Here is a 72,089-nt window from a genome sequence, read left to right on the forward strand (position 1 = left end):
CCTGAAGATACAAGTTATTTTGAAAAGAATATCAGCATAAAGCTGGTGAGTTCATAAGAGTTTTAGTGTGAGTACTTGTATAAAAAGCATTAAAGTCATTATTATGAAAACTGAAGTTTGAAATCATAAATAGTGGTGAAACCTAGAAAATCCCATATTTTCCAGAACATTAAGTAATGTAATATAGTGAGTTATTCTTAGAGTATATAATAGTGATGCAGCATCCTTTAGTATTAGATACTTATTTACTTCGGGATATTACTTCATCTTTCTTTTAGTATTTTAGTGCGGTTATAGTGTCTTTCTAGTATATTCCCAATAGTGTGAGTAATAGCGAACCCTCATGACCTTCCCAGTCATGCATAGAGTAGTAGAGTAAAAGCATCCCTGGGCCTGAGCGGCTCGGACTGAAGTTATCAGTCGGGATGTAATAGCGTCTGCCCCGTATAGATCTATACATATAGTGTCGTCTTCCTGTCGGAAAACTTCGGGCATAGTGAATAGCGTATAGAGTATCCCGAAGTGGATTAGTGAGTTATCTCATGATTAGTGCATTCTCTTGTATTATAGCGTAGTAATCTTTCGTATAACTTGTATTGTATTCTCTTATTAGTGTATTGCTTCATAATATAGAGAATTATAGTAGTGTAGAGTAATAGTGGAAACTAGGGATAGAGTCCTTAACTATACCCATTATAGTTAATTTAGTGTATGTGGTTCTAGTCAAGTAGTGATTCAGGTAATTAATGAATTAAGAAGTACTCATAATTTGTACTAATATATGAGATATATAATTAAGAAATCAATGACAGTCTGATGGATAACTACTACCCTAAGTCCACAATCAAACAAGAAACAGGAAATAAGGCGAGCTATCGGTCCTAAGTCTTTCAAGTCTTACTTATATAAATATATTAGTATGATTACATTCTCATAAAGAGTTTTATTTGACAAAAGTATTGTACGAAAGGAACATTTAAAACTTGTTTGTTAATCCCAGATAGTTTTGAAAACAATTGACTTATTTATAAAGCATAGTGATAAATCACATGTGATTTGAACTACAGATTGGGAATCACATGTGATAAACTCTGAAATCTGAAAAATAGTTTTGTATAACTTTTCATAAACATGTATATTCGACTTGTATCTCCCCCTAAAACATATAAAACATTTGAAAGGTTCATTAGGGGGTATGAACTCACCTGAAATCGCGGAAATCGGGTAAATCGGGTAAAAGTGTCGATTGAGCGTTTGGTACCCAATAACCTCTTGAGCACCTCCTAGGACCCTAATGTCATATGAAATATGTATTTTACAAGAAGTTAATCATCTTATGCTTTTCATTATAGTATTTGGACATTCTAGCATCGTTTTCGGGGTCTTAAGGCCTAGAAGGGGTTCCCGGGAGTGGTACAAAGTCATGAATGATTTACGTGAGGGTTCACGAGCTCACTCCCTTGGAGTTTATGGCCCAAAATCCATCCTTTGGGAGTTTACGGCCGTAAACCCCCTAGGTTTGGCCGTAAACTCTTGTGGCACTCCAAAGTGTATGCTTAAGGTCTTATTTCACTTCCTTGATTTAGTGGTGTGTGTCTTGGACCATTTTAAGGGATTAAACATCATAATTTGTGACATTTTTGGGGATTTTACGGCCAAGACTTGTTCTTGGGCCGTAAACTCTTGTAAACCCTTCAAGATGTATGTTTTATTGGTACAACAAAGTCTCATACACCTTAGATAAATTCTAGAAGGCCATATAGTGAGTTTGGGACAATTTGGCATATATTTTTGGGGAGTTTACGGCCCAAGAACACCCTTGGCCGTAAACTCTTCATTTTGTGTCCAAATGTGAAGTTTAATGGTACAACACACTTCCAAAGGCCTTAGCTAAAATCCTTACATGCATTTGAGGGGTTTTGGGACTTGTTTGACACAAAAATATGGGTGTTTACGGCCCAAGCTTAGCCTTGGCCGTAAACTCCTCTTTTTGCCATCAAATGATGTTGTTTGATGCATTTAAGCCTTCCTTGTTGTCAAGTCTAAATTGCCAAACACCCTAGATGAGTTTTTGGGGCTTTAAACAAGTGTTTTTGGGGTGTTTGAGGTGTTTACGGCCTAAGCACATGCTTGGGCCGTAAACTCCTTTTTGCATGTCTAATCCATGTGTTTTAGTGTCCAAACCCTTCTAGATACATGCCTTAATTAGTATACTAGCTTATCATGAGGAAAAACTTGACCTTTGGCATGATTTTGGGGGTTTACGGCCTAAGGAGCTTCTTAGGCCGTAAACTCCTTTATGGTCCTTGATTCTCATGATTTTGGACTCTTAAAAGCAGTAAAGTATGATTAGATTAAGTTAGGGGATGAATCCTTACGTTTGGAAGTCGGAAATTCACGGATTTGGAGTCGATTTCGGGTCTAGAGAGAGAAAGTAGTGAGAGAGAGGTGTAATTGTGGTAAAAGAGTCCAATTGAAGTGTTCAAGTGTTTTTATATGTCTCGGGTATTGTACCCGATACACGGCTACTCGAAGCTAAACTTTAACGGGGTTAAAACTTTTTACCCGGGTGAAGTGGTTGAAACAGTAATACAACTCTATTAGGTTAAACTAGATTAACACGTATGAGTTATATTACTTATAATGATATTAGGACATGCATAAAATTAGATATTCAGATATTAACGATTCCAAATATTACATAAAATAACGTACGTTAACGTATTCCGTTAGTGAAAATGGGATTTGTAACGGGAATAGATTTAGGGTTGTCACATTACATCATTACCGTGTAGAATAGGTTGGTCATCATTCATTGTTTTAGACTGAAATACAACCATTTTTTCTTTATTATCTTGATTATTCTACCCTTTTTTGGCATCATTAGCTTGGGAAGGATAACTTTGAGGTGGAGAGGGAGTACAAGGAGATGGGTTTTTGGTTGTGAAGGAGGTGCATTATTACCAGATGGTGGTGGTAATGGAGGTGGTTGATCATCACTTGGAGAACTAGGAGGATTATCTTCCATCATCACATCATCATCATCATCATCAAAAACCAAAGCCATTATTCGTTTGATGTCAACCACATTGTTTTCCACTTTGGTCAGTCTTTCTCCAAGAGACCAAGTCATCTTAACCAACAGAGAGAGTTTGGAGAGCACACAATTTTAAATGTTGGAACTAGACTCCCCCTTAAATGATGGTCTTGGAGAGTTCACAACTTGAATAAGTGGATTAATGGTTTTCACTTGAGTTTCAGATGATCCGTGTAGTGTTTTATCTTCTACGAAAGAAAAGTGACTGTCATGGTTCAATCTTGTGGGATAGTTAGTCATTCCCTTAATAGAGGCTTCTCCCATATCAGTGTTTGATTCATTATCAATGACATTTTCCTCATCTTCATTATTGCTCTCATCATCCTCTTATTTAGAGTTATATTTTTCAACAACATAGGGATTTTGTAACACCCGATTCAAGGTATTTTCATTTTGGACCCTTGGTGTGTAATTAGTTTGAAATTTTAGTCCTTAGGGGGGCATTGTTGTAATTTTGGGAGGTAGGAGCGTACACTAGGTGTTTGTCTAGAATGTTGAGCGTACGTAATCATGGGATAAAATCTAATTTTAGGGATTGGACACTATTTAAGCAACCTTATATCCTAAGACTCTCTTATTTCCCGACATCCATTGCCCTTTAGAGTCCCATTTTAAACCCTAGCTCATTTCAAGAGAGAGTTGATTTTTGTATGTGTTTTGGTATGTGTTTGGTGTAAGTCTAAGTAGAAGAAGAAGCTTGGAGGAGGAGCTTGAAGATCGATAATTCACTCATCATTTCTAGCTTCATTGAGGTATAAATCTTAGACCTTTCTCATTTTATGCTTAGATCTAGTTATTATGGAGTTTTGGTTACTTTTGGTCCCATGAATGAGATCTAGTGGAATTTTACCATTCCAAAAGTTATGAGTTGCTCTTATTGAGGTTTCTGAGATCCCTAGTCCATAAAGTTAACATTTTGATGGTTGAGGATCAACCATGTATGATTTTATGTCCACTTGGTGAAAGTATGATGCTAAATCTAGGGTTTAAGTTCATTTAAGCCATGCAAAGGCTCCATGGTAGTGACTTATGGATTAAGACATTCCTCAAGGATTGGATCTAAAATTTGGACATTTGATATTAAGCAATAAGGACTTAATGGAATAATGGCTTAACAGGGGGTGTACGCAAGCGTACGCGTCTGAGTCCCTGATCAGGCATAACCACCCTGTATGTTGGGGGTATATCTAGAACGCTTAGCGTTCGCAACCTATTCTTGGGATTTTCGTGGTTTGGGCCATCTTTGGACTTTAGGGTTTTGGGATTTTTTGGGCCACAAGTCTTTCTGATTATGGCCCAATGTTAGGTCTTCGGTCTTCTTGGATTTGGGCCCATATTGCGCTTTGGGAGTCCGTTAGGAATTGGGCCATTACTCTGGCTTTTGTGCCATTGAGTGTGGGCCTTGGCTTTTGGGCCAATTGAGGGAAGGGTAAAATGATCTTTTACCTTGGGCTAGGGATTAATTAATTAAAGTGTTGATTATGGTTAATCAGAGTTTCATTTGGTTGGTTAGTACGAGGATTCTCTAGTTCAGCAGCCCGAGCATCTATTTGACTGACAACAGACTGAGGTGAGTTTGATCACTATATCGTAGGACACTAGGGATTGTATGTGCTTGTATGTGACTCCTACCATATGTGTTGTATGTATGTGTATCTATTTGTTATATGTATGTGGAGGTGAAATAGACTCGATACAGCCTTGTGCCGACATATAAGTTGAAATCGATTAGGGGTAAAATAGACCCGATACAGCCTTGTGCTGATATATGAGTAAGTTTTGTGATTGTGTACGCTTCGAGGCAACTGAAGCCTCATGAGGATAACTACCCACTTACGACCTGAAATTGGGGGAGGTTGTGTTTGCACTAAAAATCTTGAGGCAGTACTTGTACGGAGTCTGGTGCTTCATCTTTACTGACCATAAAAGTTTGAAGTATGTGACAGATCAGCAAAACCTTGACATGCAACACAGGAGGTGGTTAGATGTACTGAAAGATTATGACTGCGAGATCTCTTACCATCCAGGGAAGGCCAACGTGGTGGCCATTGACTTCAATTGCAAGGCGGGAGTGCTCCGATTGGAGACATTTGTTTCAGGATGAAAATGATTTCCCCTTAGTTGGATATGATTAAGGAGGCTCGGGTAGAGGGTGTAAAGAATGAAAACTGGAAGATACAACGGATTCGTGGGAAGATCCCTTTGTTTGTTCGGGATGGTCGGGGTCTTCTGAAACAGTGTGGCCGGGTGTGGGTACCAATATCTAGGGACTGAGGCAACGATCTTGGAGGAGGTGCACAAATCCAAGTTATCTATTCACCCAGGGGTCACGAATATGTACGGAGATCTAAGGTTGAGTTACTGGTGGCTCTGCATGAAACGGGAGATTGTCTGGTTTGTGGAGCGGTGCTTGACCTGCAGGAAGGTCAAGGCCGAACATCAACGACCTCATGACAAGGTTCAACCACTAACCATTACCATGTGGAAATGGGAAGATATCACCATGGACTTCATCACGAAGTTACTTATGACAACAAGGGACGTGGATGCCATTTGGGTCATTGTGGACATGTTGAAAAAGAGTGTCCATTTTATTCCAATCTCCGAGAGTATCTCTACAGAGAAATTAGCATCTATTTATGTGAGAGAGGTGGTGGTTAGGCACGGGGTGCCAGTGTTGGTGGTCTCTGACTAGAGCGAGCGGACGATCCAAACGCTCGAGGATATGCTACGAGCATGTGTACTGGACTTTGGAGGGAGTTGGGGATACATACCTCCCACTAGCAGAGTTTTCATATAACAATAGTTATCATGCTAGTATTGACTGACCCCTGTTTGAGATGTTGTATGGTTGGAGGTGCAGGACTCCCGTGTGCTGGGGCGAGGTACGGCTAGGGGTGTAAACGAGCTGAGTCGAGCCGAATACCACCAAGCTCGAAGCTCAGCTCGACTAAAATACTTGAGCTCGAACTCGACTCGAGCCTTGATTTTAAGCTCGAGCTCAGGCTCGTGAAATACTCGACAGTCTCGAGCTCGACTCGGCTCAGCTCAACTAATATTTAAAAAAAAATCAAAATCACTAAATTGAGTACGAAATATTAAAGATTCCACATGTAAATGTCCATACTACCAAAAAACCACTATTAATCAATTAATATCAATATAATATCAACCATATATGTCATATATGAATAATTATATAAAAATTACATATATGTTATAAATGAACAATTATAAAGAAATGGCATATATGTAAATTACACTAAGCTTGACTAAGCTCGCGAGCCTTACGAGATGAGTATTTTCGTACTCGAACTCAGCTCGATAAGGTACTCGAGTAGCTTGAGCTCGAGCTCGACTCGATTAAGATCAAGTCGATTTCGAGTTTCTCGCGAGTTGGCTTGTCTCACTTACACCCCTAGGTAAGTAAGGGTGTAACGAGCTGAGTTGAGCTGAATTCTACCAAGCTCGAAGCTCGGCTCGACTAAAATACTTGAGCTCGAAACTCGGCTCGAACTTGACTCGACCCTTGATTTTAAGCTTGAGCTCGGGCTCGTGAAATACTCGACAGTCTCGAGTTCGACTCGGCTTAGCTCGAGTAATATTAAAAAAAAAATCAAAATCACTAAATTGAGTAAGAAATATTAAACATTCAACATGTAAATGTCCATACTACCAAAAAAACCACTATTAATCAATTAATATCAATATAACATCAACCATATATGTTGTAAATGAATAATTATAAAGAAATGACATATATGTTATAAATGAACAATTATACAGATTTGGCATATATGTGAATTACACTAAGCTCGACTAAGCTCGCGATCCTTATGAGCTGAGTATTTTTGTACTTGAGCTCGGCTCGATAAGGTACTCGAGTAGCTCGAGCTCGAGCTCGACTCGATAAAGATCGAGTCGATTTCGAGTATTTTTCGAGTCAGTCTCGAGTTTCTCGCGAGTTGTCTTATCTCACTTACACCCCTATGTAAGGCATCGAGTCATGGGAAGTACCGAGGTGGTGCTCAATACCACCGAGTTGATCCAACAGGTGTGCAACAGACTGTGAGTCGGGCAGAGCCGTCAAAAAATTATGTTGATCGGCTTCGCTCGAACCTTGAGTTTCAAGTAGGGGACTTCGTGTTGCTGAAAGTGTCACCATGGAAGGGTGACATTAGGTTTCGGACGAGGGGCAAGCTAGGTCCCCGATTCATTGGCCCATTCAGGATTACTGCTCGGGCTGGCAAGGTGGCATACCGATTGGATTTACCGGACGAGCTTAGTCAGATCCACAACACCTTCCATGTGTCTTAACATAGGAACTGGGTCACTGATGAGGCCACAATCATTTCTTTGGATGGTATTCAGATTGATGAGAGACTGAATTATGTGGAGAAGCCAATAGCGACTTTAGACCAGAAAATGAAAGCCATATGGAATAAGGAAGTGAGGCCATTTATGGTTCAGTGGCAGCACTGAAGAGGCTCTAAATGGACCTGGGAGCCGGAGGATGAGATGAGGAAGAATTATCCGGACCTTTTTTGCTTAGCAGACTTTGAGGACGAAGTCTAGTTCAAGTAGGGGAGATTCGTAATGCTTGGTCCAAGTATTATTCATGTCTCAATATTTTTGGGCTTTGGACAGCAGCTCGATGAGTTAGGGAGCTCCAACTCGCCGTGTAAAGATTCATTTGGACGCGGGTTAAGGACTCTACTCGGCGAGTTAAGGAACCCCAACTCGACGTGTAGACGCTGGAAAGGAAAGCCTTAATTTTCAGGTTTTGTACCCTATTTAAAGGCCTTAAACCTATCTGTTAGCCTCCCTCATTGCCAATTCGTCCAGATAAACCCTAGTTCGTGCTTTTCCTATCCTTTTGAGTTTGTGAGAGCTTAAATTGTGCATTTTGATGGTTATTTGAAGAAGGCTTGAAGTAGGAGGTGCATAGCTGAAGGGACAACCTATAGATTCGGTGTCTTTGATGTTGTGTAGTCCATATTGAGGTGAAAAGTTGATACCTTGGTCACTTATTTACTCGATTTCTTCATGTGGGAATGTATGGTCATTATTAGCTATTTTGGGACTACTCTTGGATTTGACCATGTCATGAAGCTATGAATTCAGATCTTGACATGTCATGGCGTCTTTTGACGTAAAGTTGCCATCTTTATCAGTTCATGGCCTTCTTTCATGCCCTAAACCCCTTAAGAAGCTATGATTTAGTGTTTTAGCCCCTTAACGCCATGCATGGACGTAAAGTTAGCAAATTTACGTGGTATTTTCATCATAGGGGATCAAATTTATGGTTTGGGGATTTGGACTCGCTGGAAAAGTGGCTGAATGTTTTAAGACTAGGAAAACTCAATGAGTTGCCCTGCCAACTCAACGAGATAACTCGAGGTTCCCCAATCCTCTAGACATAAGGAAAACTCGACAAGTAGTCCTGTCAACTTGGCAAGTTGGCTAGGGTTTTCCCTGGTTATCTAAGAATTGAAGGAACTCGACGAGTCAACAAGTGCACTCGACGAGTTGGGTCTACATGGACTGTTAACCTTCACTATTGACTTTGACTTGGACCAGGGTTAACCAAGTTTGACTTTAAGGGTATCTTTGTTAATTTGGGGTTTTGTTGAAGTTAGTTGCAGGGTGGTTGTAGGTGGTTGAGTTCAAAATTGTGAGTTGGGATTTGATTTTTACTGGTTCAGCATTCCTTGAGAGGTGAGTCTTCTCACCATACCAATGAGTCAAAGGCACCAAGGCCAGCCCATTATGTGATATGTGTATTGTTAGTTGGCTATGTGTTATGTTGGTATGAAATTTGCATGGAAGACCCTGTGGGATTCATGTGGTGGTAGATTAAGACCATGTGGGGGTTCCCATGACATTTGGTGTAAAACCTTGGAGGGTCTCCATGGCATCCTGGTATGTTTATATGTTTTTTTTGCATGATATTTCTTTGGTTAGCTAAGACCATGTGGAGGTTCCCATGGTAGTTAGTGAAGACCATACGCGGGTTCCTATGGAAGGTAGTCAAGATAATGTAGGGGTTCCCATGAAAGTGGGTTAAGACCACATGGGGGTTACAGTGGCACCCAGTTTAAGACCTTGGAGGGTTTCCATGGCATCCTTATATGTTTGTATGCTTGGTTTATTTGATATATGTAGTTGATATAGCTAATATGGGTTATGTGATTATGTGGATTGTGTGGGGTATGCTCTGGGGAATCACTAAGCGTTAACTTACAATTTGTTGGTTGTTTCAGGTACTTCAGGATCTAAGGGCAAGTGCCCGGCGTGATGGCGCGATATGCACTATCTGGTGTTTCATTTGGGACACTCTTGTTTTATGAATAATATATCTGATGTTATGGATTTTGAAAACAATTGTGATTGGAATTTTATAATCTATGGAAATGAATTTGCTATTTTAAAATGAAAATTTTTATTAAAAATTTAGGTTGTTACATTACACATAGATATCAAGTATGTAATTTGCTTAGATGCCTTATGTGCTTATTATCAGCATTCCTAATAATTGTGCTAGATGAGATCATGATTTTACTTATAATAAATTATATATGTATTTTGTTATACTTATATTGTATCTTGTAAAAAAGGGTACAAAGTGAAAAGAGATAATATAATGATAAGAGACCATGCCATAGATAAAATAGTGGTGAGAAACCAAACCATAGATAATGTAATAGCGAGAGACCATGCCCAACTAAGAGCAATCATCTAGCAGAGTATTGATGACGACCATGGACTCTTTTAGGCAGTTTAGTGGAACACTAGCATACTCGCAATCTGTATGAATTAATGAACCATACTATCTGGGATTATGGATTATGGGTTCATTAGAGTACTTTATCCCCCTCATGGTTGCCTTACATACATGCATTGCTAAGGATTCCCCGAAGTAGTGTTGTTTTCTCGTTGTTAGAGAGATCTTTTAGGATATGATCCTTGAGATTATCATTTTAGGATCAAAGAGTGAGAAAAACATGAATGGGTTATTAAGATTGAATCTATTTGGCATGTTAAAATATACTTAAAAAAGATAATGATAATATTATTTGTTGAAATCCATATGTGTTCACCAGGTTTCCAAGTCTGACCCACTTAGCTTCTTTGTAACACAAGTAGCGGTACGAATATACAATCCACTGAAAGATTCAAAAAGTTTAGCTCATGAGTACAATAATTTAATGTAAGGTCTATGATAATTAAGCTCATGCTTATGTTTTGTATTAGTTATGAAATCTCAAGTTTTAATAATCAACAAAAAACATTTTCTTTGAAAATACTTTTTATAGGACAAATTTCACATTTATAAACAAACTTTTTTGTTAAAATAAACATAAAGAAAATGGTCGTTTCTAGCCTAGAAAAATGGGGATGTCACAGTTTGAGGTTTTTTTTTATTTTTTTTTTTTATTTTTTTTTTTTTTAATTTACATTAATTATGGTTAGTTTAATCAAATATTGGAAAAATATATCTATTGTAACTTTTGTCCTTAATTAACCATTAATTTTATTTAAGAACATTTTTATAAATGCATAATCTAATTAAATACAATATAAAGTCATTTACAATACACACTAATGGATTGGATTTTGGAGTTTATTTTCTTGTTTATTGCACAAAATAAAAGAAAATAAAAGGGTAAATTACAAGAATGGTCCCTATGGTTTGGGGTAATCTGCGTGGTTAGTCCCTAAGAAGATTTTTTAACTCGCAACGTCCTTATTATTCGTTTTTGTTGCATCTTTAGTCCCTGTTCGACCTAAAATGACTTTCTTACCCTTATTATTTTCTTTATTAATTAATTTATTTCTTATTTATAATCCTAAAATAAAAAAATACCAACCCTACCATGGCTTCACTAGTTCATTCCTACCCTACCGTTCTCCCTATCTCCCTCAAACGTTGCAAGTGCCTTGGATGTTTCTGGAGAAAGAAGAGCATAATTTTCTCTCTTTTCTCAACTCCACATCATCAACTTCTCTCATCTCGTCTCACTTTTTGAACTTTGGTAAACACCCTAACCCCTGCAATATCAAAATGTCAGTGCCAGAGATCTAAGTTCGTCTATTGCGGTGGATCACTAACTTTTGGTGTTGGAGATCCAAATCGATAAAGGGAAGTAGAAAGACTACTGTTTCTCCGATCTGAAATCGATCTGAATAATTTTGTATTCTTGTATCTACAGTCGAGTGCTGGTAGTGGTTATTTGCCTCTGTTACAGGTGTCATATTTAGGGTGGGGGCGATGGTATACGCTCTGATCTTGTCTCACCACCAAAATTGTTTCAGCAACCTCATGAATTAGATTTTTATTTTCATCTTGATTTTGATTTTTATCTTCATTACTTGATTTGGTTTTGATTATCATCAAGTCTAGTTTCGATTAACATTAGTTTTGGTTTTCATTTCCTTCGGGTTTGATTTTGACTTGCATAGGTTTGACTTTGACATTCATCATCTTTGTTGGAGATGAATTGGATGGGGTATCACTGGGTCTTCTATCATAGAGGGAAGAAGACGAGTTTGTTGGGTTGGTCTAATACCTACCTTTTTTTCGGTGGCAGAGAAGTAATAAAGGTTGTTGGAGGAGCTGTGGAGGTTGACGGCGGCATGGTCTAATAGTTTTATGTTTTTCATTGATTTGAGGGAAATGAGAAAGGTGGGGTAGAGATGAACCGGTGAAGCCTTGGTGGGGTGGGTTTTTTATTTTAGAATTATAAATACGAAATAAATTAATTAATAAAGAAAATAGTATGGGTAAAAAAAGTAATTTTAGGTTGAACAGGGACTAAAGACGCAACAAAAACGAACAATAAGGTTATTTCAAGTTAAAAATTCTTCTTAGGAACTAATCATGCAGATTACCCAAAACCATAGGGACCATTCATGTAATTTACCCAAAATAAAAATAGATGGACACAAGGTGTGGTACTGTTAACCATATAGATGTGAAACATATGTGAACCATAAAGACGTGTACCATATATGTTAGTCATTCATGCTTCTTATGCCTCCACTATAATATGTGGGAATCTTGAGCATGTTGTATGTATATGCCAAACAAATATCACACATTTATCGTTTGTTTACCCAACCAAAGTAAAAGTTAATGCCTTTAGAATAGCATCAATCACCTTATATATTTGAACTTTAGATGCATTATATGTTCTTGAACACTTTTATATCTAAAAACAACTAATAGCCATAATTATATATATATATATATATATATATATATATATATATATATATAATATTGTTTACTACAACAAACATGCATGAGTAACGTATAATAATAAGTATACATTAATGGCAATTTGAGTAAAATAACTACATTAGGAAAATGTGAAACTGATGGAGGGTCGTTAGCCGAACGGGTAGGACAAAGACTATAATTCTCATTAAAAGTATAATGATAATAATAAAGTAACTAAACCTTTTATAAATTCTCAATCTTAGTTACTTTAGGAAAATGTGAAGCTGATGCTAATCCATGAAATTACACTTTGCACCTTACCAAGTCGTTGATGGAGCATGTGTGGTTAACCGACACATTAACTTGGACTAGTAAGGGTGACAAAGGGTAGCTTAATGTTTATCATAAGGTCAATGGAGCATGTGTGGTTAACCGACACATTAATTAAGGTGATAATCGACATTGAGAGTACCAAGTACATTTGCATGGTTATTCACAACTTATTTGTGATCATCAGTATCCCAGTCACAAACCTGAAGGGCATAATCAAGATTTAAACATGCAATTGAAAACTTCAATGAACCTCAAAGGATCTAGGAGTTTCAAATCTAATTAAAACTTAATTAACAAATTTCGTTTTCATGGTGGAAATTGGTAAATCGTTATTTACTTACTTCAAATATTTTGCAAGTTGGATTATGACATCTCTCTTATAAATAGTAAAATATTGTGTTGGGTCCTAGCCTTAATATTTCATTTTGGGTGTTATATTAAGGACTCTTTATCTAATCTAAACTTTGTCTTTCTTTCTTTTCAGATGTCTTCTAACACTACTTTTGGCTTAAACCCTACCGTCTCCTTCTCTCTCATGAACCTTTGTGGGACAATCATCTTTGATGGGACTAATTTCAATGATTGGATTAGGAACATGAGGATAGTCACTCGCTACAAGGACAAGGAATATGTCCTCGATAAGGAGCTTAAGGAAATCGATGAGTATGTTGCTACTCCTCAGGAGATTACTGATTTTAGGGAACATGAGAAAGATGCCACCAAGGTAGCTTGTATCATGCTTGCCACCATGTCTCCTGAACTCCAAAAGTCCTATGAGGACTTCTACCCTTTTGAGATGCACCAGAACCTGATGGAGAGATACCATTAGAGTGCTCGTCAAGAGCGGTATGAAATCATCTGCTCCATGATTACAACAAAGATGAAGGATGGTGAACCCATCACGGGCCACTTGCAGAAAATGCAATGGTTTGTGAACCGTCTGCTAAAATTGAATGTGAACTTTGATGAGGATCTGGCTATAGATATGATTCTACACTCCTTACCTCCATGTTATGATAAGTTATGCATGACTTATCATATGAACAAGGAGGAAGTCACTCTAAGCAAGCTTCAGGGCCTTTTGAGGAGTTTTGAAAGTGGTCTCAAAGATAAATTTGTTGTAACCATTCCTACTGCTAATGCCCCTGTTCTGGCAATTAGGCAAGGTAAGGGGAAGAAGAGGAAGGCTCCTTCCAAGAGTCGTAAGGGGAAGTCTCTTGATAGATCCTTTTCAAGTGGAACCAAAGGAGGTTCTGCTACTCCCTTGACCATCCCAAAAGAAGCAGAGTGTTTCTATTACCATGAAAAAGGGCACTAGAAGTGAAGCTGCCCCAAGTACTTGCAGGATGTTAAGGATAGGAAGGTTAAACCCACCTATGAAGGTATTTATACTATTCTATCTAAAAACTCATCACATACTAACTCTTCGGTGCTTGACACGGGTTGTGGATTTCACATTTGTTCTGATACGCATGGCCTAAAAATAAGTAAGGATGTGGAGCATGGGAAGATAAACTTGATCATGGGGAATAGGAATATTTCACCTGTCACCAAGATTACAATTTACTCTTTATTGCTTAGTAGTGGGTTAGACATAGGTTTGAATAATTATTGCAACTCGTCTGATATGGCGAGAAATATTATTTCCTTTCGTGGTTTGTACAAACGCGATTTCATATTGGGGTTTGATAATGAAATCGGTGCAGTAAATGCTTACTGTAATGTTTTTTTTTTTTTTTTTTTATATTTTACAGCATTACCTTGTAATGGTGTATATGAAACTGTGATGGTTGTAGACAACTTAGGAAATAATGTGTTGCATATTGATTCTTCTAATGATTTTGATAAGGCATCCTTGTGGATTTGTCGTCTTGGACATGTCAACAAGAAGCGCATAGGCCAACTCCAGAAGGCTGGAGTTTTAGATTCATTCGAATTAAGGTCAGATGACACTTGCGAGTCTTGTTTTCTTGTAAAAATGACTAAGTCATCCTTCACTAGCTCTTGTGAAAGGGGTGAGGGTTTGTTGGATCTCTTACACACCGATGTTTGCAGGCCCTTCAGACCCATCGCAAGGGATGCAAACCACTTCTATGTGACTTTTACTGATGATTACGCCAAATATAGCTATGTCTACTTAATCAAGCATAAGTCAGAAACCTTTGAGAAATTCAAAGAGTTTAAGCAAGAAATGGAAAAGCAGTTGGGCAGGAAGAAAAATATGCTCTGGTCCGATTAGGGTGGTGAGTATCTTAGTATCGAATTCCTGGACTATCTTAAGGAGTGCATAATTGTTTCACAGTTGACGCCACCTAGGACACCACAGCTTAATGGTGTGGCTGAGAGACCCAACCGAACCTTGTTAGACATGGTTCGTTCCACGATGAGTTGAGCTTCACTACTAATCTCATTCTGGGGATATGCCGTGGAGATTGCCTCCCATATCATTAATCGAGTCCCAACTAAAAAGCTTGCCAAAACACCTCACAAGATGTAGACAGGGAAGATTCCCTCGTTAGCACACATCAAGGTTTGGGGTTGCGAGGCTTTCGTGAGGTGCGGGATTCACAACAAGCTCGAACCTCAGAGTGAGCGGTGTATTTTCATCGGCTACCCACAAAATTTCTTTGGTTATCTCTTCTACAAACTGTGTGACAAGGTTCTCTTGGTTGCGAGGAGAGGGGTTTTCCGAGAGAGGGAACTTATCTTTCAAGGGGACAGTGGGAAGCAAATTAACCTTGAAGAACTTCAATAGTTAACCGATGAAGGAACCTCAAAAACTATCTGTCAACCTGAGGAGGAAACTCCTATTGAGTCGGTTGGTGAGTCTGTACCTCTGAGGCATTCCAGTAGAGTTAGAGTTCCACCTGATTTTTATGGTTTCCGTATTAATACATAAGGTGATACATTTATCAGTCATAGCACACTAGTAAATCTGGATGAACCTAACAACTACAAGGAAACCATGGTAGGCCCCAAGTCTGCTAAATAGAAAGAGGCTATGGACAACGAGATCTAGTCCATGTATGGCAATCAAGTTTGGAACTTGGTTGACAATGTATTGGGTTGTAAGACAATCAGATACAAACAGATCTTCAAGAAAAAGACCGACATAGATGGGAAAATACACACATACAAGGCGCGACTGGTTGTAAAGGGCTTTACTCAAATTCCAAGAGTTGACTATGGTGATACCTTCTCACTAGTAGCGAAGATTAAGTCTATTAGGGTTATGCTAGCCATTGTTGTATTTCATGACTATGAAATATAGCAAATATATGTCAAAAACGCTTTCCTTAATGGGAAGTTGGTTGAGGATGTTTACATGAGTCAACCAGAGGGTTTTGTCGAATACCCTAATAGAGTGTGTAAGTTTGAGAAATCCAATTATGGATTGAAACAAGTGTCTCGTAGATGGAATCTTTGTTTCGATGAGAAAGTCAAAGAGTTTGGCTTTTCGAGAAATGAGGACGAGTCATGTGTATATGTCAGAGAAAGTGGGAGTATAGTTAGCTTTTTGATACTGTATGTGGATGACATACTACTAATAGGAAATGACATCCCAACCTTACAAAAGGTGAAATCCTAGCTTGGGGAATGTTTATCTATGAAGGAACTTGGAGAAGCTACCTATCTCTTAGGGATAAGGATATTGAGAGATAAGAGTAAGAGACTAATTGGACTTAGTCAAAGTACTTACTTGGACAAGGTGTTGAAGAGGTTCAACATGCATAATTCCAAGAAAGGTAACTTACCAATCCAGATCAATGCCAAACTGAGTAAAGCTCAGAGTCCGAGTATAGAGGATGAGATAGCTGAGATGAGTCGATTACCATATGCTTCCGTGGTTGGCTCGATCATGTATGTTATGACTTGTAATCACCCTGATATGGCCTTTGCTTTGAGCATGGTCAGCAGATATCTAGGGAATCCTAGTGAGGCTAACTAGATTGTAGTGAAAAACATTCGTAAGTACCTGCGGAGGACTAATGACTAGGTCCTTACACTTGGTGGGAGTGATGACTTGAGAGTGGTGGGGTATAGTGACACCAACTTTCAAACCGACAGAGATAATTTCCGCTCTCAATCGAGCTGGGTGTTTACCTTGAATGGAGGAGCAATTAATTGGAAAAGTTCTAAACAGGAGATTGTAGCTGATTCAACGTGCGAATCAGAGTATATAGCAGCAAGCGAAGGGACGAAAGAGGCAATGTGGCTGAAGAACTTCATCGAAGACCTTGGAGATGTACCAGCTATAAAGGAGCATGTGGAGATTTTCTGTGATAGCGATAGTGCGGTTTTCTTAGCCAAGGAACCAAGGGATCATGGCAGGTCCAGACACATCGACAGGAAATATCACTTCATAATACACAAGATAGAAGGACTCCTCATGGCAAATAGGGTATCATCAGATGAGAACCCGACAGATCCCTTCATGAAGGGACTAAGTAGGTTTATGCATTTACAGCATGCGAGGCGCATTGGGATGGGGGATGATATTAGTTTTAATGATTAGATAGATCATTAGAAAGTTGTAATAGTTAAACTGTAATTGACATTTGATGCTTAAATAATAGGTGTTTTTTTATTTACCAGTATGGGACTGTCTCATGTCAATTGTTTACTATTGTTTCATTTTACATGTTTTGACTTCCAGAATAATTGGATTATTCAAACCATCCACAGTTGATCATACTTTGGAAGTAGGTATTGAAGCAAGATTGTCATGAATTTGGCTTGTAGGTTATCATGAATGGTTATACATTGTTATGACATTCATAACTACTCATAAGGTCTTAGTATTGGATTTAACCCATGGTCACTTGTATCACTTCATGGAATTATTCTCGAGTGATCGTGAGATGATAATATCGTATAACCTTCAAACCTATATATATGAGTTGTTGACTATTAGTTGGTTGTACATTGATAGTACGAAAACACATCGATAACTCGATGTTATAAAATGTGTTGTTGTGTATGGTTTAGTGAATAGTTAGTACAAGCATATGTTGTCAAAGTTTATCTGTTCCTTTTAGTATTTGGAGGATTAAAAGGGATATCTTGGGCCCCTCGAAGATTTTGATTTGACTTATGTGTCACGCCCGGTCAGACCTAAATTGATGTGTTCGATTAAGTTCTATGTCAAACGAATCAGAAATCGGGAAACAAACTGATGGATAATAAGATTGACGGTGTTCTATGTGTTTATCTAGCTGATATCTTGAGAACAGAGGACTCTATGATCACTTATATAAAATGGTACGTCAAAGTTCGACAAAGGCATTTAAGAGCCACGATTGCTAGTTAGATCCTGAAGTTATACTTACAACTATAGTTATTAGACTTATCCAAGTGGGATACTATTGGATATGGTGTCTAAGTCCATAACTATATTTGGTATGTACTTGACCCGATAGTAGCATGGTCCATTTGGGTTACACTTCACCGGAACAATTTGTAAGGATGGACTTTTGAGATGAAGTTATTTATGATTTATTAATATATTATAAGTTCTAATATATTAATATGAAATCATATTATTTAATTAGTATTGAATATTGATTAAGACTTAATTTGGAATTAATTTTTTGATCAAAAGAGACTAATTAAATATATAAGGATTGATTGTGTAAATCAATCATTTTTATAAAGTGGACTTATGATCCATGATTACTTATGGACTAAACCCATGTGGTGACCCATGATACTCCATGGAGGTTAAACCCATTGAGCATGAGGAATATGGAAAGTCATGCACATAAGGGTTTGCATGGTGTAACCCTAATGTAGCCACACTATATAAGAAGCCCTCTATTGCATGAAATCGACTACTATATCATATTCAAGAGTGCTAGCCAAAATTAGTGTGTGCAAATAACCTCTCTCTAGTTCTTACATTTGTTGCTGGTGATTTGTGGTTCCATTTGAGGCATTCACATTATTGGTGCTAAACTATGTGTTCATTTGATGTACGCTACTTCCTACTAATATGTATTGCAGAGAAATCTATGAAACAATATTGTCAGCAACTATGTTCATGATGATCCTTTGGATAGTTTGAGAACAAGAATCAATGTGCGGACAAGGTTTAAAAACTCAAACCTTGAATTAATCTATAAGATCAATGTTTTCTTCTAATTAGTTGGTCCAGTCAAGTCTGGTAAACCAGTCAAGACTTGAAGATTATATCAACAAAGTATTCAAGTAGAAAAAATTAAGTTTAAGTATAATCAAAGTAAAGACAATTTAGAACAAGTAGAATGTAAGTAAAAGAAAGTGACTTATAAGAGAGTTTGAATTGATGTGAAGAGAATAGTGATTGCATCTATTCTTGAAGTTTAATTCATGAAACATTCACTACTTAAATAGGAATGGAGGAACATGGTACAAACCGAAGTACAATCTAAGGACTAGTTAATATAATGAGTTTGACAAATCTGACACTTCAAAGATTTGCTGAAAAAGTCCTAAGAACTGTTACATCAATAAAAGAAAAAAAAACATTAAATTCTTGTACATACTCTAACTTCATAAAGACTTCATATCGGATTAAAAGGAGCTTTAGATCTACTTCACATCTTGGAATAGAGTTAACTTCATATTTGCTTTAGATTGCTAGAGGTTCACTTCTTATGCATTAACAATCTCCCCCTAAGTGAATTTAGCAATCTGTCAACTCGATTGCAGCTTCAGATATGAAAATGTAAGCATTGTGGAGCCAACTTCGGACTTCCAAATACCATTTCAGGTGATAAATGAATTTCTTATTCATAGGATCAGGAGCATCACTTTTGGCACCATTGGCGACGAGCTTTTGAAGAATGGTTTAAGGAATGAGATTCTTATCAAAGGTTCTGAAAAAAATTCTTTTTTGTTGTTCTTATTCCTCATATAGATGTATCCGAGCTTAGGTTCTTCAATCGAACCTTCTGCCAAGTTTTGAGCTTCAGGCACTTCATAATTTATCTTATCCAACACATTTTCAGTTTTGAACAAGTATGCAAACTCGATGTCGAATCTTCAGAATTCAACTACATAGTCCTTTAGGAAGTTCATGGTAGCACTGTATGCTCCGATGATCGAGTGATTGGATTGGCGATCTCGGAGGTGAGTCGCAATGATGAGAATTTTATTTGGATTGATCTATGGAAAGTTGGCATCCATGATTGTGATTGTAGCTTCCTTGTTCCGAGAGATGTAGTATATGTACAACATGTAATTAAGGTCGAATTTTCTTTGAACCTTGTTTCCAAAACCAATAATCTTTGCCATTCGCTTCTGAGACCACTCTTATTTCTAAGGACGTGCGTTAATGGAATAAAATGTTCTCAACCTCTCTTGCTCAGTCCTGATGGTAGTCTGTGGATCATCATTTAGATGAATAGGAACGGATTTGATGTCGTATTTTATGAATGGAGAGATTGGAAGTACATGAAGGGAACAATATCTTGATCATTGATGATCGCTTCTCGGAAGAGAGGGGATATGCCCAACATTAGATTTGGATTATCTTTCAAGGCTTGAATCTTGATGCTTTATTCCAGTGCTTGATTTATCTGCTCTTGGGACTAGCCTTCAAACTTTCTGAATGTTCTTTCAAGGCTGCTTGGTTCGGAGGCAACTTTCTTCCCTTTATCTTGGTGTGGTTTGTTTAATTTAGCGATGACTTTTTGTATCATTTATAAAATGGTGAAATCTGGAAAAGGAGTGATCAGGGGCTCTTATGGGGTATCCTATGGTTTCCTTATAGGATAACCTTCATCGATTGAAACAATTCTTGGAGATAGGATTGGAGGCAGCATTGATTGTGTAGCTCGGAAGGCATCAACAGTGAGATTCGTCTTGATTTTATCCTTTTCACGGCTTCTTTGGAGTACATCTGCCAAGGATGATGGCCAAGAAACAACATATTGTATCCTTCTTTCTTCTTCTGAAAGAACCTTTGTTATATATTCCTTGGGAACTTGGAGTCCTACAATAATGTTCTTGATTTGATATTCTTCTTTTTCTTCTTCTTATTATTATTATTATTATTATTATTATTATTATTATTATTATTATTATTATTATTATTATTATTATAGGTGGTGATCAAGGCTGACATTATACTTCTGTTTAAATTTTTCTAAGGTGTACTTGGATATGAGAGAGATGAGCTAATCAAGTTGATCCGCAATTTTAACTTCCGAGGGGCTAGCTTCCTTGATCTCGAAAAGAGATTTAAGAATGACATCAAGTGTGGAGTCAAGGCTAGAGACTTTATGATTAAGCGTAAGTCAAGTTGAGCCATAGTTTTGTTAAGAGAGTCGAATTTTTAGATAACACTTGCCACATTATCTCGAAGTTCCATGAGGGCAAACGGATCGGCGATGTTCTCATCCGAGGAGCCAGTGTTCGAGGTGGAACTGTCCAACTTATCATCATTGTTATCACCACCTTTGTCTTCATGTGGTTCGGAAGGAGAGGGATTTGCCTCAGTTTGATTTCCTTGATGGGGGTTTGTTTATGTTTCATCCACTTAAGTGTCTTTAACTTTTTCATCAATTTGGATCTCTTCGTCTTCATGTTCCAAGGAGGATTATGAAATGCCAAAGTTGTTGGTGTGCACGAAAGTACCCACTAATTTTAATATTTATAACCTAACAAATTTAGACTAACTATGCACTTGTAGGCAGTGTACCTATTCAGATTGCAGTATAGCTTAGGTGAGTCGGGTGTCGATCACAGGGAACAGTGTTATTAGTTAATCTATTCACTACTAAATTAATCTAATTATTAATAAACTAAAAGGGGGTTTTTATCTAAGTTTGCAAGTTTAGATGAACTTAATTCATTAACAAAAACTCAATCAATAATTAAAAACACTCCTATCTAGTTCTAATCCACTTCGTCCTTATGGCTAGCTAATGATTATGAATAATTAAGTTGGTTGTTATTATATTAGTAATTTAGGGCTAAATTTACCAATAGTTAATTTATTCATGTATAACTATGTATGGTCACACACAATTAAACACAAAACCAATTATGTTATGAATATGCTATGCAAGATTTATCATGCAAACACAATTATGGTCACCAATTATGTTCTCTAGCACAGCAAAGTTAATTACTTCAATTACTCACTAAGATTATGGTTGATCCTAGCTCTAGCAATTCAATGTTCACTAAATTACTAGGTTATCATGTTCATGCAGTTAATGGTCACTATGCTACACACAACATGAATTAAGGCAACTTAAAGTAATAACATGAGCATGCTAGGTAACAATAAATCAAACACAAGCAATTCACCAACTAAATAAATCCATATAAAATTATGCTATTCATAAGTTAGAAGTTTCATCTATCTAGATAAGAGTAGCTAGATTCAGCTGCTGATAGTAGCAACTAACACATAAACACAATTGAAATAAGAAAACATGTTCATAAGTATTAAACAAGTAAACAAATTATGAACTTTTACTCTCTTGGTGTTGAAAAACCTTTTCCAGAACCTTTCTTCTGTTGTAATTTGCCTCCTGGAATCTCTTTTTTTTTTCTTCCAAAAAAGTCCTCTCAATCGTAATGGAGAAAGATATATATATATATATATATATATATATATATATATATATACATATATATATATATATACACACACACACACACACTGGAAAATCACTGTTCACGTTGTGAGAATTAAAAACTCACGTCGTGAACTCGAAGTTATCGTGATCGCCAAGGATTCCTCTCCCAAGATGCTTATCTTCTAACTTTCTATACTCACGTCGTGAACCATCAAATTATCACATCGTGAGTACGTATTTTCTCGATGTTTTTTTCTTGTCTTTCAAGCCTTCAACCTCCAAAGTTCCATCCTTGAACGTTTTTAGTCCCTTTCTTCAAAATGCATTCTTTTTGGCTGCAAAATATAATTTAACCTTATAAGTATCATTATTCTATGCAAATGACCAAAATATATATAAATATGTGCTTAAATATTGCCTAAAAATATGTATAAATATGGCAATATCAGTCGTAAACCGGCTTGGAAGAGGATGGTTTCTGCAATGAGAGTCTCGTACCAGGCGTGTGGAGCTTGATTAAGGCCATAAACAGCTTTTCGGGGTTTGTAGTAATAACTCGGATATAAAGGATTGAAAAAACCCAGTGGATGTTGGTGATACACTTCGGTATCTAATTCACCATTGTGAAAAACACTTTTAACGTCCATTTGGTAAACCTTAAAGCCTTTGTGAGTTGCGCAAGCAAGAAAGATTTTAATGGCTTCAAGATGAGCAACAAGAGCGAAAGTCTCTTCGTAATGAAGTCCTTTCAGTCTACGTGAATCCTTTGGCCAACAATCTTTCTTTGTTTCTGATAATTACTTCGACATCATCTAGCTTGTTTCAGAAGACCCATTTTATGCCAACATTAGGATGATCCTGTGGACGAGGGACAAGAGTCCACACTTCATTTCTATTAAATTCTGCTAACTCTTGTTGCATGGATATAATCCAGTCAGTATGTTCTAATGCTTCCTTGATGGATTTTGGTTCAACCATTGAGATAAATTCCAAGAAGTGACATTCATTTTGGATGTTTGTAGCAGAACAAATTTGAATACCAGTGTTAACCTTTCTGATGACTTGGTTTGGAGGATGATCATTTATCCAAATGTGTAATCTGGGTAGCTCTTGTGTAACAGGTGATCCGATAACAATGGGGTTGTGTTGCTCCCCCTGAACAGTTTGAATTTGAGGATGATGCTCCACCTGAACTTCTGAACCAGATATGTCTACATCATTTTCAAGCAAAAAGTCAAAGAAGTGAGAATCGTCTTCATTGTTTTTTGGAATAGAATCAAATTCAGTGAATTGATTAGTTGCGTATTGAAATCCATCCATATTTGATTTGAGGGAAGGATGGTCATTCTCCCCCTCAACATGAGAAGGTTGAAATAGTTTGGAATCAAATGGAGGAAAAGGTGGTGTCAGACTAGAAACATTTTGAGTGATTGGAGATGCAGTTGATGAGGACGGTCTTGATCAAGATTCAGAGTCAAGAGCAGTTTCTAAAGGTCCGAACAGGCTTTTGAATTAAACTTCACATATGATTTAGGAATTCGGAGATCCTGGAGATGGAGCACCAAAATCCATGATGTGGGTTATGACATGAGTTGGGCCAGAATTCCAAACATAGTTGTCATAAAAAATGACATCAAAGCTTTCTTCATATACACGAGTTTGACGATTAAGAACTCTGTAGGCTTTGGATTTTGTTGAGTGTCCCAAAAAGATTGCTTCATCGGCTTTGGGTTAAAACTTGGTGAGTTAATCACAATTGTTTTTAATAAAGCATTCGCAGCCAAAAATATAAGTGAAACCATAATTGTAACTTTGTTGCATTGTATCATATATAGCCAAAAACATAAGTGAAACCACAATACATTTTGGTTTACGGGGCTAACAAACATTGAAATGGTTTTATATACGTATAAAACTACATACACTATTTTAAGTATGGAAAATACTTCTACATTTCGGTCTTGGAACATTTAAGATTGCAATTCAATTTATAGAAAATATTGGATTTTCTGGTACAAACACTATTATTTTACGAATAAATGACTTACAACTCATTTTATGGAAAATATCGGATTTTTCGGAAATAAACACGATTACTTTACACGGAAAAGTTTGCATTTTCTCATACAAAACGCTTATGAACTCACCAACTTAATTGTTGACACTTTTTCAAAACAACTAGTATTCTCAGGGAATCAATAATATAGGTAATCAACAGCTTTTAAGGACGGGATGCTAAGGCACCAGTTCAAAACTCATTTTTTCATCATATTGTAATTTATTTGGAAACATGTAACTCATGCAACAATGTAACCTTTTAAATTATATTTATGATGGTTGTATTTGCTTTCTTCACCATTACTCAACTGTTATGATATTGTACATGTCGTCATCTACCCGAACGTTTCCGACGTTCTGATTTGGGGGTGTGACATAAGGTAAGGCCCACGTAAGGGTTTTGGGTCAAATTTGGAAAATTGGGCCATTGGTTGATTTATTGGCCTTTGGGCCTTTCAGTTTGTAAGTTTGGGTATTAGATTTGGGCAAGGCTAGGTTCGGGGTAAAATGGTATTTTGACCCTAGGGAGTTGTGATTATGGATTGGAACCCAATTGTTAATTGGGTGTTGTTTTGTTATTGATAGTTCGAGGATCTACCAGCCAGCAGCCAAGGGTGTTTCTATATGATTCAACAGTACGAGGTGAGTCTTTTCACTATATGCATGGGTCAAAGCCACCAATGCCGACCCATTACGTGCTATGTGGTTTGCTAGTTGTCTATGTGATACTTGCGTGGAAAACCCTAAGGGGAGCCCATGGCAATATGATGTCAGACCACGGGGGGGGGGGGGGGATGCCCATAACATTCCAGGTAAAGACCATGGGGGAGCCCATGGAATAATAGATAAAGACCATGGGGAGCCCATAGCAACTATACCTATGTGCATGATAATCTATGGTTGTATGTGGTATGGTATTTTGGGGAACTCACTATGCTTTGTGCTTACGATTTTCATTTTACATTTCAGGTACTCCGATTTTCAAATGGAATAACTCGGGATGATTGCAGAGCACACATCACATGTTTCCACATTCTGTGAATTACTCTGGTTTAATGATGTTTTGCTAAATATTGGTTACTCTGTTTTTATGGAAACAATCTGTGTTAATGATTTATTAATCTAAAAACAAAAAAAATATGTCCTAATTTTCGGGATGTTACAAGTTGGTATCAAAGCCTTTGTTTGAGGGATTAAGACATGCTCTCAGGTGTGTCTGAACTCAAACTAAGGATTGGTAAAGTTTTCAAAGAGAAAATATTTTCAAGAAAAGAGTTTTCGAAGATAATATAAGGGTGTGGGGCATACAATCAGTCGAACTCAAGTAAGTTTCCCCATAATACCCATACATGTTATCTGTTATGATTTGGTTTATGAATCTATGAATTGCATACTAGTTAGTGATAAGGATCTGCTCAGTTCTTGCATTATAGAATGCTATGAAAGATGCCTTTGTATGCATGCTAGCACTGACTAGTTCGTGGTAGTTTGGCTTGATATCTGATACCTTGTTGCATTGGGTGAATTGGATGTTATGCTGAGATGGGAATATCTATTGAAATCAGTAATTGCTAAGTGTATGCTTTAAAAATTGTATACAATTAGGATATTATAACTCTAGAATAATTAATTGATTTGACATTATTTCCTGTTCTTTGCTAGGTTGTGGTTCTAGGGTAGAGTCTGTTATTCGACAATCTATTTGATATTGTTTTGTGTATAATTTGCATGCACAAGCAACCGACAATAAGGGTGGAATTTCTAGCATAAGTGGTGGTGTGTGGGTTAAATGTTGTATGATCGTTTTATGGATTGGAGTGTTACTGCACGAATGTTGCTTGCTTTGTGCTTTGTGGAACTCTTAGATGATGAAAGTCAGCTACTAAGTGAATATGATGGTATTCATGAGGTGGATGACTGACATCATGGGGAGTTCCTCAACAGCTGATGACAGGGTGAGGTCGAGGACCTAGGTTAGCCCAGGGAGTGCTGCAACGATTGTAGTCACGTTGTTTAGTGAGTTTTGGTGCATCAGTTTAAGAAGGTGACTTAGAGTATTTGAGATGATTCTTGAGGAAAGTATGGATATGTGTGGAAGGTAGTATTGGACGTACTCAGCTAAGTCGTCTTAGTTGGTTTCTTTGATTCTTGACTTTTACCAGGATTTGACCAAGTTTGACATAAGGGTATTTTTAGGTATTTTGAGTGGTAATTGAGATTGGTCACTATTTGATATACAAGTGACTAATAGAGCTGATATTTGGAACGATGTCTATTCAGTTATCTGCTTAGACTAAGAGGTGATTTTTTTGTAACTGTACTTATGGGTTGAAGGCACCAATGTCGACCCAATGGATTGTGTATCCTGGTATATTGGATTGATGTTATGCTGGGTATGTGTTAGATTGGTAGATATGTATGATTACATGTGTTCACTGAGTATGTGTTATACTGGTAGATCTGTATGATTATTTGTGTTGTTGGTTATTTGAATGTTATTATATATGTCAACATGTTGTGGTTTGTTAGGTTGAGTTGGTCCTGCTTAGTGCTAAAGGCCAAAACACTCAGGGTGGTCCAGGTAGATTAAATGCCTGCAAGGCGATCCAGTTAGTCAGAAGGCCCGGAGAGCGGTCCAGATAGAATGTAGGCCTGGTTATGCTAAAGGCTCTGATGGTCTAGATAGGTTGCATGCCTGGTGTAGTGGTCCATTCAGGTTGAAGGCTCATATATGCATGTTGTTATCTATATGGTGTGTGTGGTACTTTGGGGGAACTCACAAAGCTTTGGCTTGCAGTTTGGATTTTATGTTTTAGGCACTTCAGATGATAGTGGGAAAGTAAAGGCGTGATCGTGCACATTATCTTGGTTTTTATGATACTGATTTGGGATACTCTGATATATGATTTCTACTTTTGAGAACAATATTTTGTAAACGTTTGGTTTTGATTTGGTCTTTGTCTGAAAATCAATGATTCCTCTTGATTTAAAAATGAAAAAAAATTATCGTGATTTTGGGATGTTACAAACCTAAAGCATTAAGTGCTTAGTGAGGTTTTGGCTAGCTAGGACGTATGCGGGGCGTACATAAGTGCTTAAGCCCCCGTTTTACCTTTTCGGTGAAAGTTGGTACACCAAGTGTAACAGTGGTATGCTTAGTGTACTCACCATGAACCCTTTTTAGGCTTTAGGTTGTTTGGGCTATTATTGAGCCTTATGCCTTTTTGGGCCATTGTTAGGCCTTAGGTCTCTTGGGCCTAGTTGGAGCTTAAGTCCTTTGGGCTTGGGTAATAGGTTGAGGGGCCCATTAAAGGAAAGGGTAAAATGGTCTTTTACCCCTTGGCATGTTAGATGGTGATCTGGACCTTTTATGGGTTATTACCCCGATTATTTATTAGGGTTAATTTGGAATGTTCAGTGTGAGGAACTGTAGTAGCAGCAGCCGAGGATTGTGGTTTGTCTAAGGCACCAATGCTGGCACACTGGATTATATGTGTAGGATGATAGTAGTCTTTGCGACACTGATAGTTATACATGTATGTGCTTGTTATATTTGTGACTCTTGCTGATATGATTGCATGCTTAGTTGTAGGGGTGAAATAGATCCGATACTGGTTGAAATAAACCAAAGGGGGGTGAAATAGACTCAATATCAGTTGAAAGAAACCAAATGGGGATGAAATAGACCAAATACCGGTTGAAAGAGACTGAAGGGGGGGGGGGGGGTGAAATAGAGCTAGTTATGTTTTGACTGTTCTGTATGTATGACATGTATTTGGGGAAACTCACTAAACTTTGTGCTTACAATTTTATCTTTATGGTTTTAAGTAATTTCAATTCAAAAGGAAGGACCCGACATGATCACACCGCATCCACTCATGTTTTTCCGCACTTTTATGATTTTGGGAATTGTATTCTGATGACTATTTTACTATGATATATTTTTGGATGGTTAATATGAATATTTAATGGTTTGGATTGAGTTAAAAATGAAATTTTTACTTATGATTTTTGGGATGTTATAGATGGTAACTGAATAACAATATACTTTGTGAGACCCACTTGAATATCGAATATACTTTGTGAGACCTACTTGAATATCTTATTTTATTGTCTTTTAATCTATTGCTATTCTTTTTATTTTATTGTCTTTTAATCTATTGTTATTCTTTTATTCGTTCATATGTTGTTTAATTGGATAGATTTATCATTGTACAATGTTAATATGGGAACAAATTACAAAATGATGATATAGAAGAAAGTAAAATCAATATTTTTTATTACACCAATCAACTATCTAAGGTACGGATATAATACTAATCGAATATTTGACATGAAAATAAATAAACAATATTATATGTGGTTCCCAAGATTCAAAATGGAAAACGATATTACAATAGTTTTTTTCCAATACATAATAACCTTTATTTATGATTATAGGTATTTATATATGAAAAAAATTATTATGTACTGACCTTACTCTTGCACCATTGCACCCTTTTCATTTTTCATTTGTCATTTGTGTTTCTAAGAAAGAAGGCTGAAATGGGCTAATATCCATTACGACGATATGCGAGAGCCCAACAGTAAGTATTGATCTTTCTCGGGCGGGTCCTTCATGACTTCATGTTTCCATATCATGTATCTCCCGCTTGCCGCTTGTTGGAAATGGCAGCTATCGCATCTTTTTGAATTGTCGATTGTTCTTCGGTCTTCCTCAAAGCCCAAGAAAATCCATACGATCCTCAAATCATTTTTCTTACACTCCCAAGTTCATCTCCTCGCAATATTCCCTCGTTGATCGTCCATCATTCATCCCTATGTGCATTGCAGGTTCTTCTTAATGCGATATATTTTTTTCTTTATTTATTTCAAATTATATTTTCTGAAATTGCGATCTCGACTCTTCCCCCATCCTATGCATGAGTCAGTTCTCTCTCAATTCCAAAGCCATAAACATCTACATACCAATTTGTCAACACCGATGAATGTTTCTGTATTTGAAAACCCTTGCTTTTTTTTTTTTTTTTTTTTTTTTTTTTGGGGGGGGGGGGGGGGTTGGTGGTAGCAAATTAATTCTTATTATGCTAATGCTGTGTCTCTGTCTCAGGGTTTTGATTTTACAAGTGATAAAAACCCTATTTGAGAGATCGAAGGGATAATTTTTGGCAGCTTTCTATGGGCTCTGATAAATCTTTGTGCAATGGGACACTGGATGTCTACGTGACCAAAAAATTTGGGCAGCGAGTCCAGAAGATGGTGTCCGAGGAATGTCCTGTGAAGAAAAGATGTAGTCCGCGGTTAAGAAAAATCCCTGAGGGTAAAAAACCTTTTTACGGCCCCCCTCGCAAGGCCTCACAACAGCACCCAATCGACTTTATCACTTCTGATGCTGCAAAGCTTGAGAGTTTATTAGAATTGCATGAGAAAGATGCTGTTAGTGTTGTTGAAAGAAAGATCAAATGTTCCCCAACAAGTTGTAAGCCAAATATTTTAAAGAGCATGGTGACAGCTTTGGATGCCTCAGCCTCAGCTTCAGCTTCTTGCATAACCAAAGGTGGCTTGGATTCGGCTACTGAGAAGAAATCGTTGGATTGCTGTGTTACTTCATATGTGACTCACACCAGAAATGACAAAGCAAGGGTCAAAAAAGCTCTTAGAATATACAATAAATATTACCTTCACTTTTTCCAGGTATTTGACATCCACAACTTAACTTGTATGACTATTATCTCTTGTTTTTGAGAATTACTTCCGGCAGTAGGGCTGAGTGCACCTAGTACATGCGTTACTACCAATTATTTGACCTATCCAAGTAGTAAACGTAAACCTATGAGCAACTAGGTAAGACGTATGTTATGCGTACTGATCATCTGAGATCTGTTTTAATCCCAAGAGACCCTTCTTTTTCATGAATTGTTTGATTCTGTGGATCTGATTGGTGGTGACTATGTCACTGGCATTCATCATTGGGGTTTGGGAGGCGTAGGACAGACACAAGATAATTTGATAACTCCCATCACTGCTCATCACAGTTATTCTTGTTTTTATGTGTATTTATATTAAGTTTATCCTGTGAAAGCATAGTAAGACCATGGGAAAATTGATGGTTGTAGATGAATCTTGTTTTTGTTTTATTATCTTTTGGTCTAGGGATAATTTGTTTTTGTTTTGTTATCGTTTCTTTCTTCCTCACCATCAATACTTGGTCGTCATTCATCTTTTCTACTTTGTTATCTTATCTGGTTGTTAGTTTTTATCGATATCAATTACTAATTTTGTAACACCCATATAACCTGGAAGGCAGCAATTTAACAAAAAAGTGGCATTACTTACGCATATAAGCATGTAGTCTTCATACTTTTAAACTTGTGTTATGCATACAAATATATAGACAGCAACCCAGTGAAAGAATGATAAAAAAACGGTATATACATATATATATATATATATATGTATACACACACACAAGCATATAGACACCAATGATTTGGCGTGCTACAGCTTAAAATTTGTCAAATAAGCCATCTCCTGTGTGGTATTGGTTTTCAAAATGTGGTATCAACATCTTGCAATGTGATTGTTACCTTATCTTTACCTGCAGTCAATTGTGGTGCAATAGCAGCCTGAAGTGAAATACATAACCCAGTTTATATAGCTTTCTTAAGCTCTCAAATTTAACTTTTTTCTCAAATTCTGCCCAAAGTTTATAACTCAACTATTAATACTTTACTTAATATTTCTCCCAAACACTTTTATATCATTAATTATTGTTGACCAATATACCAAGATTATTAAATATCGACTTCACGGAGTGGTGTGAGGTGTTATACCACAACTCAGCCCAAGACAACCATTCTGACCAACTCTTGGGTTTCTCTGAACAGAAACATCTCAGGTATGTTTTTAGGCAGCGGTTCACCACCTCCGACTGCCCATCCGTTTGGGGGTGGTAGGCCGTACTGCGCTTCAATTGCACCCCATGGAGGCGAAATAGTTCCTTCCACAATTGGCTTAGAAAAATTCGATCCCGGTCACTGATGATGGACGAAGGAAACCCGTGAAGTCGCACCACTTGTTTAATGAACTCATTTGCTACCTTTGTTGCTGTGAACGGGTGTTTTAAAGGGATGAAGTGGGCATATTTTGTTAATCTGTCCACCACCACCCATATGATGTCCCACCCTCCTGATTTTGGGAGACCTTCAATGAAGTCCATTGTGACTTCCTCCCAAGTTTGTGTGGGAATGGGAATGGGTTGCAATAGGCCAGCCGGGGAGGCATTAAGAGTTTTGTGAGTTTGGCAGACTTTGCAACGCTTGACATACTCTCCAATGGAGGATCTCATCCCTTGCCAAAAGAATTCTGCAGCTACCCTCAAGTATGTTTTCGTTTCTCCCGCATGCCCTCCTATCGGAGAGTCATGAAAGACAGCCATAATCTCTGGCATTAAAGAAGTAGAAGAGGGAATGACTAACCTGCCCTTGTATAAAAGATTTCCCTGGTAGATGGAGAAACCCTTATGAGAGCTGGGGTCTCTTTCAACCTCTGTTTTGATCCTCTGTATAAACTCATCTTGAGTAATCTCCGTCTTTAGTTGGTCCAAAATTGCCAAACTCCCACGTTAATGTTGTTACAGGTGACTAGAGTTTCTTTCCGTGACAGGGCGTTGGCTACCCGGTTGCTGGCTCCCGGTCGGTATTGGATCTCGAAGTCAAACCCCATGAGTTTGGATATCCATTTTTGGGAGTCACTCCCGATCATTCGTTGCTCCAGGATGTACTTGAGACTTAACTGGTCCGTGCGAACTATGAAATGCCTCCCCATGAGGTATGGCCGCCATTTGAGGACCGCCATCACTATAGCCATAAGCTCTTTTTCGTATATTGATTTCAGCTGGGCTTGGGGTCCTAGAGTGGTACTGTAGTAAGCCACCGGCCGTTGTTCCTGCATTAAGACTACTCCTAAACCCTATGCAGTTATCGCGGTCTAAAATCTCATAACGGTCACTTGCCGCGATTTAAAATAGCGGTTCTCGCGGTGGGATAGCGGTGGGATTGCGGTTTTTAAAAATTATATATATATATATATATATATATATATATATATATATATAACCTGTTTACAAGATAAAACTATAACTTGTTGCACAAAAAGAATTACAAATGATATACATAACTGAGGTTTGATTACAATTACAAGTTAGATGCATTAACTGAGGTTTAATTACAAATTAATTGAGTCTTAATATCTATATTTGTTCAAATTTGTTTCCATCCGGTATTTCCGAGTTCTAATTAGGTCACAAAAAGGTGATTAGGATTATAATATTACAAGTTGAGGGCTAATCTATAATAAAGTACTAATTTTTTTTTATAAATCTTTATAAAAATCCCAAAATATCAAATAGCGGGAAAAAACCGGGATATCGGTATTGAAATATCAGTGAAATAGCGGCCGATATCGGCGATAATCTCGGCTCCGATATTTCAGAACGCTATTTGAAACCGAGATTTTGCAAACACCCGAGAAATGTTATCCCACCGAGATCTCACCGAGATCTCGGCGCTATTAACTGCCCAGCCTAAACCATGCCCTGAGGCATCCGTCTCTACGATGAAAGTTTTGTTAAAATCAGGCATGATCAAGACTGGAACTGTAGTCATTGCCTTCTTTAGGAGTCGGAAAGCTTCATCTGCCTCACCATTCCACCCAAATCTGTCTTTCTTCAGCTGCTCAGTTAAGGGCTTGGCGATGTTGGCGTACCCTTTCACAAACTTTCTATAATAGCCCGTAAGGCCCAGGAACCCCCTCAGCCCCTTCAGGTTTGTCGGGGTGGGCCATTCTTGCATTGCTTGGACCTTGTTAGCCTCAGCCGATACCCCTTCAGACGAGATTTCGTGCCCTAAGTAAGATAATCTTCGCTTTCCAAATTCACATTTTTTGAAGTTGACCACCAACTGATGTTCTTTCAATTTCTCTAGGGATGTTAACACGTGGTCCCTATGTGATTCCTCCGTGGGACTGTAAATCAAAATATCGTCGAAGAAGACCAAAACGAATTTTCGAAGGTATGGACGAAAGACATCATTCATGAGCGCCTGGAAGGTGGCCGGAGCATTTGTAAGGCCGAACGGCATCACGCGGAATTCATAATGCTTGTCGTGCGTCTGGAAAGCGGTTTTAGGGACATCCTCCACTCGGACTCAGATTTGGTGGTACCCAGACTTTAGGTCCAACTTGCTGAAAACAGTCGACCCATGGAGCTCGTCCAACAACTCATCAATCACCGGAATGGGGAATTTGTCGGGGACCGTTGCCCGATTCAGAGCTCGGTAATCGATACAGAATCTCCAGGAACCGTCTTTTTTCTTGACAAGGACTATTGGACTGGAGTAGGGGCTGTTACTTGGCTGGATCACTTGGGCTCGTAGCATCTCCCTGATCATTCGTTTGATCTCATTTTTCTGATAGTGAGGGTATCGATAGGGGCGGATGCTGATAGGGGCTGTGCCTTCTTTTAGAACGATTTGGTGTTCCCGGGCCCTAGGAGGTAGTAGGCCGGTAGGTTCCCGGAAAAGGCATACAAACTGACCAATAATGTCTTGTAAGAAAAGGGGGATGGGAGTGGTTTTTCCTTCGTTCATATCGATGTTGCTGAATTCCACCAGGACTCCGCTAGCCCCTTTCCCCAATGTTCTTGCCATAGCCTTTAAGGAGATCATTGACCTTCCCAGAGACTTGTCTCCTTCAATTCTCGCTACTCTTCCATCAACTTCGAACTCCATTGTTTGTTCCTTCCAATTTGTCTTTGTTAGCCCTAGGTTCTCCAGCCATTGCATTCCCAGGATTACGTCCGAACTGCGCAGCCTTAAGGGAAGGAAATCTTCTGTGATATCCAATTCCTTAAGATGGAGAACCACCCCCTTGCAGATCCCAGACCCCTTCTCACTGTCCCCAGTTCCCATTCTTACCCCGTCGGGTTGGATGCCATCCCATTGATTATATCTCAGAACATCGCCATTCATACATTTTCATGCATTTCAACAACTCATTTGTCAAGCACTTTAGGGCACAATAGCGGTTTGCTCTAAAAATCAAACTATTTGGATCAGTTTCATCGAATGATGATTCGCCCTGATTTCCTTTTTTTTTTTTTTTTTTTTTCTTGTTATCGTACCAATGTACTAAGCTGTTGAATTATGACTGCATTCATTATCTCCTCCTAAAATATGTAACCCATAGGCATAGGGAAGGTCTAACAAAATTCTTGAAGATAACTCAATACCTCATAAGTTCGAGTGCGTTATAACCTTCTGTGTGCTGTATTTGCTCCAATAGATTCTTCTTAGTTGTTTGCATTATTGCACTGACATTAGAAACACATGCAGGAGCAGGGTGTATGTAAATATGATGGTAAACGACTTGCAAAGCATCTTGATCTGAAGGTAATTATATAAATATATATATATATATATATATATATATATATATATATATATATATATATATATATATATATATATAAGGTGTTTATTTATTTATTTTTTTGCATAGTTGTGTTGTTGGTTGCATTTCATTTTATTAGTGCTGAAATATGATTTGACTTCATGAGTTCACATGTTCAATCTATGTTATTGCGGGATTGCTATGGACTTCACTAACATGAAACACATGCAGAAAGAGGGTATATGTGTGCGATCTATCAAGCGTCCTGATTTGAAGGCCATATCTAAGGTATCTTTTGTTTGCATGGGATTGTAATTCATGGAAAATAATTGCATTTACATGGCTATTTATTTTATTGTTTTGAATCCCAGTTAGTTTATGTGCTGTATGTTGCAGTGTTGTACTTGTTAGGGCATGTGGTGTATTATGTGAGTGGGAGGGAAACACAAACACCTTTTTGCATGTGTTGTGGGATGCTTTAAAGTTGGAACTTTTTGTGTGATGTTACTGTTTGGTATGTATATTGATGGTGTTGACCTGTAAATGATGCAGATGTTGGAGTTTAATGAAGTTTTGTACCCTACAAAAAGATTTGGTCACTTGCCTGGTAGGTGAATAATTGCTTAATTTTGTCTTCTAAGTACTAATCAGTTTCGTGCTACAACATTTATTTTTTCACTCTCCCAAGTCCCAACATTTAGTGTGTTGGTAAGCTCCTCCCCAGAAGCCAGAAGGGGCTTGCCTGGTAGGTGAATAATTGCTTAATTTCCGGAGAGCCTGATGCTCTGTTGCAAAAAATAATCACAACTTTTCTGTCATGCCTTGTAAACATCTCTTCTTTTTCCAGTTTTCTCTTTAGGTACCTTGGTAATTGGTTTTCTATTCTATACCAGACCTAGGTAGCTTCAAAGTGTTGTTGCCATGAATCCACTACACTAATCATACTATGTGTGACAAATTTCCTCTCCCTTTCATATAATATTATAGTGTCACCAGGTGTTAAATCTCAACTTCTTACCCTAGTCTCTTGCTTAGTTTGGCGTTACCATCCACTGTTTAGGCCATACATTTGGTCCACAGACTTTATTTTGATCTACGAGCTTTTCAAATATTGGTAATAGAAACACATTGTTGAGAAAAAAACATATATACAAGGGCCAACTGCAAGTTGAAGAAGAATATAGTTAATTGTAGTTTGTACATAAAATCATTGAAATTTCCATGACAAAGCATAGAACATGCTTCAATGTTTTCTATTTTCCTTTTTTCGAATGATATTTGGTGAAAAATGAATTACTAACAATCACAATGGATTTTTCAGTTAATTGGTTAAGGTGTCATTTGATGAACTTTTGGTGTTTAATTTGCATTGCAGGTATTGACATTGGTTATCAATTCTATTCACGAGCTGAAATGGTTGCTTTAGGTCTTCATAGTCACTGGCTTAATGACATTGATTATATGGGAGAATCGTACAGCAAAATGGTATCCAGATTTTTTGTAACCTCTTATCATTCTTTCTCTGTAGTTTACTTTTCTTTAATATTTGCAGGAGGAGTTCAAAGGGAAAGGGTACACATTTCCATTAGCTGTGGCAGTTGTATTGTCCGCCCAATGCGAAGATGATCTGGATAACTTAGAAGATATTGTTTATATTGGTCAAGGTGGAAATGATGTAATGGTTAATAAACATCGAAAGATGGCATGTGGTGATTTGGCTTTAAAGGTGAGTTTTATCTGCTTCCAACATTCCTTTTATAATCATTTAACTAATAGTAGTCTTTAATCCCTTTGGTAAATTAGATACATGGATTGGTGTAGCGTTGCACTTGCATTAATGTTGATGATAACTTGTTTCCTGATGGCTGAAGGAATTTTTATTTTAAGGAAATTGCTGATTTTGACCATAAAAGTAAATATATTTTGTTTACGAGTATGCATGCAATGGGAAATAAGGCTGACTGCCATGCTATGTTGGGCTATTGTTGTAAGCTATCAATGTGATTTTTGCTTTGCATAGCTGATTCTGGCACAATTTACTCACAAGTAATAAGGTGCAAGCAAGGGCAAGGGGATGAGAACATCTGCCACCATCGTCTGATTAATATTTATATTTATATGTCTGTGATTGTATGTACACAGAACAGTATTGAACATTGTGTACCTGTGAGGGTTGTTGGAGGACACAGACACACAAGTACACGTGAGCATCAGTCGTTGAGTTTGGGTTTGAGATTATACACGTATTACGGCTTGTACAAGGTGTCTGAATGCTGGCCTGCAGAAGGTGTCTCCGCCTCCGGTATGCTTGTTTATAAGTATCGCCTGAAGCGCCTTCAAGGACAGCCCAAATTGACAACCAATCAGGTTACCTAATTTCTCTTTCTTTTTTCCTACTTTATCTTATTCTTCATACAATCTGTTTCATCACATATACAAATGTTGCTCTATATGTCAACGTACATTTTCATGAGGCACTAAAGGTAACATAACACAGATTATGATGGTGTCCTGAGTAGGATGAAAGAGTTAATGTGACCCCCCATCCTTTCCTTGTGAATAACATAAAAAATACTAACTATTTGAGGGGGGTTTGATAAGTTTCACTGATGTGCCTTGTTATGCATTACTTATATTAATATCTACTTTGCATTTGAATCGATAATCATACAGGTTCAGTGCAGCAACGGCCGTTCCTCAAGGGTTCCTATTAAAGCACCTGAGTATGACTATTGCATTTAATAATGCTTATGCATGCCTGTGAAAATATTTACTGCTTAAAAATGATGATGATGATTATGTTTGCAAGGTTGGTGTGCCTGGATATAACTGAAGGTCAAGAAGATGTGTGTATACCTGTTATCAATACAATTGATGATACCATTATTACCGGTAAGTTTGTCTGTGCAACTATTATTCCACACTTTGCATGACTTACATTTGACTTAATAACACATTTTTTTTAGCATCAAACCATATCCAATACATTAGCAACTATAGCATGCACACTCAGCTACTATATCTATATTTAGTATTTGTAATCGTCAGAAAAATTTAATTCCATATTGATATTCATCGTCTTTAAAGACATTATCATCCCTTGACGTTCACATTCCTGTCTTGTAATAAACCAGTTAACTTTTTGTTACCTTTCAATCTGGATAAGTATGATATTGATGTATGAATGAAGGTTGGATGATACCTTCACTGATTGCCTCCTGCTCTGTTCTGTTTGTGTAAGTTTTAGTCTCCTTTCTTCAGCTGCAATTTGATACTTGTCCGAGTCTTTTTGTTTGTGATAGAGAATGTGCTATGGGTCTTATATAAATATATGGGTAAACAGGGGGGACTTAGTTGTAATATCTATTATTATTATTATCTATTTTGCACCCTATCTAGAATTATCTCTAGAATAGCATAAATAGAGTAGTGAGGTATACAGTATTTTGTAGCTTTGAGTATCGGCTTTAGCTTGTGCAGGAGGTTTCTCTTGACAGAACTTCTCTGATTAGGGCAGGAGAACAATCATTTGGATTTCCTTTCTGATTTGTTCTTATTTCCATTTAGTAATCAAATAGCTACCTAGATCTATATACCTCATATTTTAGTTTCATTCATCTGTTATTGGATTCACGTTCCTATCAGTTTGGATAGTGATGCATAAATGATCTTTTTTCTTACATAATGGAGCCTTGCATCTCAAACCTTGTTTTTACGGTTCAATCACAATCACATGACACATGGTTAAGTTGAAGTCAATAAATAAGTTGACTACTGAGATTGTTATGATGAGTTTGGTTGTAGCAAATAAATTTGTGTTATGGAAGTTGTTTTGAAAATATGATAGGGTTTACGTATACAAAATATAATCAAGTTTTGAGCAATCTGAGCCTCCCTACAAATGCTCAAGGATGCGAATGCAAAGGAAATTGTACGGATCCAAGGACCTGTGCTTGCGCTAAACTTAACGGCTTTGATTTTCCATATGTACGAAGCTCTGGGGGCAGGTATTGCTTTTGTATGGTATTCAACCCAATGCATATATATATATATATATATATATATATATATATATATATATATATATATATATATATATATATATATATATATATACGAAGCTCTGGGGGCAGGTATTGCTTTTGTATGGTATTCAACCCAATGCATATATATATATATATATATATATATATATATATATATATATATATATATATATATATATATATATATATAACATACTAGTTGGTTTGTACTGAAGTAAAAAGATTTTATGATGAGAGTTTATTTAACATACTTGTAGATTGATTGAAGCCAAGGATGTTGTGTTTGAATGTGGGCCAAACTGTGGATGTGGACCTGGTTGCATCAACCGCATATCCCAGCGAGGGATAAAATATCAACTTGAGGTTTTTTTTGTTTTTGTTTTACACTCGAGTATTAAAGTATTATGCATTACTAGTTAGTTAGGTGATTGATTGATTAATGGTTATGGAAACAGGTGTTCCGTACCTCGAATAGAGGATGGGCTGTGAGGAGCAAAGATTTTATCCCTTGTGGTGCCCCGGTGTGTGAATATATTGGAGAGCTGAGGAGGACAAACGAGCTGGATAATGTTGCTGAAAATGATTACATATTTGAAATCGATTGCTGCCAAACAATCAAAGGGATTGGAGGAAGAGAGGTATATATATATATATATATATATATATATATATATATATATATATATATATATATATATATATATATATATATATATATATATATATATATATATATATACACTAGTCGTTTGCCCGCGCAAAGCGGCGGACGACAAATAGTTTGTTTCGACAATTAATTTCTTTTCGATGGAAAATGATTATTTTCAATTCAATCATTAGTTTGTTTTAGGAAACATGTCATATTAAAAATAAAGAAAATTCATGAAATGACCAAATTATAGGGTGTTGAGTATTTATTTGGATGAAAAAAGATATGGTCAAAACCTTGGAAGAGAAGATTTATAGGAGTTTGTTTAAATTTTAATATTATTTTATTAGTGATTAGTTGTACAATTAGCTTAATGATTTGGACGTCTTATAAAAATATTATTATTTTATTCAATCTATTTTTAGAAATAGTGAGATTTGTTTTATAAGATAGTAAAGATATATATATATATATATATATATATATATATATATATATATATATATATATATATATATATATATATATATATATATATATATTCTGAGATGGGGATATTTGGTATAAATTTCAGAGGAGGTTGGGAGATGTATCTGAATCTGTAAGTAGTCAATTGGATGAAAAGAGCATGAATGAGGGTGAGGCTGAGTTCTGCATAGATGCAGGGCGTGTTGGAAATGTTGCCAGGTTCATCAACCACAGCTGCGACCCAAACCTTTTTGTTCAATGTGTTCTAAGTGAACACCATCATCTTAGACTTGCTCGAATACTTCTCTTTGCTTCTGACAATATACCCCCCATGCAGGTACGTTTTCTTGATTATTATTAAGGAAGCTTTTTATTTTATTTTATATTATATGTGGTTTTTTTTTTGATGAGATTGTTTGTTTGAATCAGGAACTTACCTATGACTATGGTTACGCCCTTGACAGTGTTGTAGACAACAATGGCACTGTAAGGACGCTGCCATGCCATTGCGGGACATCAGATTGTCGCAATCGATTGTATTAATTAGTCTCCCCCTTTCTTTACCAATCAATTGTATTATTTATTCATGAAAGACCTTCCTTCCTTGTGTCCATTGGATATGTTATCATCTTAACAACTAATAACTTTTTCCCCTCAGCAGTCGAACTTATCACACTTGTGTTGTAAACGCTTAGTGTATGATTTTTTTTTAAATATATCTACTTTAATAACAATCTACTATAATCAATGAAGATCCATTTTGACACATATCAATCTCTCATGAGTTTCAACATTTATCATTTTGTAGTATTTTTGAAATAAATAATATCTACATGTTAATTTTAAGGTTTTTGTAAATTTTAAAATTAAAAAGTCACAATACATATAGCTATATAAGTAAAGTGTTAAATATAATAAATATTATCTTAAATTGCAATAAATATGTTTTTTCCTTTCTTATTTTAAAATTTAATTTTAAAAAATACTTAATGTTTACATTTTAATATATATATATTTTTAATTAATCCATGTAATACATGGATCTTATATCTAGTATATTTATATAAAAAGAATATATATGCTTGATCATGTCAAGTGTCCCCAAAATTAAATGTAATTATTTAATTATACAATACATTACATATGGGTTAATTCGGATGTGGTTCATTATATATATATATATATATATATATATATATATATATATATATATATATATATATATATAGGGAAATGATCAAATAAGAACACCTAAAAGGTTGAGAACGTGAAAATAAATATATTCATTTGTGATACTATGTATTCATTTGTGCAGAAATGATAAATTTTTACGCATAATCAACATTAATATGCTTTTTCTCTTTAATTGAAATTAAAGGCGTAACAAATTATAATTTCTCCACAAATGAATACATGGAATCACAAATGAATATACTTTGTTCTCTCGTTCTCAACCTTTTTGGCGTTCTCATTTGATCCTATTCCTATATATATATATATATATATATATATATATATATATATATATATATATATATATATATATATATATATATATATATATATATATATATATATATATATATATATATATATATATATATCATTTTTCTTTGAACCTCATGCATTTGAAACCCCCATAAAAACTTGCAAACACCTCATGCATTTGAAACCTCTTATTTTAATGAATACCACTCAAAAGTATCTTAATAATAATTAACAATTCAAAGGTTTTATAACTTATATAATATATTTAATAAACAACTAATGGATACTCTTGTAACACCGAAAATTTCAAACAAAATTTTCAATTTTTATAAAACATAATTCCATCGATATTCATAAAAACAACCATTTTAATTATCCAACAAAACAGTACAAAATCCCAAGATCATAATATCAAGCTCCGAATGTGTGTGTATACGGATCAAGCCGACGCCTTCTCGCGGTCGTCACTAGTACCTGAAACAAATAACATCAACACTGTAAGCACAAGGCTTAGTGAGTTCCCCAAAATACCACATATAACACATATTAGCCACTCTAGGCTATAACTCTGTGGGTCCGTGCACCCAAACTCTGTGAACCCTCAGGTTCTAGCTCTGATAAACATGCACCACATAAATCACATAGAAATCATGCAGTACAACACACAACATACATAGCATACAAATACTCTATCACATAACTCTGGTTACCTACTCAAGGTAAAGTATAGTGAGAAGACTCACCTCGCGTATCTCGGTATCTCACGAATCCTGGGAATCCCTCGTGCTCGATCCTCCGAGCTCTAATCCTCCTATAACATTATATGCTTCTAATTAACACTTTATATCTCTAAGGTTGACTATCAATAAGGAGTCAACACTGGTCAACTCTAGTCAACGGTCAACGGTCAACTCTGACCGGACTCGGCGAGTACCAAGGCGACTCGGCGAGTCTGGGCGTGTACACCAATTTCCCTGGAATCCTCCCTTGACACGTCGAGCATTCACTCAACTCGACGAGTTCCACCTGGCATGAGTTGTGGGGCCACCACGACTCAACTCGCCGAGTCTCAAAACAACTCGGCGAGTCCAGTTTGACTCAATCCACCGGTCCATTCTGACTCCCCCTTGACTCACTGAGTCCACCCTCCCCAACTCGGCGAGGCCACTCACTGTGTGGTCGGGCAACATTCATGCTACTCGCCGAGTCTGTTCTTCGGACTCAGCGAGTCCGTGCCATGCACTGACTCAATCTTGCTCTAAAGGTCAGATCCAGTCCATTAATCCATAGATCCAGTCCCTCCAAGCTCATTTAGCACGTAAAGTTACAATCTTGATGCACATACAACCTCTATATGACCATATATGATGTTTTTGACTCATTTACTACAACACAAGGTCATGGACTCCATTGTCATACATAAAGCTTGATGAGTGAGGCTCCCTGGATCTCTATGGGTCCAGATCCATAACCTCAACTCAAGGAGGGAACCAATGGGCACCAAATCATCCCATAAATGACCATCATAAGCCCTAAATTGCATAATGCTTCACCAAACAGAAAATAGTCCGAGATCATACCTCTAGAGTGATGATCTAAGCTCCAACTCCACGAAATAGCAACCTCCTTTGCTTCCTCTTGCCTAGAGTCTCCTTCTTCTTGCTAAATAACACACACAAGGTCAAGAAATGCTCCTTTCTCTTCACAAATCGCTCAAGAACACAAGGGTCTCTCACTGAGGGTTGGGTGAGCACAAATGACGGCCATAAGGCCCCTTAAATAGGCCTCAAACCCGGAAATTTAGGGTTTCATTACACAGCGCAGACTCGCCGAGTCCATATCCTGGACTCGCCGAGTCCAGGCGCGCTCCACTGCCCAAATCCGCGTCCCTACTCGGCGAGTCTGAGTTCCAACTCGCCGAGTCCCCCTCACAATTCAACAAAATTAAATTTACAAGATACCTGGTAAAATCCGGATGTTACAACTCTACTATAAAAAGGTCAATCTTTTTTAGTAGACACACAAATACAAATCACATACAAAATTCACAAAGAAAACATGTTTAAAGTTTTTTTTTTTTTTTTTTTTTTTTTTTGTGTTGGTTTGAGGGCTTTGAACAATTTTTGGAGTCATGTTATGATGTTGAAGTTTTTAATTTGTAAGTTTGTTATATACTAATTTTTTTTTTTTTTTTTTTGTATTTTCTTGATTTAAGTATTCTTTTAAGAATATAATTGTATGTTGTGGTTGAAATTTTAATGTAATTGGATTAGATTCATGTTATCAATCATATATTATGGAAGGTGATGTATATAATATTTAATTGATTATTGTATACATGTTTTCATGTTGCTTCAAAACAATAATTAATTAAAAATTATGGATATGTCATATTATCCATATTATCCATGTAATTTTTTTTTTAAAAAACAAATTATCTATGTTATCACTTTATATTTTAGTATATGTTTAATATTTTAATTATAATAATAAGTGTTTTTTAAAAGTTTCTTTCACTTATTAATAATAACAAGTGGTTTTAAAATTAATAAGCAATAATTATAAATAATAAAATCAAATTACATGGATATGTTATATAATCCATGTAAGTTTCTTTTGAAATGCAAATTGTCTATCTTATCACTTTATTATTTGGTATATGTTTCATATTTTAATAATAATATTAAGTGTTTCTTAAAAGTCTTCTTTAATTTATTAATAATAATAAGTGGTTTAAAACAATGAATAACAATTTTAAATGATAATAACATCAAATTATAAATTACATTTAGCTATAAATAAATTGTATTTTAAATGAACATCATTATTAAAATTAGAAAATGATCGCATACATAAAAATATAATTAATCAATAATAATAAATGTTAACAATAATACTAAATAGATAATTATATTAAATTCTATTAATGAATAATGTAGGTTGATATCAATGAATATTATTGTCCTAAATAATAAAGATTATATATATATATATATATATATATATATATATATATATATATATATATATATATATATATATATTAGGGCTGTGCAAAAAACCGCACAAACCGCACAAACCGCCCGCACCGCACCAAACCGCACCGTATAATGCGGTTTAGAATTTCGCGGTGCGGTTTACGGTTCATCATTTTATCAAACCGCACTATGCGGTGTGGTTTGCGGTTTGTATTTATAAAACTGCGGTTCAAACCGCACCGCACCGCATGTTATATATATACTTTTTTTTCTTTTTTTTGTTATAACTTCAAATCACGATTTAAAAATGATGTATATAAATATATTTCTTACAATAACAAAATATCTATAACGTAACATTAAATCACTATTAGATCAAGATCTCATGGTTTACAAGAATATATAAATTATAATGGCAATATAAAGCAATAACAATGATACTTACAAAACTATAGTAACATGAGTCACAATTTATTAAAAACGATTTAACTCGAAAATTGTATTTGTTTTTATAAAATGAAAGCAATCATTTTTTTAACCCGGTCAGGTTTTTAGTTTTTTGATAGATTTAATGTTAAACAACTCATCAAACCCCACAAACGGCAACTAAACCGCATAAACCGCCCGCATCAAACCGCACCGCATCATGCGGTTTGAACATCTGTGGTGCAGTTTGCGGTTTCTAAAATATTCAAACCGCATATGCGGTGCGGTTTGCGGTTTTGACTCGAAACCGCACCAAACCGCACCGCGCACACCCCTAATATATATATATATATATATATATATATATATATATATATATATATATATATATATATTAGTGTAAAAATATTATCTCAAAGTTAATATCAATAACATAACCATTTTAAATATATATTTTTCAATATTTTAACAATATATTATAAATCTACGCTGCGCAACGCGCGAGAAGTTATATATATATATATATATATATATATATATATATATATATATATATATATATATATATATATACCATGGGGGCTGTCCGGTCTGGTCCTATTCTAGATACATCATTCATACGTATTTCTTACTTCATCCCATGTAATCGGTAGTGGTGTGTTTAATCATAATCATAATAATAACAAAAGTTTGAGGGGATTAAATAATGTTGATGTTAGTTGGATAACACACGAGACCACACAAACAAAGATCATTAATAATAAGGCGGTAAAAAAAGATGCTTTATTTCTGAGTACATGTATGTATGTCTTGTGATTGTGGTCCATCAACAAAATATTGTGGTTTTGTTAAAGCAAATACCATTGGAATTATGCTTTGCTATAAACGCGTTAGCCTGTTATTAATGTTAAAGATAGCGACCTTAAATTATATACAAGATGGATGTGGGCCAGGGTGGGTGGGGACATCCAACAATGGAAGTGGAAAGAAGGGTGCCTGCCCATTTGGAGATAAGGCTACCCACACTTTTTTTTTTCTTTGTAGTTTATATAATAAAACAATTTAAATTGAAAACAACGTATTAATTTTGTTAAAAAAAAAGAGAGAAGATAATCTTTAGGCGATGGGGGGTCCGGGTGGGTAGAGATTAGAGAAAGAAAGAAGAAAGTCATTAGCAGCAGGATTCCACTAACCTCTCTCTTCATTCAATTCGAACACAAGATCAATCCTTAATTATACCACCTCTTCCTTCCTTTCTCCTCTTCTTCTTTCTTTCTTTCTTTCTTTCTTTCTTTCTTTCTCACCCCACCTAACCTAACATAACATAACAACGATTGCTTTTGTTGTTTGTTGAAGATAAAATAAAATAAACACAGATTATTATTATTATTATTATTATTATTATTATTATTATTAAAAATAAAGATGCGATAGATATAGGAATGGGATTAAGGACCCTTCCCTTCTCCAAACTCCAAACGGACGGACCCCTCCTACCATAACCATTTTACTTATTTCTTACCAAAACGCCGTTACCCGGTAACCGTCTTTCCCGTTAAGTCACGTGCACTGCTTCATTTCATGGCGCTTGAGCGATTGACTCTCGCTCCCGTCGTTCTTGACACCGGCACCGGAAACGGCGGCGAAGACCTCAACAAAGCTCCCAGGCTGCCTCGCTGGACCAGGCAAGAACTTCTTGTGCTTATCCAAGGCAAGAGAGTCGCAGAGAACCGGGTTCGCAGGGGCAGAAGCGCCGTTCTCGCTTTCGGCTCCGCTCAGGTCGAGCCCAAGTGGTCCTCCGTCTCTTCTTACTGTAAGCGTCACGGGGTTAACCGGGGACCCGTTCAGTGCCGGAAAAGATGGAGCAATCTCGCCGGAGATTTCAAGAAAATCAAGGAATGGGAGTCCCAGATCAAAGACGAAGCAGAATCTTTTTGGCTCATGAGAAACGATTTGAGGAGAGAGAGGAAGTTGCCTGGATTTTTCGATAGAGAAGTCTATGATATACTGGATGGTGGAGGACCCTCTTCCGCGGAGGCGGAGGGAGACAAGTCGTTGGTTCTTTCCCTAGCGCCTTCGGCTGCTGAGACAGAGAACGAGGTTGTGTTTGATAGTGGGAGGACGGCGGCAGCGGTAGATGATGGATTGTTTTCTGATGAGGTCATAGGTAGTCCGGAGAAAGCTCCTACCCCAATTTCAGGTGATCCCGCCCTGTTTGTAAGATATTTTTGTTTGATAAGTGTGTGCGTGTGTGTGTGAAGTGACTGATTATGTGGATGTTTGAATTGTTAATTTGCAGCGACACAGTATGAGCCTTTCTCACAAGAGGTTCCGGAGCATGATCATCATCATCCAGTCCCAACAGTAGCAGCAGCAGCAGCAGGTATTTGAGCCAATTGGCATACGCATTACACAACCAACCACCTGGATTAACATGGATAATGCATTGCTTTTTTGATGCAAGATAAAAAAAGTTCCCCAATAAATCCTGATGAAGCTGCTGATGGAACGGCTCATCAAGGAAGCAGTAGGAAGAGGAAGCGTCCAGCCATAGATGTAGATGCAGATGAAGATGAAGATGAAGAGGAGGAGATGTCTTTACAGAAGCAACTGATCGAAGCCATGGAAAGAAATGGCAGATTGCTTAGCTCCCAACTAGAAATCCAAAACACCAACTCCCAGTTAGACAGGGACCAACGAAAAGATCATGCAAATACCCTATTTGCAGTGCTTAATAAGCTCGCCGATGCCATGGTCAGAATTGCAGATAAGTTATAGTCACACCCACACCCACACCCACACCCACTCCTATCCTATTTCTGTGCATATCAAAATCAAACCTTTTTTTCTACAGTCTGCCTGCCCTTGCCCTGGGAGATTATGTATTGTGGCAAGTCTCCAGATAAAATCACTCGCTCAAATATTTCTCCTCTTTCTTTCCATTGCTTATAGCAGCAGTATAGGTTTTGCTTTTGCATCAATGATGATATATAATACACCCATAATAAAACGAATAACTGATCCCTTTGGTTTCCATCAACATTTGCATATGTATCATGTATCATAAATAATATAAGACACCCGTTTCTGGTTGTTCTTAAAGGAAGAAGAAGAAAATGATTCAGTTTATATATTGGGAGTCGATCAAATGAGAATCCAAAAAGTTTAAAAACAATTTTTTAAATATTTTCATTAAAGACATTTTAGACAAATATAACATTTATATTGTATTAATCAAACATTTTCATTTTCTATTGTGGTCGTGTTACCGTCGAACCGTTGTCAGACCACCGTCAAATCATCGTCGGACTAACACCAAATTCAATGGTATTTTTCTGATCGTATTCGCAATTTAATAGAACAAACATTGTAACTCCCATTTATTTGATAATTCTTTTTAACACAAACCAATTCATATTTGCAGCCAAATATAGAAAATTTAATAAAAAAAAAGTTATATCTTAAAAATTCAATTTTCACTCTTTTAAATTGTATAATTTCTTTAAAAAAATGTATCATTTATAAGATATTTTCACTATTTAAATTACCATATGCATTAATTTATTAATACATAGTTTAGTATTCATGCTATATTCATTCATATTTCAACATAAAATTTATATAATATATACAACTTAATACAATCAATTTTTAGTTTAATACATAAAATTCACTACAAAATATAATTCATTACATGCTAATTCATAAATTCAAATAAGTCAAACTGAAACTCTACCAGTACCACCAACTATATGTGCCACTTTTTGTAACCATCATTCATTCCAAATTATATATGTATATAAAATCACGGATTAATAGCTTAAATATTATATTTACAATTTAAAAAATGAATTAATTTACTAATTAAAAGTTTAATGCAAAATAAATATAAAAGTAATATATTCTTACATATTTATTCAACACACAAAAAAATATTTACAAGAAAAAGTAATACAAACATTCATACATAAATCAATCATATTTTAACACAAATTTAATATAATAAATGCATTGTTTAATACATATACATCATATATTCCCAACCTTATTTCAACTTAACACTTACATTTATACTTCAAATCTATAAGCTAGTGTTTTTTCTTTTAATTTTTTTTCTTTAAAGTTTATCATAGTTTAAATTTTACATACTTTTTTAAAATTAGATAAAATCAAATGTGTGTATAATGCTTATTTCATCTTATATTTCACAAGCAAACAAAAAATTCATAAAATATTTACATACATTATTTTATTCACACTTTAGGTAAGAATTTTATACAAATATGTCTTCGAAAATTTAATAAATAAGCATAATATTTGTAATTGATATTATTTGTTGTAAAAGTTCACAATATATTTAAATATGATAAATCTTATAATTTTTATATATTTATAAATGTAAATAACATGACTAGTTTTACTTTATCTTTCGTAAATCAATATTAGGTTAAGAAGATTAGTATAATACAAAGTTTCCAAATTATAATATAAAACGATGATTTTATTTATTATATTATGTAAATTTGAAAAAAAAAAACAAGAAGGGTAATTTTTGTTTAATTGAACAATTAGGTGTGAGATCCATGTATTACATGGGTTTAATTAAAAAAAAATAAATATAAAATTTTAATAATTTGAAAAGTTTGAATTTATAAGAAAAATAAGAAAAGTTTGAATTATTAAAATTAATGAGACTTTAATATATTAAATACATTACATATATAAACTTTTTCTAATAAATACTTTACATATATATTACCTTACACATTAAACGTGAAATTTTAATTTAATAAAATAAAAAATACAATAAAATGACAAGTGGAAAATAAAAATTTTAAAATTTCTAGAAATTGCCATGTATCCAAATAAATAAGAATAGAACATGTGGCAAAAAGACCTTCATTTATTATAGTAGATAAGCTGCCAATTTCTTTTGTATTAACGATAATTATTTATTATTATTATTATTATGATGGCTGCAATTAAGGTTGCACGTGTCTACTTTTTCGGCTATTAAGGGTTGTCTATTTATGCTTCAATAAATAAAGAGATATAATATAATATTAATAGTATTGTTTTCAGTTTGTTTGTATACCTAGAAAACCTAGAGAAAAAAATTATGTACGTTTGAAAAAAATTGAAGTTCTTTTATTATTTATGATTTACCCTACTCATAATAATATGATTATTACAAATTTTAAAGAATAATGATAAATATGTAATTAGTTTTAGAATTACCTAGGTGTATAACTCAATATTACTATAATTTAAACAAATACGGTGGGTGGGTTTATGTTGGATCAACATTCAAAATTTAACAACAGACTTCATCCTCGAAGTTTAAAATAAGTGGAAGAGATTTATAACATCCGGTTCCTAGTATGTATTTTAAATCAATTTATTCATTTTTTTTGTATAGGAACTCGACGAGTTGGAGGCCCCAACTCATCGAGTAGGAACATAATTTGGACGCGGAACCTAAAGTTTACTTGATGAGTTGAGGGACTTAACTCGACGAGTAGGGCTATCAGATTGAAACTCTAATTTTCAGGGTTTAGCACCCTATTTAAACACCTTAACCTCCAAAGGCTAGCCTCATTTGCAGCATCCATCACTCGACGAGTAGGGCTATCAGATTGAAACCCTAATTTTCAGGGTTTAGCACCCTATTTAAACACCTTAACCTCCAAAGGCTAGCCTCGTTTGCAGCATCCATCGTCCCAAACCCTAGCCACAAAACCCTAATACGTTTATGAGAGTTTTGAGCCATTCTTGGTGCTTTCTTGAGGTTTTGAAGAAGAAGAGACTTGAAGAAGGGCAAGGAAATGAAGGAGAAGAGTAGATCCAGAAGTTGAGCTCCATTTTTGGTTCATTGGAGGTATAAAGCTCCTATCTTGTCTATTAAATGTTTAAATCTAGTTTTGGAGTGATTTCTCCATGTTTTGGTCCAACTATGCTAGCTTTTGAGACTTGGATGTCCCAAGTGATTACTCTTTCAAATTTGTGGTCTCGAAGGACTTTCATGACATAAAGGTGCAAACTATATGGCCATGGAAGTCCCATGCAAGCTTTAGGATGCCATTTTGGCCTTTTAAGCTCCAAAAGGCCATGCATGGAGGGAAAGTCAGGGACTTTACGTGTTCATATGGTGTCTAGGGACTAGATCTCAGTTGTTATGCTTTAGTGTGAAGTATTATGGCTTTTGGATCAAGATCTAAGTCTTAAAGAACTAGGGTTTGAGCTAAACGCATTAAGAAGGGTTACTAACGGGTAAAGTTGGAAACTTTACCCTTAAGAGGACATTTTTCAACATGTAGATGAAGTAGGGGACTTAGATTCTGAAGGATAAGAGCTTAATCTATTAAGATGGCTAAATAGATTGAAAAACTCGTCAAGTCAATAAAGGAACTCAACGAGTTGGGTCGAAGTGTCCCGAGTCATTAACTTATGGTTTTTATGATATGAGATAACATAATGATGTTTTCAATAATTTGTTTTATGAATTATTAAACTAAAAATGGAATTTTTGGTCTTGGATTTTGGGATGTTACACTTAGAGGACAAAGGTTTTGACCCAAAGGTTTTTAACTTTGAAGATAACATTATTACTTAGTGGTTTTTAACTTTAAAATTCATAGTTTAATACAAGGTCAAAAACAAATTTGAAATCATATTACCTCGAATTGGGTGAAACTCCAGTGGATTTACAGAATACTTGTTGTGATGGACAAAATTTCAGATCATGGGAGATAGAGAGCATGAGCATCGACGAAGACAATGGGAAATGCGTTGATTAGAGATGAAAAAGATAGATGGAGGTGGTCAGAGACATTGCTGATATGGATGAATTAGAGACAAAGAATATTTAGAGGGACATAGTTTTGGTAGATCCTCATCGCTCCCCGAAGTTGTAGAATTGTAAAAAGGAGGTTGTTGATGTTAGAGCATCGAAAAATAGAGAGAACTACAACATGTTACGTTTTATGGTGTTTTGGCTAGGTCAGAGTTCAGAAACAAAAAAGGTCTAGAAAGTCGGATATGGTGTTTCGACAATGATAGTTGTTGTTAGAGGGATATAACAGTAGTTGGCAACAATGGTTGCCGATCTGGTGGTTGTTTAGTGTCGTTCACGACATCAGTTCATCGGAGCAACTATAGAGAAGTGAAAATCACCAGAGATTATAGATCTTGACCTGAGCACTTCATATATGTAGTAGAAAATCGTAGATCTAAAGGCCAATATTGTAGATTTGAGCCGAAAATCACAGATCTGGAATTGACTAGAGCTTGTACATCTGAAGACATAATTCACCGATGGGAGGAGATGACGACGGTACACCGACGATGCAACAGAGAGGAAGTAACCATAGTTACAGATCTGAAATATGTCATCGACGGTGATGACAGTGGTGAGGTCGCTGCCGACGATGGCGAGATCGCCGTCGGCGGTAGTGTTTATGGTGGTGTTCACCAGAGATGGTTAAAGGAGAAGAGAGTTTTTTTTTGTTCTTGGCTATGATGAAAGAATGTTATTGATCAAACTCTTGATTAGAAGTAATAGAATTAGTTTTGCATAAAGACCATTATACATTTATTGTGTTTTTTATATATAAAAAACGTAAGAAAAATTAAAATATAAAAATAACCTTAATTATAGATTAAAAATATGTGGTTCTTAGGGTTCTTAACATTTAGTGGTTCTCATTTGATCTTTTACACACACACACACACATATATATATATATATATATATATATATATATATATATATATATATATTGTGACAACCATCAAGTTTTGGTCAAACAAAGTCAATAAAAGTAAACCAGGTCAAACAAAGTCAGTAAAAGTAAACAAATTATAATACAAAGTACCTCTTTGGTTGTCAAATATCGAATATAAACCTGAAATAAGGTTAGTATCGTAACAATTTGGTAATTCAATTTTATATTATTTTAGTATAAATAATATCCATAACTTAATGTAGTGGAATCCATAAACCTTATACTACGTGGCTAATTCATATTGAAGGTTATAAACGCAAATTTTTGGTGAATTCGCCACCAAAATGCGACAAATTCTATACCCGACTAAACACTTAATTTTTAACGGAAAGAATTTAAAAACCCAACCCAACTTTCATGTAACATATTATTATTTTTGATAATAATGGTTTTTATAATAATTTGAATTTTTATAATTCAAATTAAATATTTATACATTCTATATACCATATTTCTTTATAAAAATACCACTATTTTATAAAAAAATGCCAAGTTTTTTTTAAAGGTTTGACTTTTTTTATAAAAATTCACCACAATCTAAGATGTTCCCCCACCATAACTAACACCTTAAATTCAAAAGCATATCCCATAAAATATTACACCTTTGGTCCTATCCATGTCCCCCATACCCCTTACCTACCCCACCCCCTTCCCTTTCTCTCTTTTATTCATGGCCTAGAGGCCCTCTCTCATCACCATCTTCTTTATTTTTAACATTTTTTTCCAATAAAAGCTCTCATCTTCCATAGCTAATTTCTTCCAAGTTGGTTCTTGAGTTTTTGGTAAGTACTTCCTTCTTAATCTAGTGATTCTGTACACTTATAAACTAGTTTTAATCCATTTACACACATTATCATGTGTTACTATTCATAGGATCTTTAAATCTGTAAGTGTCCTTAACTTGAATCTTTCCATCTACAATCTTTTATCCACCAAGAAAACACACATAATGTGAGTTCATACCCCTTCATTTTTTATTTTTCCAAGTTTTAGGGGGGAATACAAGTAAACTTGTATAATAACACTAGTTGTTATGCATGCTTAGTCTTCAAGCAGTGTAAAAGTATTATTTACATGAAATAATATTATTACCTAGTATTATGAACATTTACGTGTGTGTAAAAGTATTATTTACATGAAATAATATTATTACCTAGTATTATGAACATTTACGTGTGGTATGTTGTTTCAAATGCAAAAATCTATGAATAATGAGTATAAACGTACTATATGTCATTAAGAAAAGTCACAAAAACAAAACCATAAAAACTATGTTTTTTTTAAATGTACGTAATATGACTTTTCTTGCACAAATGATTTTAACCAAGCTATTTCACTACTTTTGTGGGATACAAACCAAAATATATTATTTAGATCATGTGTTTTGAAACTAGTTAAAAATACAAAAGATTTGGTTTTACAAAAAGGAAAACTTTAAAAACCCATCATTTTTATGTAAAAGAAGGGTTTTCTAGCAAAAATGGTCATGACTAAGTTATAATATATATTTTTTTTGTGAGACTTGGCCTAGAATATGTTATTTTAAACATATAATGTTAGTTTGACTTAATACCCACAAAAAGGTATAAATAAAATTTACAAGGTTTACAACCTAAAGTTTTATCGGTTAGTGACGTTAAAAAGGCAAAAAAAAAAAAAAAAAAAACTAGAAAATTTGGCTTTGTCATACCAAATGTTTTTATAATTGTGTTAGATATAAATTATATGATATAATTTTTTAAACATCTAAACATGCTAACTTATATATATATATATATATATATATATATATATATATATATATATATATATATATATATATATATATATATATATATATATATATATATATATATATATATATATATGGACACAACAAAACATTTATAATAAACTATAATAGATATAGTTTATGGGTCATTGACACTATTTTATCGTTTTGGGATACAATGCACATAATTATTTTACACTCTGTATTTACAATGGAAAGACAATATTTCCACTTATAAAAGGGTTTTCATTACACTATATGTAAACCTGTTGATACAATTTTGTGAGATATAGTCTTCACCGTACCTACCAGAGTACACACTAAAGTCCTGAATTACAACCAAAATCTCAGTAAGATACTTACTACTACTACTACTACCACTTACTAACCTAAGTACATCCCTGACAATGTTGGTCAAGACATTGGAAATCATACAACAACAATAACACGACATACTTATGGCATACGACTAGTAACAATTTTAGTTTCTTGCAAATTGTTTCAAACCTTAATACTTGGAACATAGTCATGCCACCCATGCAAAATGCAAGACTTCGTTCAGGACCAACCCCAATACCAACACCACCCAACAGGAACTCGAATACCAACATTAATGGACGCGACTGCAATCGAAGAAATAATCGCACGAAGGGTGGTGACTGTCGTAGCAAACTTTAATACCGAAAAGCATGAAGGATCAAGACACAATAACCACAAGTCTCACAGTAACAACCAAAGAGTGAGATGCAAGACTTAGAACAAGAACTCTGGAATCTCACTAGGAAGAATTCTGAGATATCCAACTTACATCAATCGCTTCAATGATTTGGCTGTCTTATGCACAGGAATGGTTACTCCCGAGTACAAAAGGATAGAGAGATACATATGGGGTTTTACCCCACAAATCCAAGGGATGGTCATTTCTTCTTGACCAACCACCCTTGACAGCGCAAAGTGTATCGCTCATCAGTTGACTGACCAAGGCATCCGCCAAGAAAACCATGGTTAAGAAAGCCGACCATCCCAAAGGAGAGGAACAAAAAGAGGGAATTCTGGAATAAAAAGAAAGAAAACCCCAAATAAGCCCCCCACCCACCCAGAAGAAGCAGGGGAACGGTGACAGTCGTCGCCACTACCACCCCTGAAGCCATCAACCAGCCAAAACAATACGCCAAAAATATCCCAAAAGGTGACAAGTGCCCTTGTCATCACTTTGGCGCATGTAGGGAGATGTACTGCTTCAACTGTAAACAAAAGGGGGCATACTTCCAAAATTTATAAGACCCCAACCCAAGATGACAATCAGACATCCAACTCAGGGGTGACCCATGCCTGTTATAGATGTAGCAAAATTGGACATTACAAGAGGGATTGTCCTAAGGCTAAGTGTTCAAGTGAAGGTGATCAAGGTAGAGTCTTAGTCATTGGAGCGAAAGTAGCAATACATGAACCTGTTGTTGTAAATGGTATGTTTCTCGTCAATAACTCTTATGTCTGTACACTTATGTTAATGGTGCCGAAAGAAACTCCGTTAGTCATAAGTTCAAAAAACTACTAAACCAGAACCCAAAAACACAGCAAGGGTCTCCGAATCATCTCGCGCATCCAGGAACACGAGCACTTGCACAAAGAGTATTATGCATTTCTAGCACACATAGTGGACCAGAAGAAAGAGGTGAAGGAAATCTTGGACATACTAAAAGTTCGTGATTTTCCTGATGTGTTTTCAGAAGACCTCCCGGGGGATACCATGTGTATGACAAGTTGAGTTCAGAATCGACATAATCGTAGAAGAAACCCTCGTAGCAAAGTCTCCGTACAGACTGGCCCCGATGGAGATGCAAGAATTGTCTAGTCAACTACACGAATTATTACACAAGGGATTTATTAAACAAAGCTTCTCACCCTGGGGAGCGCCAATCTTATACGTGAAGAAGAAAGATGGATACTTTAGGATGTGTACTGGTTATTAGGAATTGAACAAGCTGACCGTCAAGAACTGTTACCCACTTCCCATGATCGATGATCTGTTCGACCAATTACAAGGATCCAATTACTTCTCAAAGATACCATCAACATAGAGTCCAGGAAGAAAGATTTCTCTATAACGGCTTTCAGAACACGATATGGCCACTATAGGTTTGTAAGTTATGCCATTCGGATTGACCAATGCTCCTACAGTATTCATAGGCCTCATGAATCGCATATGCAGACCACACCTAGACCAATTCGTGATCATATTCATTGATAATATATTAAAGTACTCATGAAGTAAGGAGGAGCATATGCAACACTTACGATTAAAACTAGAATTACTACGCAAAGAGAAACTTTACGCAAAGTTCTCGAAGTGCAAGTTCTAGTTACGAAAGGTAGACTTCCTAGGACATGTAGTCAACAAAGAAGGAAGTACTGCGGGGAATGGATAAGAACTTTAAAATCAAAGATGACAGAATACAATATTTCATGAATCGAATTTGGACACCAAAGTCTGGCGATCTTAGGGATTTGATCATGAACAAGGCACACAAGAAAAAAAATACTACATTCACCCTGGGGTAGAGAAGATGTAATAGGACTTGAATGGGGTGTATTGGCGGCCAAACATGAAAGAAGAGATTGCCACTTACGTAGGTAAGTACCTAACCTATGCTAAGGTCAACGTAGAATAGCAGAAGCCCTCTGGTCTGTTACAACAACCAGAAACACCTGAATGGAAGTGGAAGTAGATTAACACAGACTTCATGACAAAGTTTCCCACGACTACGGATGGACATGATACCATTTGGGTGATCGTAGACAAACTAACAATATCCGCACACTTCCTACTAAACAAAGCGACATATCAGATGGAAAAGCTGACAAGAATGTATCTCAAGGAGATTGTGAGACCGCACAATGTGTCACTGTTCATTATCTCGGATAGGGATAGTCCATTTGCCTTGCGTTTTTGACAGTCGTTACAAAAGTCTTTGGGAAACCAACTCGACATGAGTACAACTTACCATCCCTAAACAAATGGTCATAGTGAGCGAAACATTCAAACATTGGAAGATATGCTTCGTGCTTGTGTGATGGACTTTGGGAAAGCATGGGACGCTCACCTACCACTGATTAAGTTCTCTTATAACAGTAACTACCATGCCGACATCAAAGCCACTCCATTTGAGGCACTATACGGATGTAAGTGCAAATCACCATTATGTTGGGCTGAAGTTGGGGACTCCCAACTGGCTAAGGGGTCAAACGACCAATAGCACCCTCACCAGTCCTGAGATCATACAAGAAGTGACAGAGAAGACCGCTCAGATCCGTGAGCGACTAAAGGCATTTCGGGATTGACAAAAGAGCTATGCATATAAATGACGTAAACCCTTGGAATTCCAGGTTGGTGATCGCATGTTGTTAAAGGTCTCACCCTGGAAGGGACCGATATGTTTTGGAAAATGTAGGAAACTAAATCCAAGGTACATAGGGTCATTCGAGATACTTGCCAGGATCATCTCGGTAGCTTACAAACTTGACTACCGCAGGAACTTAGAAATGTGCACCCCACTCTCCATGTGTCCAATTTAAAGAAGCGTCTGTCTGATGAGAAACTTGTCACCCCACTTGACGAGATCAAGGTGAACGAGATCCTCCACTTCGACGAGGAACCTGTGGAAATCATGGACAAGGAAGTCAAAAAAAACAAAGCAAAACCACATACCAATAGTAAAGATCCATTGGAACGTCAAGCGAGGACCTAAATTTACTTGGGAACACAAGGACCAAACAAAACATAAATACCCACAGATTTCCCTAACCCTTGAAGACCCACTCAGAATGCTAATTTCGGGACGAAATTCCTTCTAATAGTTGGACGATGTGACAACCGTCAATTTTTGGTCAAACAAAGTCAATAAACGTCAACCAGGTAAACTCAAATCGTACTAGAATTTTAGGAGAAATGTGATATTCTCTAATGTTTCTAACATACCATTAACAAGTTATAATACACAGTACCTCTCTGGTTGCCAATTATAAAATATAATCCGAAATAAGGTTAGTATCGTAACAATTCGGTAATTCAATTTTATATTATTTTAGTATAAATAATATTCATAACTCAATGTAGTGGAATTCATAAATCTTATACTACATGAAAAATTCATATCGAAGGTTACAAACACAAAATTTTTGGTGAATTCGTCACCAAAATGCGACAAGTTCTATATCCGGCTAAACACCCAATTTTTAACGGAAAGAATTTAAAATTCCAACCTAACTTTCATGTAACATATTATTATTTTTGATAATAATGGTTTTTATAATAATTTGAATTTTTATAATTCAAATTAAATAATTATACATCCTATATACCATATTTCGTTATAAAAATACCACAATGCCAAAGTATTATAAATGTTTGACTTCTTTTTTATAAAAATTCACCACCATAACTACCACCTTAAATGCAAAAGCATCTCCCATAAAATATTACACATTTAGTCCGATGCATGTCCCCACATACCCCTTACCCACCCCACCCCACCCATTCCCTCTCTCATCACCATCTTCTTTATTTTTCACCTTCTTCTCCAAGAAAAGCTCTCATCTTCATAGCTAATTTCTTCCAAGTTGGTTCTTGAGTTTTTGGTAAGTACTTCGTTCTTAATATAGTGATTCTACACACTTATAAACTAGTTTCAATCCATTTATACACATTACCATGAGTAACTATTCATAGGATCTTCAAATCTTCAAGTGTTCTTAACTTGAATCTTTCTATCTGCAACCTTTTATCCACCAAGAAACACACATAAGGTGAGTTCATATCCATTCCTTTTTTATTTTTCCAAGTTTTAGGGGGGAATACAAGTAAACTTGTATAATAACACTAGTTATTATGCATGCTTAGTCTTCAAGTTGTGTAAAAGTATTATTTACATGAAATAATATTATTACCTAGTATTATGAACATATACGTGTGGTATGTTGTTTCAAATGCAAAAATCTATGAATAATGAGTATAAACGTACTATATGTCCCTGAGAAAAGTCACAAAAACAAAACTATAAAAATTATGTTTATTATTATTATTTTATTTTTATGAATGTAATATGACTTTTCTAGCACAACTGAGTTTAACCAAGTTATTTCACTATTTTTATGGGATACAAATCAAAATATGTTATTTTGATGATGTGTTATGAAACTAGTTAAAATTACCAAAGATTTGGTTTTACAAAAAAGAAAACCTTAAAAACCCACCATTTTTATGTAAAAGAAGGGCTTTTCTAGCAAAAATGGTCATGACTAAGTTATGGTATAATTTTTGTGAGAATTGACCTAAATATGTTATTTTAAATATATAAGGTTAGTTTGACTTAATACCCACAAAAAGGTAAAAATAAATTTTACAAAGTTTACAACCTAAATTTTTATAGGTTAGTGATGTGAAAAAGACCAAAAACTAGAAAATTTGGCTTTATCATACCAAATGTTCTTGTACTTCTGTTAGATGTAAATTACATGATATAATATTTTAAAACATCTAAACATGCTAACTTATATATATATATATATATATATATATATATATATATATATATATTCACACAACAAAACATTTATAACTGTTGTGATATGTTGGAGAGGTTGGAGTCGGAACTGTAGGGGGAATCCATGTAGCTATCTTCTCAGATTATCACAGTGAAAAAGAGAGAAATGACCGTTAGTGGACGTGTGGGAGGAGTTCCTGGGACGAAGCTCCGACGATTAAGTCAATATGATATTTGAGAAAGATGGTAGAAGATTACACGAAAAAGAGAACTATATCCCCTTCCTTGTGAGGAAGAAGGATCCTTTTAAACTTGTTTTGGAGGAATGTCCCTCAACCGATTCTGTTGAGGATTCCCTCGTGAGGTGCAACGTGGCGGACCCATATTGGAGGGTTCTTCTTCACGTCTTTTGCCTCATTCCCTCATTGGCTGGGAGTGGATCTTCTAAATGTTTACGAAGATCATGGCTATCATCTAATGGGTGAATGGGACTCTCTGATTAGTGCCACGTTTTCGTGGATGTAACTTCCTGGAGAAAGGGTTAAGGCGCGGTTCTGTGCTTTAACCGCCATATCAACGCTTTTCGCGTTGGCGAAAGCCTAGACTTGGCTTTCGACTAGATTCGGACTAGGACAAGCTCGGTGTTAGTTTGACTTCTTTTCTGACGTTCCCGAGAGGGATACGTTAACAAGTCCCTTAGACTCGTAGGTGTATGTGTCAGCTTGACAGTGTAACTCTCGTGTTTCGAGGCTAAACATTAATTCGATGAGTAATAGTCAAGACTAACCATTGTAACCTATTTTAAGGTAATAAAGATGAATTACTTGAATATTATGCGAATTATGTGATTATATGTGATTATATACTTGTTTGTAAAGATATAATAAAAATAAGCGTCAAAAATAAAATGTTAGATAAACCCGATACCTATGAAGAAAGTTTTAGTGGTCGTGACAAGGGTTCTGGAGATATAAAGAACGCCGAAATCAGAGTTATATCGAAGAAGTTAAGACAAGTCGAAGTTCGCGACAGAACCGGCACGACACCGCGTGACATAAAAAGTGAGTTTACAACAAAGTACTTTTTAGCCTTAGCGATCTAAACGAAAGTCGTAGTGTTCACTAGACGGAGAGTGTACATAAAAGGAACCCTCAAATCTGAATTCGTATGAGGAAGTTATGACTTTTCCATGTTTCAGATTAACAGTACACCGCCACGAGTTCGAATAGTAGATCGAACGGTTTTTGGACGACACAACCTAAAAGAGAATCGAATGTCTCGTTAATAGTAACTCAATGGTAAAAAAATAGATGAAAACGGACATAGGATGGAGAAGTTATGAATTTTTAATGTACTTTTCATATCTTGGCCTGTTAAAAATATTACTTTAAAATAGATTCAAAATTAGCCGACGGAGTCTAAACGAAAGTTGTAGAGTACGTATCTACCTACGTGTGGATATAAACTACATCGAAAATGGAGATAATATGTGAGATTTATAAAATTTTGAAGTTAGGTGTGCAAATTGCGAGACTGTCCGAAGAGAATGCTCCGTGTTCTCGCAACACTAGGTCCGAAGTGAGCCACGATGCACCATCTGATGGTTGACACGCAAACGATATGAACGCACTTCGTACCCTCGTACGCTCAGTGTTCTGAGGAATGCCTAGCATACCACCGAAGGTACACGCAACGTAGTCAGCAGCTTCAGCCTATAAAAGGGTGCCAAGTGAAACCTTCATTTTCACACTTAAGCCACACTTTCTCTCTCTACTCTCACTCTAGCTCCCAAAACCACCCAAAGCGTAGGAAACCTCCCTAACACTAGAAGAAAGCCCCAGAGTGCCTGAAGGCTCCAAGAAAAAGAGTTTTTCGGTTTAGAAACTCTTCCCCCACAGAACCCGATTTTCAAGCAAACCTCCCGGTTTCATCAAATTATTTTAAGAAGCAAAGTGTTGTCTGAATCACCACCTTATCAAGTGAGTGTGTAGTCACTTTCGTCTTACACATCGGTATGAAGTATTTTATATAAATTACGTGCTATGTGTGTGTGTGTATATATATATATATATACATATATATATATATATATATATAAATATATATGTATATATATATATACACACACATATATATATATATATATATATATATATATATATATATATATATATATATATAAAATCTGTTTACCTGAGATCTATGCTGGATGAAGATCTATACCTCTTTGTTTTCTAATTTGAGCTTTTTCCTCAAGATCTAAACTTTTTTCTTTCAGATCTAAACTTTTTCCTTCAGATCTAAACTATATATATATATATATATATATATATATATATATATATATATATATATATATGCTTTAGGGACGTAAAGTTAGGATAACGGGAACGGGTAATCGGGATGAATAATTGTTGAAAATAATAAATTTATTTATTGTGGGTTGAAAACTGTATATGCTCACCAGGCTCCCCAGCCTGACCCACTCAATTTCTTGTATTACAGGTAATGACAATAGCATAGTTGGATGATCTGACGAGAGATTATGGATTTATAGGCTAGTAGAAAATAAATAGAATGTTGTAAGGCCTATATTGTTTTTTAGGAAATTTATTTTGTGGCGTATGATGTTTTGTTTATGATTTTGATCTATACTGATGATGACATCCCGAGTTTTGTAGTGTAATGAAAATACATTTCTTCGGAAATGCTTTCATAAATTCTTATCTATATTTCTTTTGGAACAAATACATCAACACTTTCTTTAAAAAGTTGCCCTAATTTTATTATAAAGCATAAACGAAATCAGTCTTTTCTAGCCGTGAAAATGGGGATGTCACATTTGGTATTAGAGCATTAGTTTAAGCGACTAGGAATTTGTAGGATTTGTAGACTTAAACTTAGAATGATAAGTGATGATTGTGAGATGAGTGTCTTCCATATTTTAGACACAAGCACTAGTTCATTTTAGGAAAGATGCCTAAAATGCTTTTATGTGCTAAATGCTTTATGTTTTCCGTATATGCTACTATTTGTTCGGATCTATGGTCTGTTGCCGAACGGATCTGGAAACCTTATCTGTTCAAGATTCTAAGCATACGATTACAATATTAGAACTAGCATGTAACGTTTCAGAGTGACAAGGATGATTTAAACGTCTATCACAAATAAAGATCTAAATTCACCTACTTTGGTGTATAGATCGAAATGGAAAAAAATACGATGCAGAGCTGGAAACGCGAATGAAAATAGGAATCGACAGCCTCGTCCCCAAGTGATTGAGTAGGTGCCAGTAGTAGAAGTTGCACCTGAGCCAGTCACAATGGCTGGGGTACAAGCTATGATTCGGGCTATGATGGCTGAACTAAGGGAAGAAATGAGACAATTGTTGCTGAATAACAGGTATAAACCTTCGATGCGTATTGAACAACTAGAAGTGAATGACGGCCACTTAGAGGAAGGGAATTATAGTCGTACTGTCAACCAAGTTGAACCCCCAGTGGCAAGAAGGAATGACCCGGGGAGGGAAATCGTCAGAGATGGACGTATGTATGAGAACTTCTTGGGTGCCAAACCATCAAGTCTTTCCGGAAGCCCAAAGCCAGTAGAGATTATGGATTGGATCTCCGAAATGGAGATGGTATTTGAAGGTTGTAATTGTAGCAACAAGCATAAAACCATCTTTGTAGTTAGACAACTAATGACTAGAGTTTTAAGCTGGTGGAAGTTATTAGCGGATACGATGCCACGAGGAAAAGCTTTGAAGATGTCTTGGGAAGCGTTCATAGAGCAGTTAAAAATGCAGTACTGCTCCAACATAGATCTGATAGATCTAAACAATGAGTTCTAGAACTTGAAGAAGGGGAAAATAAGCATTGATGACTATGCTACTGCGTTCACCGAGAAGATGAAGTTATTTCCATACTTGGTGTCGACTGAAGTCTCCAAGATAGAGAAATTTGCTAACGGACTGCCATCAGACTTTAGCCCAACAGTCAAAATGGCAAGCACGTTGAAGGCAGTCGTTAGAGCAGCCAACAATGTTAAGACCCATTTAAAAGAAAGGTGTCTGGAGAGAACTGTGGTTTGTGAGAAAAGGAGTTTGATGGATCTTCGAGATCCAATAAGAAAAGTAAATCCTTGATGTCTGGTTCGAGAGGAGGAGGAGGAGGCGAATTGAAATGGAGTGAAAAGTGCAAAAAGAAGCACAATGGGAAATGTGACGAGGAGGTCACTCGTTTTAGTGTGGAAAGCCTGGGTACTATGCCAATGAGTGTACCTTCAACAAGAAACTTTGTTATGGGTGTAATGAGGAAGGACACTTCTTGAGGGACTGCCTGAAGAAGAAAGAGGCAGCAAGGCCCAATATCCCACCGAAGCCGAAGGTGAGAGCTTTATAGATGACCCTGGAAGCCGTGAAGGATGCACTAGATGTCACTTCAGGTACCTGATGCGTGCAATTAGCTACACCTAATTTTAATATTTATAACCTAACTTCCTTACTAGCTAAATTGCACCTAGGCAGTGTACCTAGTCAAAGTTATAGAATAGTCGAGTAAGTCGGGTGTCGATCACAGGGAACGATACTAAATGATAAATCTATTTACCACTAAATTAACCTAATTACTAACAAATGAAGGGTTTTTATCTGATTTTGCAAGATCAAACGAACCTAACTCAAATTCAATCAACTACTAAAAACACTCTTGTTTAGTTCGAATCCGCTTCTTCTTTATGGTTAGCTAACAATTATGGATTATCAAGTTGGTTATTATTGTATTAGTAATTTAAGTCTATATTTACCAATATTAAACTAATTCGTGTAAAACTATGTATGGTCACACACAATCAAACACATAATAAGTTGTAGATTATGAATTTGCTATGTAAGATTAGGCAAACACAATTATGGTCATAATTTATGTTCTCTAGCACAACTAAATTTATTTACTTCAATTACTATCTAAGATTTTGGTCGATCCTAGCTCTAGTAATTTAATGTTCACTAAATCACTAGGTTTCAAGTTCATGTAATTTAATAATCACTAAGCTACACAGAACATGAATTCAAGCAACTAAAGAAACAAATATTAACATGCTAGGTAGTAACAAATCAAACACAAACAAGTTGCCAAATAAATAAATCCATTATCAATAAGCTAAACCATAAGTCAAAAGCTTCATCTAGCTAAACAAGAGTAGCTAGATTTAGCTGCTCATAGCCTTAGATAAACTAGCACAAATCATAATAGAAGTCATAATGAATGTACCAAACAAATAAACTATTGATGTAATTTCCTCTCCTTAGGTGATAAAAACCTTTTTCTAGAACTTCTTCTCCTCTTAAGATCATCTCTAGTTCTTCCTTCTATCAGCCAAAAAGTATCTCAAATCGTAATGGCCAAGAGTATTTATAACTCCTGATTTGGCCGAGTTCACGTCGTGAACCAATAAGTCTCACGTCGTGAATATGAGATAAACATGTTCGAGAAGGATTCTTTCATCCGGATACATATTTTCTGGAATACTCCATTCACGTCGTGAATTTACTCACGTCGTGAATATGACAATTTTGTGGATTTCTTTTCTTTTGACTCTCCAAGTCTCCAAAGTTTCGAGAATTATCAATTTTGGTCCCTTTCTTTGAAAATGCTTGACTTTGACTGCAAACAACAATTTATCCCTATAAGTACCATAATTCTATACAAATAACCAAAATATTAATAAAAATGTAAATAAATATTGCCTAAAAATATGTATAAATATGGAAATATCAAAATACCCCACACTTATGCTTTGCTTGCCCTCAAGAAAATCTACTTAATTTAAACTTAAACCTTCATCACTAGCATCACATAAAACAATCCAATTCCAGCTCAGCCATTATGCCAAGACCTCAACGCATGCATTTGTGTCTAAATTTTTTCCTAAAGGACCCCCATACTCTAAATACTCACAATCCTCATAAACATGCGCCCACTTCTTTCGAACAACGCTCATTTTACGCATCCTTCCGAATCAATCCTCAGAAAACCTCCTTAACCTCAAGATTTTTTTTCAAAGCTACCCAAACATACATAATCTAGAGAATTACAACTTTTAGATACCACAATGGAGCTCTTGAATTCTTTTTTTTCTTTGACATTTGATCTTCAATTTGTACTTTGAATTCATCACCTTTTTGTGTGATTTTTGGTATCTTCAACTTTTGAATTTTCAGAATTTGGATCTTTTGATCTTCAAACTTGATAGCTCCAAAAATATTCAAAATTTTCACTTTTCGTTAATTTCTCTCTTGTTTTATATGTATAACTCACTTTTTCTCTCACAACCTACATGCTTAAGCAATGGTGCTTAACTTCAACCCTTATTGGTTAAGATAAAAGCCTTCCTGGATAGATTTCTAGTACACAATGCTAAACATATTGCATTCCTCAAACTAAGCAAGGTTGTGTTTTTGTCTCATGATTTCACTAGAATAAGGGAGGCCACAAATGCACTATAACGTGTATCGGCTCAACTAAACATTTGAGCTCTCATCAGATCATCCCATATAACAGTAGCAACTACAGTTCAAATTATTATTACTAGATTCAATTATTAAGAATTTAAAATTTTTAAAATTTACCAAATTTCCTAGTTATTTTACTTTTTCGACCCCTTACCCCACACTTATTTCATACAATGCCTTCATTGTATGTAATAAAACTAAATAAAAGCAAGAAAAGGGAGAAAAAGGAACAGAATCCCCTGGGATAGTAGTGGCGAGATCGAACTCCCGACGTGTGGTTAAACTTAATGCATCTCGAACATGGAACTCTTCTAAATCGGAACTTCAACCTTGAACTCACGAAATATATAATGTGCCAACAACATACGGAATCGAAACTTCAACCTTCAATAAAAGTGGTGCAAATCTCAAAGGTGTAAATAATAATGTGGGAAAGCAATGGCACATTGTACAACGAAGGAAACGAGCCATAATTATCTTCATAATAACTCCAAATGTAATGGTGGTGATCCTTGTAATGCATAAGAATGAAAAGGATTCAATATGGTGAAAATAGAAAACTCACGACGTGAGTAATATGTTCCATGACGTGAAGCCGATGAAATGCGTATTCCGAAACACCTCGTAACCCAACTCACGGCATGAGGAATATAGCCTCACGACGTGAGAACTGGGTGACTGAAAATTAAAACTGCCCATTCTTCTTAATAATTTTAGCATTCCACCCCAATATCTTAATGGATAGAGACACTTCTAAATGCATAATTTCTATGACGTTTTGCTATATTCATCCTCTCTCTTGACTCACCCCACACTTATTTTCAATTGTAGGTCTCAAATCGCGACTCTAGACTCTAGACTCTAGACAACCCTTGGCTAGACACATACGCTCTCGAATCGACCTTCTTTTCCGAGACTCCAAAGCAAATCTAAAATAAAGCCACCAAAGGACAACTAAAAGTAACATAATAGCTTATAAGTCTTACAAACCATAACAAGTTTAAAAACCAAACAAATTCAAACCAAACGAAAAAAAAACTAAATAAGAACTCAATCGTCATCTTCTTCATCCCGTGCTCCACTTGTACTGGCTCCATCTCCCCCTTATCCTCGATACTCACTCCACCTAGGGAAAACTGGGTAATGATACCCCAGGTGAGGAGGTTGCTCCACATGCAAATGTTGTACCAAATTTTCCACAGTCCCTCCAATCCAATTGACACTTAACGAAAGCTGATCGAAATACCCGACCATATCACCCCCAAAATTTGGTCCTCCCATGGGTGCGGGTTGATGCACCGGTTGCCGTCTCTCTCCTCGTCCTTGCACATTCCTCCTCTGAGGCCTTGGCTGTGGTTGTTGCTTAGACTGTGCACCAGGATGCTCTCCATCATCACCATCATTCAGACTTCCGCTCAGTCATTCAGACTAATGTCAATCCTTACGGATAATAATCTCGGGTCCATCCTGACCCTGAACATTCTGGAAACACAACTTACTCAACCGACAATCTTTCTGGTAATCTCCAAATACTGCACTGACCCCATAAGGGTTTACCCATTCTTTCCTTGCGCGGTTTCCCTGCCTCCCCATGGCAATGCTCCATAACCATCCATTCCATCTGCCACTGTGAAGACCCTTTCCTCACCCAATCTATTACTCCCGCTACTCCCAGTACGGGTCATCATCGCCAGTATCCACTGGACATTCTTTCTACTACCATTTGGTGTCACGCACCCCACGATCAACTGACTGAATCCTACCATACGCTGCATACTCGCACTGCTACTGACTGAAAATTCTGCTATTCCATATCTGGCTTCCGGATGAACTGAAACCACCCTGGTCCCTACCAACCTATCAATATATGCATTACCGGCTCCCACCGGTCGCTGACTCAACACACCCACTAGTCGCTCCCAGCGACATTCGAAGAAACTTCAACCACCTATACTGCTCAATCTATTCTACCATGCTGGCATTACAACTTCCTGGGATCCCCGATCCCCTTATCTAGACACTAAGATCCTTACTAGGTCCCACCTGTGCTGCTAAAACTCACGGGCCCCACCCACGGGTCTCACCCAACCATACTACTGAGCAACCCTGCTCTAGGTCTCACCTATACTGCTATTCTCATACGAGCCTCGCCCACGGGTCTCACCCGACTATATCCTAGAGTGGCCTCTCCCAAGTTCTCACCTCTCAAAGGCTATACGACAACTCCTTACCATTCTCATCCATTACCCGCTCCCAATCCCTATCTGATTGCTAGGAGATAAGGGCCTTGCCCCCGACTCCGCCAACGAAGCTACTACAGAATGCTACGGCTGCCCCGTAGTCTGACAACACTTCCCACCACTGACTGCTACGGCCGCCCCATAGTCTTACATCACTTTCCACCACTGATTGTTACTGAAGAAAGCCGAGGCTCTCCCGCCACTCTTCCATGCTCTACCTGCTGCTTCTGCCACTGACGGCCAACACGAAAGCATCCCATGCTATTTGACCTCAAGATCTCCATTCCGACTCACATGAGTCCTACAGGCGATCCTTCACCGGAATCCGAACTACATACTCACCATTACCATTTACACGCACAGACTGATGGGGAGTTTCTCAACCCCCCCCCAACCCTGAACTACTCAATCCATCCAATGTTGAACTACCTCTTTTCCATCTCAGAAATCACGTACTCGTTCTGGATTTGCGTGCTCTTGCCCTTGTACACTCGGAGGATTATCCCCCACTTCGATCCTGCTTACACCTCGATGCTCAATAAAGAGAAATCCCAATCCCTGCTACCATTCCATAATCAATCCGCTGAGGAATCCCAAGCTTACCATATCTAGGTATCTAACCTGTCCATTCTAAAACTTATAGGGCTCCGAACTAGCGAGACATACCGAGTCCCTCCAAGGCATGCTACAGTTACTGCACCCTAAGTAACCTTCTCCAATAGAACTCATCCCTTAACCACTATCCAAATATCCAAGGTATGCAGATGGCATATAACTTGATCACAATCAAACCGCTCAAATGAAATGCTCATACACATAATGATGCAGAACCATAACAATATAACATTAAGCACAAACAGAAGAACTGAAAACGGAAATCGTATACCTGCAACGTCCGGCGCTGCTTGCGTCTCCAAGGTAGCCATCTGAAAAGCCCTGCCTCCTACCGCAAGCGCCTACGCACGACCCTGACGGCCGTCTGTGATCCTCAAGGTTGCAGGGGCAGGTGCCATCACCCCTCCTACTGAAAACAAACTGGGGCACTGGGCCTTCTTGTGGCCCCGCTGATTGCAGTGAAAACATATCAAGTCTGATCCCTGAGTGATGGTAACAGTACAATCCCTGCTAAATTAACTAGTCCGACCGCACCTGAAGCAGCCAGACTCACCACCACTACCACTCTTTCACGTGCCCTGGTGCGCCCTGCCACACTTTCCGCATCGACTGCGGTCCTGATAGTCCCTCGATCTCGAATCCGATCCCTTGGGCCTTTTCCCCGAACTCGCGGCTACCTGAACCTCATCCGACTTCCTTTTCCGGATCTGCTCCAAATCAATTTACCTCTCCCTGGCCCGAGAAATCATATCTTCCAGCATCTTACAACCGGACCTGCTCACGAACTCCCTGATGTCATCCCTCAACATCTCGTGATATCGGGCCTTCTTCATATTCTCATCCGTGATATACTGCGGAACAAGAAGGGCCCTCTCCCTGAACTTGGCGGTGATCTCCGCCACAGTCTCAGTGGTCTGCGTCAAATCCTGAAACTCCCGGGCCAACTGCTGCACCTCAATAATCGGCCAAAAAGTCCGCCCTGAACCTAGCTGAGAAATCGCTCCAAGTCATCGCGTCCAATGCGACATCATCACCCAAAGCATGACCAATCTCTTCCCACCAATCCCTCGCTCTGTCCTTCAGAAGACAGGAAGCGAGTCTGACCTTGTCCTCCTCAGGACACCGGCTCGTACGGAACGCGTTGGCAACATCATCCAACCATCTGCTGCTAGCGATGGGATCCCTAGCCCCATGATAATCTGGTGCCCCGCAAGCCCTAAACTCTCGAAATGTCAATGTACACGCTCCTAACAAAGGCATCATCTCAGTACGGAAGGCTCCCAGCCTCTCATCCAAAATCTCCAATATACCCTCCTTGACCGTGCCAAAGATCACAGGAGTCTGAGCTAGAATACTGCGCATAACCTCGGCTGATATCAATTCCCTCATCTGCTCCTCGAGCTGCTCGGCCCCTGAACCCGAACCTGATCCCTCTGCGGTGCCTGATCCGCCCGCTGGTCTCTCTCGCAATGTCACCATACTGAAAAATATAACATAACCATCATCAGAATACTCCTCACTGCTGCGAGACCAAACATACTCACTACCAGGTTCCCGGTCTTGTCTCAGCCTTTCCTGAATCGAGTAGGGATCCTCTGCTTTCAGTAGTACGAGCCCATACTACCTTCCACATCTATCCGTACTTTCCTCAAGAACTGTTTTGACTCCACCAGATCCCTTTTCTACTACTACTGCTCCCAACACTACCTCATCCTAGGCTTACCCTAGGGAAACCTCTGACTCAACTCAAACCAGCCCTCAGCTGCTGAAGGTCTCCTTGTGATGCCAATTAGCCATCACCTGGATACCATCGCATGTGACGAGGCTCAGATAATCCTTCAAGTAGAGGACTCGTTCCTATAATGGTTGGACTCAAACAAGAGCTGCGCAATAGGACCAAATCCAACACTCTGAGATTATTCAACCCTGATCACATGTGACGTATCGTATCCACCTAATGGCTAACTCCCATCACTCAGAATCCCACGATGCACAAAGCAAGCAGCATTCAGACAAAGGGAAAATCTAACCATAACATACTCAAGCAATCATATCCACATAGCAAGAATCTGAACTAGCATGCAACACAACTCATAAACTCAGGCATAACCTAAATAGGCTATCCTGCTACTATCTATTCAACACTATCATGCAGATCAAAAGCACATACAATAGGCACACAAGGCATCATCCCTAGATCCTCAGTCCTAATCTAGCATGCTGTTCTATTAACTGGTAATCAAAACATTGACTTGTATAGGTATTTTGGGGTGCTTACTTGAGCTCGGTTGATTGCATGCACCACACCTCTTTTCTCTTTTCAAAGTTCTTTTCTTTCTGAATTCTTTTTACTTTTCTAAAACCGTTTTCTTTCTCAAAACTCTCTTTTTACAAAAGTATCTTTTTGTTTTGAAAACTCCCATACCAATTCCTCAGTTTGAGTTCAGACACACCCGGGGGCATGTTCGAATCCCTCAAAACAAGGCTCTGATACCAACTTGTAACGACCCAAAATTTAATACCAAAAATTTCTTTTAATAAAACATTACTTAAAGCAAAGTCATCATTCCAAAACATAATATGAGTATAAGTTTTCAAAACACATGTTCATTATCAGAGTAAGCATTCCCAGGTTGTCTAATCTTTGGTGTCTCATCATTCCAAAACATAATATGAGTATAAGTTTTCAAAACACATGTTCATTATCAGAGTAAGCATTCCCAGGTTGTCTAATCTATGGTGTGTGCCATGCGATCACCCCGAGCTCCTCCCTCCGCTACCGGAAGTACCTGAAACCAAAACTAAAAACCGTAAGCACGAAGCTTAGTGAGTTCCCCA

The 72,089-nt window shown here is 36.7% G+C and overlaps 2 protein-coding genes and 1 long non-coding RNA gene across 5 annotated transcripts; 2 read left to right on the forward strand and 1 right to left on the reverse strand.

Moving 5' to 3' along the window:
- The first annotated feature begins 28,899 nt into the window (after positions 1-28,899).
- On the forward strand, positions 28,900-40,629 carry LOC145041001 (histone-lysine N-methyltransferase, H3 lysine-9 specific SUVH4-like). Of its 2 annotated transcripts, XM_078988886.1 has the most exons (15): positions 28,900-29,116; positions 29,394-29,977; positions 34,675-34,731; positions 34,964-35,020; positions 35,285-35,339; positions 36,108-36,217; positions 36,285-36,458; positions 36,875-37,099; positions 37,406-37,455; positions 37,542-37,624; positions 38,580-38,739; positions 39,036-39,141; positions 39,234-39,416; positions 40,002-40,232; positions 40,325-40,629. In XM_078988886.1, the coding sequence occupies exons 2-15, from the start codon at positions 29,462-29,464 to the stop codon at positions 40,436-40,438; spliced, it is 2,121 nt and encodes a 706-aa protein (XP_078845012.1). In that variant the 5' UTR covers positions 28,900-29,116; positions 29,394-29,461; the 3' UTR covers positions 40,439-40,629. The 2 variants fall into 2 exon arrangements, with proteins under 2 accessions (XP_078845012.1, XP_078845013.1); XM_078988887.1 differs by lacking the exon at positions 34,964-35,020.
- A 1,058-nt stretch (positions 40,630-41,687) lies between these two features.
- Positions 41,688-46,050, reverse strand: LOC145041003 (uncharacterized). 2 transcript variants are annotated; one of them, XR_013679910.1, is made up of 4 exons: positions 45,981-46,050; positions 42,964-43,344; positions 42,127-42,194; positions 41,688-41,857 (listed from the first exon to the last, which is right to left on the reverse strand). It is a non-coding gene; the product is annotated as an uncharacterized LOC145041003 (long non-coding RNA). The 2 variants fall into 2 exon arrangements; XR_013679909.1 differs by lacking the exon at positions 45,981-46,050 and having other exon boundaries at positions 42,964-43,491.
- A 184-nt stretch (positions 46,051-46,234) lies between these two features.
- On the forward strand, positions 46,235-47,827 carry LOC145041002 (Homeodomain-like superfamily protein). The gene is made up of 3 exons (XM_078988889.1): positions 46,235-46,987; positions 47,087-47,170; positions 47,252-47,827. The coding sequence occupies exons 1-3, from the start codon at positions 46,369-46,371 to the stop codon at positions 47,563-47,565; spliced, it is 1,017 nt and encodes a 338-aa protein (XP_078845015.1). The 5' UTR covers positions 46,235-46,368; the 3' UTR covers positions 47,566-47,827.
- The last annotated feature ends 24,262 nt before the right edge of the window (positions 47,828-72,089 follow it).

The sequence above is a fragment of the Lactuca saligna genome, chromosome 4 (assembly GCF_052625555.1).
Source record: "Lactuca saligna cultivar CGN05327 chromosome 4, ASM5262555v1, whole genome shotgun sequence".
NCBI classification, from domain to species: Eukaryota; Viridiplantae; Streptophyta; class Magnoliopsida; order Asterales; family Asteraceae; genus Lactuca; species Lactuca saligna.

Bases quoted from the DNA above. Each gene is read 5' to 3' on its own strand.
- LOC145041001 (XM_078988886.1), top strand. From the start codon at position 29,462: ATGGGCTCTGATAAATCTTTGTGCAATGGGACACTGGATGTCTACGTG. The intron at 35,340-36,107 runs GTAGGTGAATAA...TTTGCATTGCAG, and splicing joins AAGATTTGGTCACTTGCCTG to GTATTGACATTGGTTATCAA. The intron at 37,625-38,579 runs GTAAGTTTGTCT...AAAATATGATAG, and splicing joins TGATGATACCATTATTACCG to GGTTTACGTATACAAAATAT.
- LOC145041002 (XM_078988889.1), top strand. From the start codon at position 46,369: ATGGCGCTTGAGCGATTGACTCTCGCTCCCGTCGTTCTTGACACCGGC. The intron at 46,988-47,086 runs GTGATCCCGCCC...GTTAATTTGCAG, and splicing joins AGCTCCTACCCCAATTTCAG to CGACACAGTATGAGCCTTTC. The intron at 47,171-47,251 runs GTATTTGAGCCA...TTTTGATGCAAG, and splicing joins AGTAGCAGCAGCAGCAGCAG to ATAAAAAAAGTTCCCCAATA.